This window comes from Hypanus sabinus, chromosome 12, assembly GCF_030144855.1.
Source record: "Hypanus sabinus isolate sHypSab1 chromosome 12, sHypSab1.hap1, whole genome shotgun sequence".
NCBI classification, from domain to species: domain Eukaryota; kingdom Metazoa; phylum Chordata; class Chondrichthyes; order Myliobatiformes; family Dasyatidae; genus Hypanus; species Hypanus sabinus.
This window is the reverse complement of record NC_082717.1, coordinates 45,025,180-45,088,510: the sequence shown is the minus strand read 5'-3', so window position 1 is coordinate 45,088,510 and position 63,331 is coordinate 45,025,180. Positions and strand designations below refer to the sequence as shown.

Below are 63,331 nucleotides of genomic sequence, written 5' to 3'. Positions count from 1 at the left end.
TCTCTTATCAGTAGAAAGATGTGACATAGGATCTGAAGATGTTGAATCTTTGTGGGTTGAGTTAAGAAACTGCAAGGGTAAAAGGATCCTGATGCCAGCTATATACAGGTCTCCCAACAGTAGCTAGGATGTGGACTACAGATTACAACGGGAAATAGAAAAGGGCAATGTTATGATAGTCATGGGAGATTTCAACATGCAGGTCAATTGGAAAAATCAGGTTGGTTATGGATCTTAAGAGTGCGAGTTTGTCGCATACCTACAAGATGGCTTTTAGAGCAGCTTGTCGTTGATCCTACTAGGGGATCAGCTCTCCTTGATTGGGTGTTATGTAATGAACCAGAGGTGATTAGGGAGCTTAAGGTAAAAGAACCCTTATGAGGCAGTGATCACAATATAATTGAGCTCAACTTGAAATTTGATAGGGAGAAAGTAAAGTCTGAAGTAGTAGCATTTCAGTGGGGGTAAAGGAAATTATAGTGGTACAAGAGAGAAGTTGGCCAAAGTAAACTGGAAAGAGCTGCTGGCAAGGATAACAGTGGAAAGGTACGAGTTGCTGGGAAAATGAGGATGGTACAGGATAGAATATTCCAAAAATGAAGAAATACTCAAATGGCAAAATAATACAACCATGGCTGATGTGGGCAGTTAAAACTAATATAAAGGGGGGCATACAACAAAGCAAAAATTAGTGTGAAGATAGAGGAGTCAGAAGCTTTTAAAACCCTACAGAGAGCATGAAGAGGGAAAAGATGAAATATGAGAGAAAGCTAGCTAGCAAGTAATATCAAAGTGGATAGCAAAAGCCTCTCCAAATATTTAAAAAGATAAAAGAGCTGAGAGTGGATATAAGACCACTAGAAAATGAGACCAGAGAAGTAATACGTAAGGGGGGATAAGGAGAAGGCAGATTAACTATGAGTATTTTGTATCAGTCTGCTGTACCTGTGGAAGACACTAGCAGTGTGCCTGATGTTGAAGGATGTAAAGGAAGTAAAGTGGGTGCAGTTACAATTATAAGGGAGAAGGTGCTTAAAAAGCTGAAAGACCCTAGGATACACAAGTCACTCAGACCAGATGAATGTACCCTAAGAGTTCTGAAAGAATTAGCAGGAGGGATTGTGGAGGCATTAGTAATGATTTTTCAAAACATCATTGGACTCTGGCTTGGTGCCAGAGGACAGGAAAATTTCAAATGTCACTCCATGCTTTAAGAAAGGAGGAAGGCAGCAGAAAGGAAATTACAGACAAGTTAGCCTGACCTCAATGGTTGGGAAGATGTTAGAGTCAATTGTTAAGGATGAGGTTATGGAGCGCTTGGTGACACAGGACAAGATAGGACAAAGTCAGCATGGTTTCCTTAAGAGAAAATCTTGCCTCATGAACCTGTTTGAATTCTTTGAGGAAATTACAAGTAGGATAGCTAAAGGGGATGTAGTGGATGTTGTATACTTGGATTTTCAGAAGGCCTTTGACAAGATGCAACTCATGAGGCTGCTTACCAAATTAAGAGCCCATGGTATTACAGAAGAATTACTGGCATGGTTAGAGCATTGGCTGATTGGTAGGAGGCAGCAAGTGGGAATAAAAGGATCCTTTTGTGGTTGGTTGCCAGTGACTAATGGTGTTCCACAGGGGTTGGTGTTAGGACTACTTCTTTTATGCTGTACAGTATATCAGTGATTTAGATAATTAAATAGATAGCTTTGTTGCCAAGTTTGCAGATGATATGAAGATTGACGAAGGGGCATCTAGTGTTGAGGAAACAGGTAGGCTGCAGAAGGACTTAGGCAGATTAGGAGAATGGGCAAGAGAGTGGCAAATGAAATACAATGTTGGAAAATGCATGGTCATGCATTTTGGTAGAAGAAATAAGTGTGCAGATTATTTTCTAAATGGGGAGAAAATCAAAAAAAAAAAACCTGAGATGCAAAGTAGGTAAGGAGTCCTTATTTAGTACACCCTTGATGCACCATCAATAACTCTCGGAGACGGGAGGCAAAAGATAGGCTTTTATTCGCTGTAAAAGTGACCACGACATCTTGGAGACTGAGGGAGGAACAGTGCCTCCAATCACCTTTATACAGGGGTCTGTGGGAGGAGCCACAGGAGCAGTCAGCAGAGGGGTCTGTCCAGACAGGTATACACATAGTTTACCACAACCCTAAAGATGAAGTTGCAGGTTGAGTCAGTGGTGAGGAAGGCAAATGCATCTTAAGATGTCCAGAATACAGGAGCAGGGATATGATGCTGAGGCTTTATAAGTCACTGAAGAGGCCTCACCTTGAGTATTGTGAACAGTTCTGGGTTCCTTATCTAAGGAAAGGTGTGCTGGCATTGGAAAGGGTTCAGAGGAGGTTCACAAGGATGATTAAGGGAATGAAAGGGTTATCATACAAGGAACATTTGATGGCTCTGGGTCTGTACTTGCTGGAATTTAGAATGATGGGGGGAAATCTCATTGAAACCTTTCAAATGTTAAAGGCCTAGACACAGTAATGTAGAAAGGGTGTTTCCCAAGGTGGGAGAGTCTAGGATAAAAGGGCACAGTTTCAGGATAGAAGTGTGTCCATTTAAAGCAGTGTTAGGATAAAAGAGTGTCCATTTCTTTAGCCAAAGGGTGGTGAATTTGTGGAATTTATTACTACAGGCAACTTTGGAGGCCAGGTCATTGGGTATATTTAAGGCAGAACTTCATAGGTTGTTCATTGGACAAGGCGTTAAAGATGACATGGAGAAGGCCGTTGAGTGGGGTTGAGGAAGGAAAAGAAGGATCAGCCATGATTGAATGGCAGAGCAGACTCGATGGTCCAAATGATATATGTTTTACATTTTACTTGGTCACCGGATCTGAACACCAGTGATCCGGTATAGACAGGACGGTCTGCACCTGGGCTGGACTGGAACCAATGTCCTAGGGGGAGTGTTTGCTACCGCTGTTCAGGAGGCTTTAAACTAATGTGGCAGGGGGATGGGAACAACTGCAGAGAGACAGAGGGGTGTAAAATGAGGGTAGAAGCAAAAAGTAGTCAGGTGAAAAGTAAACGTGGCAGGCAGGCAAATCCAGGGCAAAAAGTAAAAAGAGCCACTTTTCAACATAATTGTATAAGGGCTAAGAGTGTTGTAAAAACAAGCCTGAAGGCTTTGTGTGTCAATGCGAGGAGCATTCGTAACAAGGTGGATGAATTGAAAGTGCAGATAGTTATTAATTAATATGATATAGTTGGGATCACAGAGACATGGCTCCAGGGTGACCAAGGATGGGAGCTCAACATCCAGGGATATTCAATATTCAGGAGAGATAGACAGGAAAGAAAAGGAGGTGGGGTATCATTGCTGGTTAGAGAGGAGATTAACGCAATAGAAAGGAAGGACATTAGTCTGGAGGATGTGGAATCGATATGGGTAGAACTGCATAACACTAAGGGGCAGAAAACACTGGTGGGAGTAGTGTACAGGCCACCTAGTGAGGTGAGGTTGGGGATGACATTGAACAGGAAATTAGAAATGCGTGCAAAAAAGGAACAGTAGTTATAATGGGTGAGTTCAATCTACATATAGATTGGGTGAACCAAATTGGTAAGGGTGCTGAGGAAGAGGATTTCTTGGAATGTATGTGGGATAGTTTTCTGAACCAACATGTCAAGGAACCAAATAGAGAGCAGGCCATTCTAGATTGGGTATTGAGCAATGAGAAAGGGTTAGTTAGCAATTTTGTCGTGCGAGGCCCCTTGGGTAAGAGTGACCATAAAATGGTGGAATTCTTCATTAAGATGGAGAGTGACATAGTTAATTCAGAAACAAAGGTCCTGAACTTAAAGAAGGGTAACTTTGAAGGTATGAGACATGAATTAGCTAAGATAGACTGGCAAGTGATACTTCAAGGGTTGACGGTGGATATGCAATGGCAAGCATTTAAAGATCGCATGGGTGAACTACAACAATTGTTCATCCCAGTTTGGCAAAAGAATAAACCAGGGAAGGTAGTGCATCCATGGCTGACGAGGGAAATTAGGGATAGTATCAAGTCCAAAGAAGAAACATATAAATTAGTAAAAAAAAAAGCGGCAACCTGAGGACTGGGAGAAATTCAGAGACCAGCAGAGGAGGACAAAGGGCTTAATTAGGAAAGGGAAAAAAGATTATGAGAGAAAGCTGGCAGGGAACATAAAAACTGACAGTAAAAGCTTTTATAGATACGTGAAAAGAAAAAGATTGGTCAAGACAAATGTAGGTCCTTTACAGTCAGAAACAGGTGAATTGATCATAGGGAACAAAGACATGGCAGACCAATTGAATAACTACTTTGGTTCTGTCTTCACTAAGGAGGACATAAATAATCTTCTGGAAATAGTAAGGGACCGACGGTCTAGTGAGATGGAGGAACTGAGGGAAATACATGTTAGTAGGGAAGTGGTCTTAGGTAAATTGAAGGGATTGAAGGCAGATAAATCCCCAGGGCCAGATGGTCTGCATCCCAGAGTGCTTAAGGAAGTAGCCCAAGAAATAGTGGATGCATTAGTGATAATTTTTCAAAACTCCTTAGATTCTGGATTAGTTCCTGAAGATTGGAGGGTGGCTAATGTAACCCCACTTTTTAAAAAAGGAGGGAGAGAGAAACCCGGGAATTATAGACCAGTTAGTCTGATATCGGTGGTGGGGAAAATGCTAGAATTGGTTATCAAAGATGTGATAACAGCACATTTAGAAAGAGGTGAAATCATCGGACAAAGTCAGCATGGATTTGTGAAAGGAAAATTATGTCTGCCGACTCTTATAGAATTTTTTGAAGATGGAACTAGTAGAGTGGAAAGGGGAGAGCCAGTGGATGTGGAATATTTAGATTTTCAAAAGGCTTTTGTCAAGGTCCCACACAGGAGATTAGTGTGCAAACTTAAAGCACACGGTATTGGGGTTATGGTATTGATGTGGATAGAGAATTGGTTGGCAGACAGGAAGCAAAGAGTGGAAGTAAACGGGACCTTTTCAGAATGGCAGGCAGTGACTAGTGGGGTACCGCAAGGCTCAGTGCTGGGACCCCAGTTATTTACAATATATATTAATGATTTAGACGAGGGAATTAAATGCAGCATCTCCAAGTTTGCAGATGACATGAAACTGAGCGGTGGTGTTAGCTGTGAGGAGGATGCTAAGAGGATGCAGGGTGACTTGGATAGGTTAGGTGAGTGGGCAAATTCATGGCAGATGCAATTTAATGTGGATAAATATGAGGTTATCCACTTTGTTTGCAAGAACAGGAAAACAGTTTATTATCTGAATGGTGGCCGATTAGGAAAAGGGGAGGTGCAACAAGACCTAGGTGTCATTGTACACCAGTCATTGAAGGTGGGCATGCAGGTACAGCAGGCGGTGAAAAAGGCAAATTGTATGTTGGCATTCATTGCAAAAGGATCTGAGTACAGGAGCAGGGAGGTTCTACTGCAGTTGTACAAGGCCTTGGTGAGACCACAGCTGGAGTATTGTGTTCAGTTTTGGTCCCCTAATCTGAGGAAAGGCATTCTTGCCATAGAGGGAGTACAAAGAAGGTTCACCAGATTAATTCCTGGGATGGCAGGACTTTCGTATGAAGAAAGACTGGATCGACTAGGCTTATACTCACTGGAATTTAGAAGATTGAGGGGGGATCTTATTGAAACGTATAAAATTCTAAAGGGATTGGACAGGCTAGATGCAGGAAGATTGTTTCCGATGTTGGGGAAGTCCAGAACGAGGGGTCACAGTTTAAGAATAAAGGGGAAGCCTTTTAGGACCGAGATGAGGAAAAACTTCTTCACACAGAGAATGGTGAATCTGTGGAATTCTCTGCCACAGGAAACAGTTGAGGCCAGTTCATTGGCTATATTTAAGAGGAAGTTAGATATGGCCCTTGTGGCTAAAGGGATCAGGGGTATGGAGAGAAAGCAGGTACAGGGTTTTGAGTTGGATGATCAGCCATGATCGTACTGAATGGTGGTGCAGGCTCAAAGGGCCGAATGGCCTACTTGTGCACCTATTTTCCATGTTTCTGTGATCTGGCCTTCAGAAGTTTGTAGATATCTTGGTTCATCCAAGTCAACAAGTTTGATGACATATGCCAGTGATTTTAAACCAGATTATGATTCTGACTTTTAGTTGGCAAAGACTTTGAATGATTTTGTGGTGACAGTCATCCATGTCTGACTTTATAAAGTCTGTGACAATTGTGATGTATTCATTCAGATTCTCTGATGAGTCATTGAAGTAACTCAAAGTAATCCTGTAGCTGTTCCTCTGCCTCCTGCAATCACCTTCCTTGGTCCTCAATTCTGAGGCCATGCTCTTTACCCTTTGCCTGTCTTCTGGTAGGAGGAGAACAGCCAGATGTTCAGATTCCCAAAATGTGGTTTAAGGATGGGATGGTAGGATAGCAGCGGTTGAGGGTGTTAGGACCCCCGGTGATGCAGGTGGTATATTAATGATAACAGAGCAGAGATTTCTTCAAGCAAGCATGAGTGAAGTCCCCAGCAATAAGTTGTTTGACGAGGAATAGTAGGACTAAACTGAGGAAGAACTACTGGGGGATGGGTGGGAAGTGTTGGCAGATGAAGTTAGGGACAAGAAAAGAAGTCCCAGAACATACTTGTGTCCATTTCTCAGCAGAGTGGAAGGAAACATTATTATATGAACACTGAGATATTCTCTGGCAGACACTTTTTATAATGACCCCACTAAATCATACTCCCCAGCCCAAATATGTTATCAGTAGAGCAAGATTGATGACACAAAATAATTCCAAACATTCACCTCCATTGACCATAAATCATAGCTGAATAAGCTTTGAATCCCATTACTCAAACAGCATTTTATTAGTATCATGCAGTTCAATCTAATATACCTGCAATTCACAATATTTATTTCTGAGATGCACAATTAAGTGGTTACTTTCTCAACTAGAAGAAACAGGTGGAATGGCAAGATTTCTCTGTGGTGGCCTTAGAATGGCTACTTTTCCCCACAGGACACGACCAGATAATAAGATCTCCTGGTCTCTTTTTTGATAGAGGAAGAAGAAATTCTTATTATTCCTTCATTGTAGACAATGCTATGCATGTATGGCTGCCAGGGGGTTATAACCTGAAGAGAACTTATAGCAGTTGTATAGGCTGTTATGAGCAAAATAACATAATATCATAATTGATTGAAATTATAGCTTGTCTTTTATCTCAGTGCCTTTTTCCAGCCTTAATTCCATATTCTTGATTCTCTTAATATCTAAACCAACGTATTTTTAATGTTGTTTGCACCAACTCCACGACTTTTCCTGGAGGGTCTAAGTAAGTGTTAAAATTATCTGTAGCATACAGATCCAACTTTAGGCAAATATTTAGTACTCACAAATACAATGTCTCATACCCCAAAAATATGAGGTAACATTTTCCCCTTATTCAATGATTTCTGTAAAAGTCTAGCTGTGCAGATTCCAACAATTTAATTAGATTGCAGAGTCTATTATATAAAATAAAACACTTAAATTACTAAATTCAGTACTGGACAAAAATAATTTTTCAGAAATGCACCATAGTTCACTGAAAAGATCTCAATTTGGCTAACACCAAAACCCTTTATAATTGCCCCAAAGATTCCAGCATTAATTTTATGTTGATAGTACACTAGCAGTGGACCAATATTCTAGCTTTTCACATTTCAGCATACCATACGTCTCCATAAGCATCCTTTTTAATTGCTGTCAGGAAAATATGGACATAATGATGAGCACAACACTTCACAGTACCAGCGACCCATGTCTGTCTGTAAGGAGTTCATACATTCTCCCCGTGATCACGCGAGCTTCCTCTCATAATCCAAAGATGTAACACTGGTGGGTTAATTGGTCATTGTAAATTTCCACGTGATTAGGCCAGAGTTAAATCTGGGGTTGCTGAGCAGAGCAGCTCAACTCAAAGTGATGGAAGGGCCTATTTCACATTATATCTCAATAAATAAATTAAATTCCAAGATCCCTCTGTTCAAGAATCATTTCTACCATTGCAGTCATCTTAATGTCAAGCTGATTGCTCAGATCATAGAGTTTTTTGGCCGATACACACATAGCAACATCTCAGACTGAGTGCAGGAGAAGTGCACCATAAAGACAATGAGACTAATTTTCTGCTCTACTGTTGGCCACCATGTCTCTAAAGTGGTTATTACCATCTATACCACCTCTCCAGTGTACACAAGACAACAACACATTGTTACAACATCCTTATGATGTGACATTTTGTTCATAGAGGGGAGTTGGTACTGGGAAAGGCTTAAAGCATCTATTAACAGGAGTTGGGAAAGGACAAACATTTTCACAAAGAATAAATTATTTCTGGGATGGTGCTTGGATTTTTGAACTTGCCAGTAAAAACTAATGGGTCTGGAGCAGATCTTTATGGTTTGGTTTTGTTACTATTACATGTACCTAAAAATCAAATTAGACCACAAAATATGTACAAATGATGCACATTTTTCTTTACAGGAGCACTGGAATTAAATCTTATTCTGTGATTTCATTATGTATCAGTTATGCATCGACCAGCATTACTGCCAATATGCTTTAACTGCATAGCGCTATGGACATAAGTGTATAGGAAATCATACACCTTTAATAACCTTTAGCACATGGTGTTTCTCTTAGTGAAGAACTTGATCCTAAGTACATTTGGCAGGAAAGGTTGAAACATGCTAAATGTCTGCAAGAAAAGCAGGAAGGTTTGTGTTCCAGGTAGAGAGCAGGGGTAAGATGTATTCTCCACAGAAGAAAGAGCTCAACATGCTATTCCAGAAGGAAGTCCATGACAGAGCAAAGATAAAGGAGTTAGGATGGTGCCTGCAATATTCAACCAAGCTCCTAGTTGCAAAAGAACAACACTTCTAGTCACAATTACTCTCTTAAATTGACAGTAATAATTCACAAATCACAAAACACCACTTCAACATTCCCCTTCAATCTCCTGAATCACAAAATTTGCACAAGTAATTGAATCAAACATTTGAAAGAGTTTCATTATAAAACAGAGGGTGAAAAAGACCCAAAGTCTGTACTTACCATAGGAAGTAGAAAAGCAATAAAGGAATTCCATCATAGATAAGACCTGAGCAAAGGCCTGACTAATCACCAGCAGCTGGCAAGCAATCAATATGACATCACAGATTGGTGATTGGCTGTTGGTTTTTCTTTCTTAGAGATTTGGTCTCAATCACAATTTACAGCAAAGTGGAGACATTTAAATTTGTATCTAATGAAGAAGGACCAAATTTTAAAGCAAAGCTGTTAAAAGACAATTAGATAGCTTTGTATTGGTGCATTGAAAAAAATCAAAGCAGTTGGAAACATTATTGGTGTAAAACATGAAATATTGAACAAAAAAGATGGCCTCAGCAAATGAACCCATGGAACCACCGAATTATTATATTTAAAAAATCACTCAGGTTCATTCATGTTATTGAGGGAAGGAAATCTGATACCCTTACTCAGTCTGGGTTCCAGATCTACCAATGTAGTTGACTTATTATTGGCTCCTCAGCTCAAGAGTAATTAGGAATAGGCACGAAATTCCAGTGACTTTTTAAAAATCCATTTACAAACTGTAAATGAATAAATACACTTTTAGGTTAGAGGTAGCAGGGCATGCAATGTGTTGTACCTGAAGCTCATAGGTTGGTAGATGGAACAAAATCCCAAGCAGTTAGGTCCACAGGAAGTTCCTGCAGATTAACGAAATTTGACTCAAGAGTTGATAAACTGGAGTCTGAGTTTCAAACACTGCAAAACATCTGGGAAGGATAAAGTTTCTCAGGTCCAAGAAGCTGTTACATCCTTGTGTAGATTTGATTAGCTTCCAGCCAAAACTCTCTGAGCGCTCTATATCAGAGGCAATGTCCAGAAAGTGACTGGATTACAGTGCAGTACAGAGCTGCTGCTTCCAAAATGATCTCGAGCAGGGTGATAAGTGATGGCTTGATTACCATGAAAGCAACCAGATGTTGTAATAATTTTAAAATATTTGAAACAGTTTGCAACTGTTCTAACACTGAAGTAAAAATGTTGAATAAATCAAAACATTCAATAATATAGATGTTGTTAAAAACACCAGTTGGAAATATATAAAGGAATATAATTTGAGGAAAACAGTTAGAAAAAACTTAACTCTTATTCAATTTACCAAATCTAACAAAGAACAGGATCCAAGTAATGATTCTGTTGTTCTGGAAACCCAGCAAGACCATGCTTTGTGATTGTGTATGTGGAATCCATTGGTGAAAAGTAATAGTAAATGTAGCACTAATTGTCATTCTAAGTCCCAGAGTTCCACATTGGAAAGTGCATGAATAGGACTTTTTAAAAAAACAATATTTTGCTTGACAAGGTTAACTTTTATTGCCCATCTCAAGGGTTCTTGAGAAGATGGTGGGGATCTGGGAACTTACCTTTTTGAAATGCTGCAGTCTTGGTGAGGGTACTCCCATAATGCTGTTGGAGAAGGTCTTCCTGAATTTGGAGCTAGTGAAAAAGAGAATTCAGCAAGATGGAGAACGGTCTTGGCCCAAAACGTTGGTTGTTTATTCATTTCCATTAATGCTGCCCCACCTGCTGAGTTCCATCAGCTTTTTGTGTGTGTGTTGCTTTGGAGTTCCAGCACCTGCAGACTTTCTTGTCTTTAAGATGTTTTCAAGATCTGATAATGTGCAGTTTGGTGCTGCAGGTGATGGCTTCCCATGCGCTTGTTCTCTTTGTTCTCTGAGTAGTAGAATTTGTGGGTTTGGTAGGTGCTGTTTGGGGTAGCAGTGATAAGTTGCATTACATTTTGATGGAGCTTACAGGTGTTCAAATGGCTGAACATGAGCAATTCTGAAAGGAATCATCAGGGAATGGTGCAGGAACTGATCTCTTTCTCCTGAAGTTATTCAGAAATCTGTAATTTCTTTCTGAATAAATCCTTTGTTGTTCAGACAAACTGAATTCAACAACTTTGGTCTTGAATTGTCGAACTACTATATATTTTTTTACACACTGGAAGTTATCATATTACAGCAGGCAATTTTGAATGTGAATGGTATGTCATTTTGGTTGCATGAAGATTATAGAAGACCAAGGCAATTCTACACCTGATCTATTATATGTAGTTTTGGTCTCCATATTAGATGAATTGTATTTGTAATCACTGGAATTTGGAAGATTCAGAGGAATCAAATTTGAGTTTCTGAAATATTGACAGATTGCACAGAGAGGGAGGGCAAATTGTTCTCCCGAAGAAGGAGATAAAGGGCATCATTGGGTATGAGGAGAGAAGGGGATAGTGAAAATATGGTCTGCTTTGAATACAGGTTCCCCCCCCCTATCCAAAGGCAGAGCGTTCCTATGAAACCTTCCATGAGCTGAAATGTCGTAAAGTAAAGAAGCAATTACCATTAATTCATATGGGAAAAATTTTTGAGCGTTCCCAGACCCAAAAAATAACCTACCAAATCAAACCAAATAACACATAAAACCTAAAATAACATGAACATATAGTAAAGGCAGGAATGATATAAATACACAGCCTATATAAAGAAGAAATAATGTATGTACAATGTAGTTTCACTTACCAGAATCAGGAAGACAGTGAGCACTCTGGAAGGTTCACGCATTTTCCTGTTATACAGTTCTTTGTAAGCACTCAAAACATCCTGCAAACCTGCCCTAAACCTATGTGCCCTTTCAAAATTGAAGTCATACTTTTCTGCAATCATTGCAGCACTGTCAATCGTAGCGAAAATCTCACACAGTTCAAAGCAGTGGCGGCTTCATGCTGAGTGTTTGTTCTGCTGAGAGCAAAACAAAGGCTGAATGCTATTTTCGCTTTTCGCCACTCTCGCTGCTCGGGGTGTGCGCTGCCTGTATAACGGCTCGCTGCAAAACAAACGTTGAACGCTATTTTCACTTTTTGCCTTTTTTTGTAAAAGCAAAAATCCTCTTTGGATTTCTTTCGGCTAGCAAAAACAGGTACTAATGTAGGTCTTTTGTAAAAGCAAAGTCTCGTAAAGTGAACTTTCGTAAAGCGGGGGATACATGTATATTGAATGAATGGATAGACTCAAAGGGACAAAAGGGCCTCTGCTGTGCAAAACAAATAAAACGGCATATGGTGGAGTCTGGAACGATGGCAGAACTACTGGAAGAACTCAGCCAGTCAAGTGGAATCTGTGGACAGAGAATTGTATCTCTGTGTTGGATGAGCTGCTCAACTTTAGAACGCTCTGTTCACTTTACCTTTGCAATGTTCTTTGAGAAATTCTGCTGAATTGAATGTTGTTCAAAACATTTAATTGTCAGAATTGTTGTAACAACAATAATTGTGATAGCCTTTCAACTTAAAATCCATAAAGAAATTCGGTAATAAAATTATTGAATTTCCAGTTATAACTTGAAAGACAACTGAATATCAATTTATTTATTTTATTTTCATTTAATTTAGAGGTTCAGAGCAGAATAGGCCCTTCAGACCCTTCGAGCTGCTTGCTCAGTACATCTTTGATCTGTGGGATGAAGACGAGTATCCGGAGAAGACACACACGTTCCCTGGCAGGATGTACGAAAGCTCCTTACAGAGGATGCCGGCATTGATCTCCGAACTCCAACACCTCAATCTGAAATAGTGCCACACTAACCGCTGCTCTGCCATGATGTCACAAGATCACGGCACTCATGTTACCTTGGTTCTGTGTATTTCACTCAGCTATCCTAGAAATGGAAGTAATTTCCATTCTAATCTAAATTAGAAGTGGAATTAATTAATTACATACTTTATCACATCATCTTGAAGAAAAAAAGATCTTTTAATGTAATTCTTAATATTTTATGGAACCTGAAATCTGCTTTGGGAATAATGAATACAGTTTTTCACGGACGAAATAATTAAAGCTCACAGTAAACACATGTCTTCCTGAAGACTTTTGAAGCAAATGGCAGATAATTACTTATGTGGAATTTAAAATTAGTCATTTGATGCTGATTTCCTGGTGAGCAGATTCTGATCGAATCAGTTACAAGCATCTTGTATCATACTTTTTAAAATCAAATTTATAAAGCTTGATAAAATAACTTTCATTGTACAAATTCTCATAGCAGTTCCTGGAGAAACAGGAGATAGAAGAGACCAGTGATGGTCACCAAGGGGTACAAACTCACGTAAGGTTGATCTAGTATTAACGTAACTACTATTGGTATTATTATGTCTGAAAATACTGAGTTTATCTTTCAAAATAATACAGGGGCATATTTAATCTTAGATTGCGTGTATATAAAAACGTAGGTGAGCTTAAACATAAACATGTTGGGGATGTGTATGCAGTGTGCACAAATGCATGTTCAATTGCAAAATCTTAGTACAGTTCTGTTAATATAAATAGTCTGATTAAATAAAAGTATTCTACCAATTATTGTACAAGTAAAAATTATTCATTTAAACTTCGATCTGCAGGTAGTTTAAAATTCCCATGTCTTTGAGTATAAAATTATTTATACATGGCATTTCCTATCTTTGTTTTTGCCCATATTACTGGCTCATCAACATCATTCTGACCTAATTTTCTTTACAAACTATTAACACTTCTGGTGTGAAATCTTTTAAGCACACAGAGTTAGCATATATTCAGTTCATACTTCAGATTTATGTACAGTAGATCTGATAGACAACTGTAAAATTGTACACAAGTTTCAAACTATTATTTGTGTTATATGAACCATCTTTGGATAAAGGACTAATGTATTTTAGTTCATTTATACAAAGTATTATTAAGTCAGTAATATTTGATTTCAGATATAAATACAAAAATCATTTTAAAGTATGGTATTTATTTGTTCTTAAAATGCATTCAAAATGTTTCCATTGCTTATCTTTCTGCTGTTTAACCTGTGAAGAGTTTACAGGATTATTTACTTTATTTTAATGTATTCTTCAGCTTGTTTGTATAACATAAATAGAAACGGAGGGAATTTTATAATTGTAGAATTAGTCAGCTAAGGAGATAATGGATATACCTGTGTAAAGGTGATGGGTGAATAGACTTGGTACTAGCTGGAATATGGAAGGCAGAAATTTGGATCAGCTTAGGTGCGGAGGGAGCAATAAAAGTTACTTAACTGTAATATTAATTTGGTTTTCCTATCTGGCTAATATATTACCTTGTAGCTAGTCTTTAGCTTTCCTTTCTTCATTTCAGATTTCCCTGAACCTTGACTTGGTATGAAGATGAAGTTGTACAGGTGTCATTCATTGAATTTTATATCTTTAATTGAGATAGTATTTTCACACACACTCACACACACAAAAACTCTAAAATGCCGCCCTCTGCTGGTCAAAAAGCTTTTCACACTCTGGATTGCAACTTGTGGAATTAAGATTTACGCCAAAATTAAAATTCATAGGAAACGAAATACTGCTGCTGAAAACTGGCAATTGTAGCCACTAACTGATAATCTTTGATTTGCCTCCCAATTTTTTTCAAAACAAAGAAACATATAAACAACACACAATACTTTAAAGGTAGAGGAACCTGATTGTGGAGTATTTTTCTTATAACTGGGTGTCTGTAAATATTGTGTGCTCTTTTGTAACTGAACTAAAACCTTTGATAGACTCCAATAGTTCATCATCATCTGGGTACTGAAACAGAAATGAGAAAAATACATTAAGTGAGTATTATTCATTTACAACAACCACGAATAGTTGTGCAGACTTAAGCTCAAAATTGTTAAACTGTGTGACTCGATGCTGTGAATTCAATCAGATAATGAAAATACCAGTTCCTATCTTTTCACATTCACTGATGGATGTCTGTGAATTTAATTCTGATGAACTTGTTGAGGCACTGAATGAGGTCAGAGGTAGAGACATCACAATGGGAGTAAGATGGAGACTTACAGTGGCAGGCAACTGGTTGATTAGGATAATTTTGATCAGAAATATTGTGCAAAGTGGTCACACTCCCTGTTGCACCAAGAGACTGCATTGTGAGCATCTAATTAAGTTCTAACAAGCACAAGTGAATTTCCAGTATTTCCACTTTTTTGTATATCTAATGAATCACTTCATGAATTTCAGGTTATCAAATAGGATTAAGTCAGTGATTTTGAAGAAACTCCTCTTACACAAGGCATATAAGATATAGGAACTCAGACTTTTCAGCAGTACGTGATGGTCTACAAATAAGCCGAAAGTCCCATTTTCATCAATTATGATTCATTTTTCCATTGCCCAATTTCACCTCCCGAATGTTGTAAGTATACGATTTCGATAAATATTTATGATTTGATTACCATTCCACTGTCACGTCCCTGTGCAAAGAATTCCCACACTGAGCTTTCCATCAGGGATTTCTTGTCATGGGTATCGACCAGCTGACTGACGCTGCGGTGCAGGGAAGTCTGAGAACTGGTGTGACCCAGCTGACTCCGGCTTGGCACATGTATCACTGACATGTTGCAGTTACTCATGTGAGATCTATGTTCTGAAATTTTGGTGTCCGTAAGCCCCTGTAAGTCAAAATATTAATGTTCATTAATGACTATCATTAGTGAGTAGTAAATAGATGTTTGTACTGTATAACATAGGTTCTGAACCTGTAAGTGTGTATGCTGAAAAAAAGTTTTATTTCACAACCTCAAACTCTTTTTTCCCTATTTATGGCACATCATTATTACTTAATGAGGAACATACCAGATCAGATCAGTGCTTTCTTACACAATGTTATTATTTATTAATTATAGATAAATACTGACAGCTAATCGAATGGAGGCTATTAATCTGTAAATTAATCTATTAATCTATTTTTCTGGAACAAAATCAGGCATGTTCTTCAATGAAATCTAAATCAAGGACAATTCCATCCAGGTAACATAACATACTGACTCAGTATCATTTAAAAATTGCTGGTGCACTCTAAGTTTCTGAGTATTAAGTGTTCAGATGTTGAACAGAGAGTTTCAAGTCAAAGTACCTGAGCACAGAATCTGGCCAGTTGTTGAGGGAAGGCTCCACCAATGGAAATGCAGTTTCTCACTAATTTAGGATTCCTTGTAGTACAGATGGATGCGAGTATTGGGACATCATGATAGCGTAGCTATTACCGCTCAGGGTGGAGCTAGGAGTTCAATTCCGATACAGTCTTTAAGAAGTTTGTAAGTCCTTCCTGTGAGCACATGTGTTTCCTCCTGGTGCTCCAGTTTCCTCCCACATTCCAAAGACATACTGGTCATTGTAAAGGGTCCTCTGATTGGGTTAAGGGTTAAATAGGTAGGTTGCTAGGCAGCGCGGCTTGTTGGGGTAGAAAGGCCTGTTCGGTGCTGTATCTCCAAATAGATAAATGAATGAGTAAGCCAGAATTCTGAATATTTATCACAGGCTTTGTTGACCCAATCACTCCTCTTGCAAAAAATCTGCCATATCAAGAGTCAGCTTTGTAAACCTTTCATTACATTCTCTCTATGCCAAGCATGTCCATTCTTAGATAAGGAAACCGAACCAGCACATGATGTGATTGTAGTGAGGCTGTACATAATTGCAACAAAAGATCCTTGCTTCTGTATTCAGAGTTTTTTGCAATGAAGGCCAACAAATCATTTGTCATGTTACAGCTGGCTGCACTTGCATGTATGTTCACTTTCATTGAAGGGTGTGCAAGGACACCTAGACAACTTTTAACATTAAGATTTGAAAAGTATTGAATGTTTTCTTTTTTCTTACAGTTCTCTTATCCAAACCATTGCTATATATTGTAAATGGCTGCAGGGCAAGCACTGACCCTGCAGTACCCCCTGAAAAAGAAACCCTTCTCTGTTTCCTACTGTCAACCAATTTTCAATTCATGTTGCTATTTTACCTTTACCATGTGGTTTAATCTTGTTCACAAATCTCTATAGCAGGACTTTATCAAAGTCCTTCTGAAAATCAAAATACTCCACTTGAATTAGTTCTCCCTTAATTACTCAACCAATAGCATCCTCAAAGAAACTCTGGTCCCTTTCACAAATCCATGTTCATTGTCTCGTTCCAGTATTCTAGACTTCAGCATTTCCCTGTGACTAATGTTAGTTTCACTGTTCTGTTGTTCTATGTTTTCACTCTCCTTCCATGATATTTACAAAGTACTGTTACGTTTGCAGGGACATTGACGATTGATCGGATCTTGGGAACTTAATGGCTCTCAGTCTCATTTTGGGTCCTTCCTAACACTAATTCTTTTAATCCTCCTTTTCATTAAACTTTTGTTCTCCTGGCACTTATGTGAAGTTATTTGCATCCTCTTCCAAGAAGACCAAATCAATGGTGCTCAGCAATTCACAGACTTTCCATGGACTCTGTCTGTAGTTCTTGCTGCCTCAGTAAAACAGCCAGCATATTTAAAAATCTCAGCCACCCTGGACATTTTCCCTTCTCCCCACTCCTGTCAGGCAGAAGACATCAAACCAGGAAAGCACGAACCACCCAGGTTCAAACAGAGCCTCTCTCCCACTGTTATAAGAACATTGAATGCTTCCCAAATATGATAAGATCGACTCTTGACTACCAATCTACCTCTTGTAATCTTACACCATACAGTTTCTCTGCACTACAATTTCTCTGTACTGTGACACTTAATTCTTCACTCTGTTTTTACTTTCTACTATCTGAAAAAAAAGAATTGATCTGTATGGATGGTATGCAAGGCAAGTTTTTCCACCGCTGCACGGTGCATGTGAAAATAATAAAACCAATATACCTACTTACTGATGTGTTTAATTGTTCTGCACATTCTTTGTTCCCATTATAAATTCTCATATTTATGAGTATAAGGAACTTGTATTTGCCTTTGTTAACCTTTGTCTTTTTATATACTTGTGGAAGCTTAGATAATTTATCCAGTATTCCTTACACATTTATTCTCAAACTCTATTAATGCTCTCTAAATCCATCCCTTTGTTCCTTTTTACTGAATTCTCAACTGCTCATAATGCTTAAGCTTGCTACTTCTTATGACAACCTTTTACGGCTCCTCCCCAGATTTAATACCATTATAATTTCTTCTGTTCAGTATAGTTTGCGTTGTTTTTCTTTTGATTTATTTGTACAAGAAAGGAATGTATAACAGTTATAATTCCAGCATCCTCTCTTTAAGAATTTACCATTGTCATATCTTTCACTGAAGCTCCCCAATTTATCACAACCAACACAAATCTCATAGCTCCTTTTTGATTCAGGATTCTGGTTTCATCCCTGGGTTACAAATGCCTGATTAATGGATGCTCCTATAAACAGACAAGTCTGCAGTGTTATTACATTTAGAAGTTAGATGTATATGCATACATTAATTCCCATTAACAACAGAACACATTTCCCTTCTCTCTCCAATTTTAGCAATTGTTCTCTCATCAGTTTAATGCACTTTTGATTACTTTCACCACAGCATGTATTTCCTGACTCCTGAATGAAATTGACTAATGAACATTGTAAAAACAGAACTCATTTATTAATGCCCAGCAATTCACTTTCTACCTTAAATTGGAATTCTTTCATTTTGTCTTCCCTAAAAGATTGCACGTAGCAGGATTGTTAATTACCACCTTCTCATTGCACAATATCTGATCTAAAGTTCCCTGATACCTCCTTAACCTAGTAGTTGAAACAAAAATATCCCTTGTCTTCGTCTTGATTTGTCTTAAACACAACTGACTACCCCATCCTCTGCCACTGATATCTAGCTGGGTAACACAGTACTTGTTTGGATCAGTTTTAATCTCTACAGTTGTAATCAGAGAACTGCTGTCATTGCTTCCCTCCCTTCTTCTTGACTATTAGCTCCAGCATCCTCAATGGTCAAAACTTGGTTCTTGCATATCACTCATTTACATGCTGCACCTCAGCAACAATCTCTGATAATACAGTAATAGCTTCCACATTGGAAATAACTTGGATGATGTGTAGCTCAGTGGTTGATGATTGTGTTGAGTTGTTCTCTGACCTTGGCAATTCCCTTGCAAATGTTTCATCATCATGTGAGGAGACATCATCAGTACTCTGTAGATTGTGCTGTGTCCCCTGAATGCCTGGCCTTTAGTATACAAAAACCAAGCACTTGGAGGACACACCGCAAAATACAGAGCACTGATGATGTCTCCTCACATGGTGACAAGACATTTGCAAGGAAATTGCCTAGGTCGGAGAACAACTCAACCTCACCAGTTTCCACATTTTCACTAACATATTCTGAACCACATTTCCCGGTCACTGATATTCTACAGTAACAACTAAATCTGTCCCTGCCTAGGGTTTTCTGCTGCTGAAATCCTTGTTACTACTTAAAGGTGTCAGCAAGAATTATATGCTTCAGCACCTGGAGTGGAATTGTACCCACAACATTATGAGTCAAGTAAAATTGTGATCATTCAGGCAAGGCTGTTATCTAAATATTAATGTAGATCTGAGTAACATCATTTTCTTTGCTGCATTATAAACATAAGAAATCATTGACTTCAAGTAGCACTCATGCTCCGATACATGAACCTCATAAGTACCTTGTTTCATTACAATAATTACAATGAACTATCACAATTACTGTATCAGTGTGATTTAAACGGACATTGACTTCATTTTAAATGCAATTCAATAATAATTGTTGCTATTCATTGTATGGGGAATTTGTTTATTTGTAATCTGGTACCCCATTTAGTGCTCTTCTGCAGAGCACTGGTTTGTAAAGGTGCTCCTGGTCCTCTGGTCCAAACAGTCGCAGGTACGTAGCCCCTCCCCTGACACTTGCTCAATGTGTCAGGAACTGGATGTGAACCCCTGTCCTTCCCACTGCTGTGTTGGAAAACTGGCTCCAGGAATCTGCTGCAAACACTAGTCTTCTGACACTCCTGAAGTGAGGAGTCACTCACAGCATGAGCAGGCTGGGGTCAGCAGTGCAAGGATGCAGAGGGTCAGGGCTGGAGTAGTGAGTGAAAGCCATTGTTAGGGATGAGCAATAGCTACTCTAACTTCTTCGTTGTTGCAAATTCTGTAGGAATCGCTAGTTGCTGATGTCCTCCATAGCTGTAGATTACTGCAGGTTGGGCAGAGCTGTGCATCCAAAGAATTAGGGAGACAGCAGAGAGTGTTACTGGAAGACCATCAGCTCAGTTATAGATGCACTATAGTCTGCCTGCCCAAAATTTGTTCATCTTCCAGTACCATGAAATGTCCATTAGAGAATGCTGCCCCCTCGGTCTATAATCAACATTGGCCCCTGTCTCATCAGTCCAATTTCACCTCTTTACTGGTTATCTCCTCTCTCTGCTCTTAATAATGATGCAGGGTTTCAACCCAAACTGTTGACAATCCCCCTCAAATGTTGTTTATACACAGTGGCATGCAAAAGTTTGGGCACCCCTGGTCAAAATGTCTGTTACTGTGAATAGCTAAGCGAGTAAAAGATGACCTTTTTCCAAAAGGCATAACGTTAAAGACGACACAATTCTTTAATATTTTAAGCAAGATTACTTTTTTTTATTTCCATCTTTTACAAAATAACAAAAAAGGAAAAGGGCCCAAAGCAAAAGTTTGGGCACCTTGCATGGTCAGTACTTAGTAACACTGCCTTTGGCAAGTATCACAGCTTGTAAACACTTTCTGTAGCCAGCTAAGAGTCTTTCAATTCTTGTTTGGGGGAATTTTCACCCATTCTTCCTTGCAAAAGGCTTCTAGTTCTGTAAAATTCTAGCTTCTAGTTCTGTGAAATCCACAGATTTTCGATGATGTTTAGGTCAGGGGACTGTGAGGGCCATGGCAAAACATTCAGCTTGCACCTCTTGAGGTAGTCCATTGTGGATTTTGAGCTGAGTTTAGGATCATTATCCTTTTGTAGAAGTCATCCTCTTTTCATCTTCAGCTTTTTTACAGACAGTATGAAGTTGCTGGTATTTAATTGAATTCATTCTTCCCTCTAGCAGTGAAATTTTCCCCGTGCCACTGGCTGCAACACAAGCACAAAGCATGATTGATCCTCCCACATGCTTAACAGTTGGAGAGGAGTTCTTTTCATAAAATTCTGCACCCTTTTTTCTCCAAACATACCTTTGCTCATTGCGGCCAAAAAGTTCTATTTTAACTTCATCAGACCACAGGACTTGTTTCCAAAATGCATCAGGCTTGTTTAGATGTTCCTTTGCAAACTTCTGACACTGAATTTTGTAGTGAGGATGCAGGAGAGGTATTCTTCTGATGACTCTTCCATGAAGGTCATATTTGTGCAGATGTCACTGCACAGTAGAACAGTGCACCGACACTCCAGAGTCTGTTAAATCTTCATGAAGGTCTTTTGCAGTCAAACAGGGGGTTTGATTTGCCTTTCTAGCAATCCTATGAGCAGTTCTTTTGGAAAGTTTTCTTGGTCTTCCAGACCTCAACTTAACCTCCACCGTTCCTGTTAACTGCCATTTCTTAATTACATTACGAACTGAGGAAACGGCTACCTGAAAATACTTTGCTGTCTTCTTATAGCCTTCTCCTGCTTTGTGGGCATCATTTATTTTAATTTTCAGAGTGCTAGGCAGCTGCTTAGGGGAGCCCATGGCTGCTGACTGTTGGGACAAGGTTTGAGGAGTCAAGGTATTTGTAAAGCTTTGAAATTTGCATCACTGGCCTTTCCTAACGATGATTGTGAACAAGCCATAGCCCTAACAAGCGAATTAAGGTCTGAGACCTTGGTAAAAGTTATCTGAGAGCTCAAATCTCTTGGGTTGCCTAAACTTTCGCATGGTGCTCCTTTCCTTTTTTTCAGTCTAAAATTGTACAAAACAGAAATCATACACTAATCTTGCTTAAAATTTTGAAAAGAAGATTTCATATTTATGACTTTTGGAGATCAGTTCATCTTCTACTCACTTAATATTCACAGAAACAGAAAATTTGACCAGGGGTGTCTGAACTATCTCTCTCTCTCTCTCTCTCTCTCTCTCTCTCTCTCTCTCTCTCTCTCTCTCTCTCTATCATGACCCATTTTTAGTACAAATTTCATTACTACTCTTCTTCTGGGGAACATAACCAGAGCACTAAGCAAAGTACCTGGGTGATTTATTTTGGCATTATCTGGTTTTAAACATTCTTTTCTGAAAATCTGGCAAATACTTTTACGTAATGACAATTACTTTTAACAATAGCCTGAAAATAAATTATACATGCATTATATTAAGAAAGTAATGCAAGTAGTAACACTGCAGGTTGAAAAAGCCACACACTGAGACATACCTCGAAACACATTGTGTAACTCTTCAATGTGACAGAACTTGAAGCATCGGAGGTTGCTGCAATGGCATCAAACTGAAAAGAAAAGATTTAACAGCTACATTTAACATAGTTTATATAATCATGTTGTAGTTAGTAAATGTGAACTCTGACAAATTATCCTTCCATTGGACGAAAACCTTGAATTCTTAACGTATATACTGTATTTATCTTCTCTTAGACAATCTCTTGTGATCAAAGATAACTTTTTTCCAATCCAGTTCTTTGGGGTTGAAGGCAGCCAGAGGCTGAGTTGGGATCCATGTACTCAGACACTGGTGGAGCAGGAGGAGGTATCTGATGGGCCAGGTAGATAAGTTTTTTTGGGAAATCCAATCACAAACAAGAGAAAGTCTGCAGAGGCTTGAAATCCAAAGCAACACACACAACATGCTAGAGGAACTCATCAGATCAGGCAGCATCTATGGAAAAGAGTATAGTTAACGTTTTAGGCCGAGACCCTCTTGAAGGATCTCAGCCTGAAACGTTGACTGTACTCTTTTCCATAGATGCTGCCTGGCTTGCTGAGATCCTCCATCATTTTGTGTGTGTAGCTAAGTTCTTTGGAAGGTACTTTAGGCATCTTCATTGGGCCTCACACACAAAATGCTGAATAAGCTCAGCAAGTCAATCAGCATCAATGAAAGGGAATAAGTTATTCATGTATTGGGCCAAGTTATTTATTAGGCCTAGGCATCTATGAACAATGCATGGATGCAAGGTTCTCAATGCCTTCCTAAATGTTCTTTCTCCATTTAGAAGGAGATGTATTCTTATGATTTGCTGACTATCTTACATCTTACCAAGGAGGATTTAAGATGATCCTTGAATCTTTTATCAGAATCAGAATGTTTTATTTCACTGATGTATGTTGTGAAATTTGTCATTGACACAATTCAAGGTTGTTTAATGCCATTTCCAGTATGTAAGTGTAAAGGAGTATGAATCTGGTGGTCCTGCTGTAGATGCTACGTAGCTTCCTGCTTAATGGGAGTGAGACAAACAGTCCATGAGCAGAATGGGTGGGATCCTTAATAATGTTACTGGCCCTTTTCTAGCACCATGATGGTGGTTAGGCTGGTGCCAGTCATGCGTTGGGCAATTTTTGACTACCTGTTGTAGAGCCTTCCTATCTACCGCCGTGCAGTTTCCGTACCAACCAGTGACACAGCATGTTAGGATGCCCTCTACTGTGCCTCTGTAGAATGATGTGAGCATAGACGTGCATAGTCCAGCTCTCTTCAGCCTCCTCAGAAAGTAAAGGCATTGGTGAGCTTTCCTGATTGTATAGGATGTGTTCTGGGACCATGAGAGGTTGTGTGAGGTGTGCCCTCCCAGGCGTTTGAAACTGCTCACAGTTTCCACTGCTGTGCGGCCGATGTAAAGAGTGTTGAGTGGTGAGAGTACTTTTGAAGTCAATAACTATCTCCTTTGTCTTGGTAACATTGAGAAAGAAGGTATTTGCATAAAATTACTATAAAATAAATAAATACTGCAAAAGAGGAATAGTGAGGTATTGTTAATAGGCCCTTCAGAAATCTGATGATGGAGGGAAATGATACTGTTCCTAAAACATTAAGTGTAGGTCTTCAGGCTCCTGTACCTCCTCCCTGAGAAGAGTGGATGTGCTGACTTAATGATAGATGCTTCCTTCTTGAGGCACTGCTTTTTGAAGATGTCCTTAATGGATGGCATGTCTTCTTTGTGATTACATCAAGGTGTTGGGCCCAAGATAAATCTTCTGAGATGTTGACGCCCAGGAACTTGAAGTTGCTTACCTTTTCCATCCCTGAGCCTTCAGTGTTCTCCCAACTTCCCCTTTGTGAAGGACACAGCCAATTCCTGGGTTTTGCTGTCACTGTGTGCAAAGTAGTTATTGTGACACCATTCAGCCAGCCAATCTACCTCGCTCCTGTTACCTCTTCACTCATTTTGAGATTTTGCCAACAACAGGTTGTGTCATCAGTGAATTTATAGGTGGTTGAGCTGTGCCTTGCCACACAGTCATGAGTGTATAGAGAGTAGCGCAGTGGACTAAGCCTGTGTTGACAATCAGAGGCAAGGAAATTTTATTTCCGATCCACATTGACTAGGATCTCCTAATAAGAAGAAAAGGATCCAGCTGCAGAAGGAGATACAAGTTTTGAAGCTTGTTGTTTGGTAATGAAGCTAGATGTGAACTTTGTGCTAGTTTTAAGGATTTGATTTTAAATACTTTTCTCACACAGCCAAAGCACTGAAGATGAGGGTAAATATCCACTTGCATGGAGACAAGTGAATCTGCAAAACCACATAATCTTAAAGGGATTTCTTGGAATCTCGTTCTCTAACTGTACACACAAATGCTGGTAATACTTCCAATTTGGTCAATTTTAAATATTGTTTAAATGCATTATTGCTAGAGATGGAATGGAAAAAAAGCATTTTTTCTCTCTCTCTTCCATTGACAATGCCTTTTGTGCATACTTTGAGAAGGGGAATAGCTCTACATCTGTGTATCCTGTGACCCTTGTTCCAGAGGCCGATATCAGAATGTCCTTCAAGAGCATGAACCTTCGCAAGGTGTTAAGATCTGGCAGTGTACCTGGTAGGATACTGAAACTCAGTGCCGACCAACTGACTTGAGTGTTTAAGGACAACTTTAGCCTCTTACTGCTGCAGTCAGAGATTTTGACCTGCTTCAAAATCATACCAGAGCCCCGGGAAAAAAAAGCCTCAATGACTATCGATCCATTCTAACATGATGAAATGTGTTGAGAGGTTGGTCATGGCAACAATTAATTCTTGCCTGAGCAATGACCTAGGCCTACTGTGACTGTTCTATCTCCACAACAGATCACAATTTCACTGGCTCTCCACTCAGCTTTGGAGCACATAAATGATAGTAAACATACTCTAAGGCCGCTCTTTATCGATTACAACACCATCATCCACTCACTACTAATCAACATGCTTCGAAACCTGGGTTTCTGTACCACCCTCCGCAACTGGATTCTAATCTCCCTTAAGGGGAGCTCACAGTCAGTACAGATTGGTAATAACATTTCCTCCTTACTTACAATTAACACTGATGCACCTCAAGAATGTATGCTTAGCCCACTGATTTCTTCCTCCTACACTTACGACTGTGTGGCCAAATGCCATCTGTAAGTTCATCGATGACACCATTGTTGTTGGTAGGATATCAGACAGTTTTGAGAAGGCTTACAGGAGTGAAATAGGTCAGGTAGTAGACTGGTATTGCAACAACAGCCTCCCAGGACCAAGAACTTGATTGTGGACTTCAGGAAGGGGAAGTAGAGAGATCATACACCAATCCTCATTGAGAGGTCACTGGTGGAAAAGGTGAGTAGCTTCAAGTTCCTGCGTCTCAGAGGATGTATCATTTGTCCAATGCACCGATGTAATCGAAAAGAAAGTAGGCTGGTGGATCATAGTTACTGTTGCAAAACTCTGGTCAACACAGAGGTGCCGAACTAATGCACAATCAACAAAGTTGCAAATATTAAAAACTTAGTAAAAATTCTACTCCAATACAAAAGTTGATATATCATTGTAAGATCGTTAATGCTAAAAATAAAACTTTTTAATATTCTGTGCTCATTTCCTATATTACTTTCTCAAAATTCCTGAGAGGTTTACCCTTTCTAAAGATGCTTGTTTCATAAAAATAATAATTTGTGATATTTCACTGGAATTCAATAAAAATGTTTAGAAAAAAATTTATATATGTAACGTAGACAGCACACCTTACAGAATAGACAGAATAAGGTAGACAGAATTTATTAAGGATGCTTGTAAAGATGTCGAAGGAAGGATTACAGATAAATTCAAGGTAATTAATTTTGATATTAGTGGGAAAAAGTCAATATGTTACCTAAGATTTTAGACTAAACTGCAACTGAAACTTTAAAAGAAATGCAACAGAACTCATGTCTCTGAAGTTATAACAGTAAAGAGGAAGCTCTGAGTAAATTTATTTCCATTAATATAAAGAAGGTTTTCTTTAAAAAGACTGTTTTCTTGTTTGTCACAGTTAGTGAGGTTTGCTTTTTTTGAACAGCACATACTTTTGATAGCCGTTGGTTGTTACTAAAAGTTAAATTGCAGAACCAGCACACCCTGGTGGTCAAAAGAGTAAAAACATGGTCTTAGAAAATGAAAATAATATCACAGGCTCTAATGTTTGATGAGTGAGTAACCTGATCCTGGCTGTGGTAGCATTAGGACTATATTTGATGTAACTGCCCCAAGTCTCTTCAGAGATACTCTGTTCTTACCTCTAGTGTCACTCATTAACCTAACAAAACGTTTACTTTATCAGCAACTTATCCACACAGCACTCACAACCTTATTCTAACAGAGATAATCCCTTTGTCCGAACCACCCTTTCTCCATCTTCCCTGCAATTTAAAACCAATTTGTTTTCTCTCTCTCTCCTAATTCAATCAAAAAATCTTCAACCTGAGAAGTTAACCATTTTCATATCAATAGATGCTACCTCACCAATAGAGTGTTTCCAACTTTTCCATTTTTATTTAAAAAAATTAAATTCCCTCTTGTTTGTTCAGTATTTGCACCCAAAATGAAGTTTTACCATTTGATAATGACTCACTTAAATCGCTCGGGCATAATCTACAATTTTTTAGACAGTCCTCTAGCATTGATGACATCTTGTTTTCAATACAATTCATTAATAATTGATGATTCCTATGTAAGATTGACAGAAGCTGCCACAGAGAACCTAACCATAAGTGAGAGACTTGATTGGGATTTATTTTGTTGCTTCAGTTTTTTTTGTTTATAGAGAGATGAAATGATTGGCGCTTTCCTGAATTCTTGCCTCGTCTTGGGCCAAAGATTTCCCTGGGACAGTGAGGATTTTACATTTCTCCCAGAGGTCTTGAAAAAATGTAGTACGAGGAAGTGAAGGGTTTTGTTTATGAAACATAAGCAGCAATTGACTAAAGTTACTATAAATAGAACTTCCTTTCCCTGCACCTACTAACAACAGGAAGGACAAAAGCAGTAATGTTATGGGGTAACTCCAAGTCATACACACTCATGACTTCGACAAAAATTCTCACTCCATCATCATCCTGGAAGTCCTGGAATTGCTTACCTAACATCTTGCAAGATTGATGACTGCAGTGTCTAAAGGGAAAGCTCACTTGCAACTTTCCAAATTAACTAGGCATGGATAACTATTATGATTTTGTTAGCATATTCCTGAATCTTATGCCTTATAATTTCTAAGTGATAATAAAGGAAGACGAGTAACTATCTTACCATGAAGGATTCATTAGGTAGATTAGTCCTCTTCTTTAATGGAATTAAAGGTGGCCTTTCTCGTTTGTATGGTTGTTTATTTACTGCCTTTTGTAGTAGGATGGACAAGAAAATAGCTACACACATCAACCCAAGAATTGCCATTAGTATAATGAACCACAGTTCATGGTAGAATGGAATGTTCGATTGTGGCACTCCTGTCTTATCATCAACAGTGGGCAGTATAGGACCTTGAAAACAAGAAGATATCATATTAACTCAAAATCAAACTATTATCAGTTAACTCTCTTTAGACAATTGAAGAATAATATGCATGCATATATTATTCTTCTGCGTTTTTGCACATTCTAAGCTGATAAGCACTGATAATGAGAAATTTAGTATCTGTACTATTCAAGAACAAGACTATATACAAGGCTTCGTATCTGGATCATAGAACTTGGAACATAGAAACCTGCAGCACATTACAGGCCCTTCAGCCCACAACTTTGTGCCGACCATGTAACCTACTCTAGAAACTACTCCTGGCACTTTGAGCCACTCCACCACACAACTCTCGATTTAATCCTAACCTCATTACAGGACAATTTACAAAGACACATTAACTTACCAACTGGTATGTATTTGGACTGTGGGAGGAAATTGGAGCAGCCAGAGGCAAGCCATGCGGTCAGGGGGAAAACGTATAAACTCCTTACAGACAGTGGTGGGAATTGAACCTGGGTCACTGGGACTGTAAAGCATTCTACTTTATGTGTAAGTCCTTGAGTAAAATCCATGGATACTAATATGTACTTAATCTTAAACCGAAACAAAGTTGTTACCGAAATGGTTATCACTGAAATGGCAACTGTAAATTGGCTGCTACACAATTTGACATTCAGATCAGATTTTAAAATGGTGCAGTATATTTGCCTCAAAGCAGGCCAAGAACCAAGTTTAAAATAGGGTTGCATTTTAGAAAATTATTCCAAGTGAAAATGTAATATTAGATATATTTGGAATGTAGGTCATGGTAGTAATTGACAGTAGTTTATTTTATATATGTATATTTTAGTATGCTTCATGAAATATAAGTATTACTTCAGATGGTTTTAAAGATCCATAAAACCATTTGAAAAACATATGTGTGACTGTGTGTGTGTCTGTGAGTGAGTGAGTGCAAGCATCCCTGTATTAAACAAATACAAACACATACTCACCTACATCTGTAGCTGGATTTAGGTTGATGATTGGTGTATTAGTACTTCCCATTTCTGCCATGGACAAAATATGGAAGAGACTAACTTCAACAAATACTAATAAGATATTACAATTCCACTTAATCTCAAGGTTTCATGTACAAGTTTACAAAATCAACAATAAAATAAAGCATTTCTGTGTTGCAAAAATAGAAGTTATAAGTACATGCAAAAACACCCAGTGTTTGTGCCAGAAATCAAATTTTAAACGTGATAACACTTAACATTCTATGATAGTCAAAAATACTTAAGCTCAAGCATTCAGTTGTGGTAAAACAATAAGACAAATAGATTGATATAAACACTGTATTAGAATTTGCATGAAACACCTGAAGTTAGACCAATAAGCATGCATGATAGTTACAATGTGAAAATTAGTAGGCTCATACTAAATTCTGCAGCTGAAAAAATGAAAAACAAGAACAGTAACTAAATGCTTGTGTTGGATGGGGCTGAGAGTTTTATGTGTTGTTCTGGTTATGCTCATGGGAAGAGTTGAATATTCCATTGTCAACAAGAGGTGTCATACCTATTGACTTCTTAGAGCTTTCTCATCAGGCAGGACCTGGAATGAAACACCAACATGATTGCTTGCCTACTAATAAACATTATGAATGGTGGAAAGCCTTTGAAGAGCAGGAGTTAGACTATTGTTGTAGAATAAGTAATCTCCATTCAGTCTAGTATCTGTCATCATGATACAGATTCCTGAGATGGAGGGAGTAGGGTGGGATAGGGTATGGTTTATGAAGAGAGATTAAGCAGAATAGGCCTAAATACATCAATGTTTAGATGATTTAAAATAATTTGAAGTTCGGAAGTTCAAAAGTAAATTTATTATCATAGTACATATAAGTCACTACATACATCCTTGAGATTTATTTTCTGTGCACATACGCAATAAATCCATAATTGAATAATAACCATAGTAGAATCAATGAAAGACTATACCAACATGGCTGTTCAACTAGTGTACAAAAGATAACAAACTGTGCAAATACAATAAAAAACAAGAACATGAAATGAAGAGTACTTGAAAGTGATTCTATAGGTTGTGGGAACAGTTCAATGATGGGGCAAGTGAAGTTGAGTGAACTTATCCCAATGATTCAAGAGTCCTATGGTAGAGGGGTAACAACTGTTCCTGAATCTGATGATGCAAGTCCTAAGGCCTTCTTCCTCGTGGATGCTGTGAGAAGAGAGCATAATCCTAGGTGGTGGGGATCCCTGATGATGGATGCTGCCTTCCTATGACAATGCTTTACGTAGATGTACTCAATGGTGTGGACTTTACCCATAACGTATTGGGCTGTTCGTATGATTTTCCATTCAGGGGCACTGGTGTTTCCATATCAGGCCATGATGCAGCCAGTCAACATACTCTCCACCACAATCTATAGAAGTTTGTCAAAGTTTTAGATTTCATGCTGAATCTGCAAACTCCTAAGGAAGTAGAGGCACTGTCATGCCTTTTTCATAATTGCACTTGTGTACTGGGCCCAGTTCAGACCCAATGAAATGATAACACTGAGGAATCTGAAGTTGCTGACCCTCTCCACCTCTGATCCTCTGATGAGGACTGGCTCATAGATCTCTGGTTTCCTCCTGAAGTCAATTAGATCCTTGCTCTTGCTGACATTGTGTCAGAAGTTGTTGCTGTGGCACTACTTTCAATCTCCCTCCTGAATGCTGATTCACCACCACATTGATTTGTCCTATGATAGCAGGGCCAACAGCAATCTTGAATACAGCACTGGAGCTATGCTTAGCCACACAGTCATAAGTGTAAAGCGAGTAGAACGCGGAGCTAAGCACACAGCCTTGTGGAGCACCTTTGCTGATGGAGATTGTGGAGGAGATGTTTTTTCCAATCCAAATGGACTTGGGCTGCTGGCGATGAAATCAAGGATCCTATTTTAGGGGGATGTCACGTGATGACGTAGGATTGAGACGTGGAAATCCAGCTCTCCCGTAAAAAACCAGTAAAATAACGTTTAAGTGAAGAAAAGTTAGTAAATACTTTTTAAAATCTACTTAAAAACTATTCAGGAATGTCTTAAGATATGCCTCCTAAACAGAAGCAGAAGAAAACTACTACTTTGAAGACAACACAAGTTGGAAAAGAATCAAGGCCGGTGGCTATGAAAGAGCCTCGGGCTCAAGTGCATTTTACCTCTGGCGATACAGAACAGGAAACTGCAGCAACATCAACCGTTTTCAAAAAAAAAGAGCAACGGGAATTGTGCATGCGTGAAGGAAAGGGCATGCGCAAACACGAGCTACCCAAACTACAAATCCCAGCCACGATCGGCACAGAAAGTGAAAGTGAAGATGAGGTGGAATCAGATTCTCTGGTTAAGTCAGATGAAGATGAAGAGACAAACAAAAAAGAGCAACAGGAAGAGGTTGGAGGTGATGGAGACATAAGAAAAACCGGTGCAAATAATGCATGAATTAAAAGCATTTAAAGTAATAAAAAAAGATATTAAAAATATGAAGATTATGTTTGATAAAATGATGAAAAGACAGGACAAAATGGACAAGAAAATTAAAAACTTGGAAGAAACAATGGGAGACACCATTGATAGAGTGAATAAAATGGAAGATAATATTTCTGCCTGGACATCAGAAAGAAAACAGTTATTGGAAAAAGTGGATGTGCTTGAAAATTTTAGCAGACGAAACAATATTAAGATTGTTGGACTTAAAGAAGACATAGAGGGAGAGGATCCAATACATTTTTTTCAAAAATGGATCCCGGAAATTTTGGAAATGGAAGAAGGAACCCAGTTAATTGCAATTGAAAGAGCTCACAGAACCTTAAGACCAAGACCTCGTTGATCAAAACCCATGATCATTGATGATAGAAGGGAAAACAGTTCTTTTCTATCCTGATATAAGTTATGACCTTTTGAAGAGAAAGAAGGAATTTAACCCAGCGAGAAAGGTTTTATGGGGAAAAGGCTAGAAATTTATATTGCACCACCCAGCTACCCTGATAATTTTTTTGGATGACGGAAAAAGATTTTTTACTGATTATTGGGATGCAGAAGAATTCACACAAGAACTCCCAAATATTCGTTAATTACAGTGAAAGATTTAAAAGTGAAACGAATTAAAGATGAAAATAAGGACAATGAATGGAACTGATGGATGTTTAAAGACAGAAGAATATTTAAATATATTCTTAATTAAATGATACAGGGGAGAAAGGTTAAAATTTGAGAAATATTAATCGAGAGTAGTCTTTTACTTTCTTCTCTTATATATACTTTTTTATGTTACGGGGAAGCTGGGGGAACTTCGGAACGATTGCTACAGGATTCACGTGTGTAATCATGGTGATTGCCATGACCTGTACAATGGAGCGGGGTAATTTTTTTTTCATTCACAACATTAGTAGGGGGGTATTTTGTTATTTTTTTTGTTTATAATCTATTTTTCTTTTATCTTTCTTTCTTTGCCTGGAAAATTGGAGGGGGGAGACACATAGCAACATGAAGAATTTTAAAAAGATTCCTCAAGGTACTACGAAAGTTGAAAGATTAGGTATTATTATAGATTGGAGTAACCCTGTTAAAAATAATGACTAATCTACTGAATTTTTTAAGTTTTAATGTTAATGGGCTTAATGGACCAGTGAAAAGAAAAATAATTTTAACATATATTAAGAAAATGAAAATAGATATAGCTTTTTTACAAGAAACACACTTAACAGAGATAGAACATCAGAAATTAAATAGAGATTGGGTTGGAAATGTTATTTATTTATTAAGTTAAGCTTCATTTAACTCAAAGGTGAGGGGAGTTGCAATTTTGGTTAATAAAACTTTACCAATTAAAATACAAAATGTATTAATTGATTCTGTGGGGAGATGTGTAATTATACATTGTCAAATTTTTTCAGAACTATGGACTCTTATGAATATTTATGCACCAAATGAAAATGATGTAAAATTTATACAAGAGGCCTTTTTGTATTTGGCTGATGCATATGACAAAATATTAATAGGTGGAGATTTTAATTTTTGTTTAGACCCAGTTTTAGATAGATCAACAAAGGTTGTCACAAAATCAAAAGTAGCAAAATTAACTTTATCATTGATGAAAGATTTAAATTTGATTGGTATATGGAGAAGAATTAATCCAAAAGAAAGGGATTATTCATTTTATTTAAATAGACATAAAACTTATTCAAGGATAGATTTTTTTCTATTATCAACGAATATTCAAGACAGAGTGAAAAATGTGGAATATAAGGCAAGAATACTGTCAGATCATTCCCCCTTGATAATGACAATGATAACGATGGATAAAGAGGAATTGATTTACAGATGGAGATTTAATTCAATATTATTAAAACATCAAGATTTTTGTGATTTCATGAAAAAGCAGATACAGTTTTTTTTAGATACAAATTGATATTCAGTTGATGATAAATTTATAGTATGGGAAGCAATGAAGGCATATTTGAGAGGTTAGATAATGAATTATACTTCTAAAATTAAGAAGGAATATATGGTAGAAACAGATCAATTGGAGAAAGAGATTACAAAATTAGAAAAAGAATCTCAAAGACATATGACAGAAGAAAAAAGAAGACAACTTGTTAACAAGAAGTTACAATATAATACACTTCAGACATACCGAACAGAAAAAGCAATTATGAGAACTAAACAGAGATATTACGAACTAGGTGAAAGATCACACAAGATTCTTGCTTGGCAGTTAAAAACAGACCAGATTTCCAAAACGATAAATGCAATTAGAACAAGTGTAAAGAAAATTACTTATAAACCTTTAGAAATTAATGAAATTTTAAAGAATTTTATTCTGAACTCTATCAATCAGAATCACAAAACGATATTGTTGAGATAGAAAGGTTTTTATCACAAATAACTCTTCCAAGATTGAATTCGGAAGAACAGAAGGGATTAGATATGCCTTTTACATTAAAAGAAGTCGAAGAAGCTCTAGGATCACTTCAGAGTAATAAATCCCCAGGAGAAGATGGTTTTCTGCCTGAATTTTACTAAAAGTTTAAAGATTTACTAATTCCTCCTTCTATGGAGTTAATACACCAAGCGGAAAGAACGCATAAACTTCCAGAATCTTTTTCGACAACTATTTTAATAGTATTGCCAAAAATCTTTTAAAGCCAACATCATATAGACCTATTTCTTTGTTGAATACGGACTATAAAATAATAGCAAAGATTTTATCTAATAGATTATCTAAATACTTACCAAAATTAATACACATGGACCAAACAGGATTTATCAAAAATAGACAATCAGCAGATAATTTAACTCGGTTACTTAGTATAATTCATCTGGCACAAAAGAGATAGGAAATGAGTGTGGCAGTTACTTTAGATGCAGAAAAAGCATTTGATAGATTGGAATGGGATTTTTTATTTAAGGTATTGGAAAAGTATGGGTTAGGAAAATCTTTTATAAAATGGATTAAAACCTTAAATACTAATCCCAAAGTTAAAGTAATGACAAATGGTCAAATTTCAACATCATTTCAGTTAACAAGGTCAACTAGACAAGGTTGTCCATTATCATCTGCTTTATTTGTGTTGGCGATAGAACTATTAGCTGAATTAATTAGAACAGACCCAGATATTATGGGTTTCAGAGTTAACCAGGAGGAATATAAGATTAATTTATTTGCTGACGATGTTTTGCTTTATTTAACAAACCCATTGTATTCGCTGCGTAAATTATCTTCTAGATTGGAAGAATATGGGAAAATATCAGACTACAAAATAAATTGCGATAAAAGTGAAATTCTACCCCTTATTAAAGGAGATTATAGTCAATGTCAATTAATAACTCAATTTAGATGGCTGATAAATGGTATAAAAGATTTAGGTATAAGAGTTGATATAAAGAATTTATATAAATTAAATTATTTACCATTATTAAAAAAAATTCAAGAAGATCTTGATAAATGGATGATGTTCCCAATAACATTAGTAGGCAGAGTAAATGCTGTAAAAATGAATGTATTCCCTAGATTACAATATTTATTCCAAACACTACCAATACAATTACCGCAGAAGTTTTTTCAAGAGTTAAATAAATGTGTGAAGAAGTTCCTTTGGAAAGGGAAGATGTCAAGAATATTGTTGGAAAAATTGACATGGAAATTTGACCTAGGAGGGTTACAACTTCCAAACTTTAAAAATTATTATAAAGCAAATCAACTTAGATTTATTGCATTTTTTTTTGATGAAGATAAACTGGCATGGATTAGAATAGAACTAGATAAAATAGGAGAAAATATACCAGAAGATTTTATATATAAGTGGGAATCTAAAAGGATATGGGAAAAGAAAGAATCTCCTATATCAAAGCATTTGATTGATTTATGGAATAAGATAAATGTTGATGATGAGATGAAGAAATCTTTATTAGCAAAGAGACCTTTAATTCAAAATAAACTTATTCCTTTTACAATGGATAACCAACTTTTATACAACTGGTTTCAAAAAGGGATTAGATATATAGGAGATTGTTTTGAAGGAGGTATTTTGATGTCATTTGATCAATTAAAGAATAAATATAAAATATCAAACAACACTCATTTTTGTTATTTCCAATTAAGGGCTTATTTAAGAGATAAATTGGGTCAAACAATGTTATTGCCGAAACCTAATGAAATAGAAATTTTAATTCAAAAAGGAAAAATTTTAAAAATTATTTCTTATATGTATAATTTGATTCAAAAGCAAGCAATTAAACAAGGAATTCATAAGTCAAGACAAAAATGGGAAACTGATTTGAATATTAAAATTGAAGAAACAAATTGGTCAAGATTATGTCTTGACAGTATGACAAATACAACAACTGTCCGGCGAAGACTAGTGCAATATAATTTTTTACATCAATTATATATTACACCACAAAAAAAATACATTAAACCCAAATTTATCTGATCAATGCTTCCAATGTAATCAAGAAATTGGTACTTTTTTACACTCGGCCTTATTTTAAAATTCAACCTTTTTGGACAAATTTAAGAATTTTACTGGAAAAAGTTATTGAAATACAACTTCCACGTAATCCAACATTATTTTTACTAGGTGATATTGAAGGGATAAAATCGAAATCCAAATTGAATAAGTATCAGAGAGAATTCATAAAAATTGCATTGGCAGTACCCAAAAAGGCTATTGCAGTTACTCGGAAATTGGATTCATACTTAAGTATAGATCGTTGGAAGAATGAAATTTTTAGCTGCATTCCACGAAAAAATTACATAATTTAAGAGATAAATATGAAATATTTCTGAAAATTTGGCGCCCTTATTTATAAAAGATAGGGTTAAATATATAGGTGCTCCAAAGATAAAATTATTGGTTATCTGGGGAAAGAAATAAATATACATATTAAAACTATTATGAACTCCATGGAGCATGTAGGGATCTTCTGAAATCCAGGCATTCTTTCTTTCTTTTTTCTTCTCTTTTTTTTTTCTATAGGGATATATTAGTGGGGAGGGGTTAAGGGGAGGGGGGAAGGGTTGATAATTTTTTTCTTTCTGTAACCTATTTGAAAATTCATAAAAAAAATCTTAAAATAAAAAAAAGGATCCTATTTCACAAGGAATTATTGAGGTTTTGAAGCTTATTGATTAGTTTTAAGGGGATAATGGTATTGAATGCCAAGCTGTAATTGATAGAGGTCCTCACGCTGGGACTATACGGTGTTGAGGCACGTCCCCTGGGTGGTGGATGGGGGATCCCTCGTGTGAGGGGTGCACCGGATAATATGGAAGAAGGTGCCGTGAATCAACATAGCCTAGGAGAAGGAACTCTGATTCCAAACCCGGGTAGATAGGACTCATTAGTCTTGGATGGCAGCCTATCTAGGAGAGGGTAAACTCTGATTTCAAACCCGGGCAGGTGGAGCTCGTTAGCATGGAAATGCCATTTTAACATGGAAATTCCATCGCCTAGGGGAAGGTGACCCTGACAGAAAACCCCTGGTCCTCCAGGTTGGGTGTTGTGCAATGAGCTAACAACCCGTTCACGTAAAACAAGCAATTGTTACAGAAACCGTCAACAGATTGTCAACCACTAACCCAGATCTTGGGAAAAGCAGGGCCCCGTTCAGGAGGCTGATGACGCGCTGCAACCAAACCCATCAGGAAGTTGCAAGGCTGACAACCCTTCTTCTCCCGAGGAAAACCATAATGGAGGTTCCAAAGCTGCTCTCACAGAAGAAATCTACCCTAATTGGAACATGGAATCTGAGATCACTTTGGGAGATAGGTAGGTGCGCACAGGCAGTGAAGGAAATGAACCGATACCACCTCACACTCCTGGGCATATGCGAAGCAAGGTGGAATACTTTTGGTGAGACCAAACTGCAGACGGGAGAAACTTCGCTCTATTCCGGCAGAGAAAAAGAGGAGGACCTGCATGAGGCTGGTGTGGCCCTGATGTTGTCCAAAGAAGCAGCCAGAAGTATGATAGAATGGGAACCAGTGTCTGACCGTATCATCACAGCCAGGTTCGAGTCCAGATTCTAGAAGGTTTCCATTATCCTGTGCTACGCCCTAACTAACAACGCAGAGGAAGAAGAAAAAGATCTCTCCTACACACAGCTTCAAGCAGTAGTCGGAAAGGTACCTAAGCAAGATATGTTGATCGTCATGGGAGATCTGAATGCCAAAGTAGGCAGCGATAGCACTGGCAGGGAGAGAGAGATGGGCCAGAATGGTTTGGGGAATATGAATGAAAATGGAGAACTCCTTATCGACTCCTGTGCCTTCAACGAACTGACCATTGGAGGTACCCTCTTTCCCCACCGACGCTACCACAAGATAACCTGGGTCTCACCTGACCATCAAACAGAGAACCAGATTGATCACGTCATCGTCCGCCAGCGCTGGAGAAGTTCATTGCAAGATGTGAGAGCCAAAAGAGGAGCAGATATTGGATTTGACCACCATTTGGTTGTGCATAGCTGAAGATGAAGCTGTCAGCCAAGAAGAAGCAACAGAACATGTGAATAAAGTTTGATGTTAGAAAACTACAGATGGAAGAGAACAAGAAAGATTTCCACATCGCCTTGCAAAACCGCTTTGGGGCTCTTCAAATAGAGGAACAAGATAAGAGAACAGCAGAACATGCCTGGATTACCTTCAAGCAGGCCACTGTAGGAGCCTGCGAAGAAGTACTGGGAAGACCACCAGTCAACAGTAAACCTTAGATCAGGGATGAGACATGGCAGAAGGTGGAGGAGAGGAAAAAGCTCAAACAGGAGTTGAATCAGGCCAGAACCCAGCAACAGAAATAAATCACTGCCAACAGGTACAGCGTGATGGCCAAGGAGGTGAAGAAACAGAAAGAGCAAGAGGTCATACTTCAATGAAATAGCAGAGCAAGCAGAAACAGTGGCCAGTAAAGGGGACCTCAAGGCATTCTACACAACAACTAAACTTTTGAGAGGGAAGAAAAGCAATTTCAACAAACCTGTTAGAGACAAGACAGGCCATCTGCTCACTTCAGTTGAAGATCAGCTGGCAAGATGGAAGGAACACTTCCAGGAAGTATTGAATAGACCATCACCACAGAACCCACCTGACCTGGAGCCTGGAGACCCACTCAACATCAATATAGGTGAAATCACCATGCAAGAAATTCAAAAAGCCCTGAAAAGCCTGAAGAACGGCAAGGCTGCTGGAGAAGACAACATTCCTGCAGAAGTAATGAAAGAGGGTGGAGAGGTTATGGTGGACCATTTGCATACACTGCTGAATTTGATATGGAGAACAGGAGAGATCCCATCAGATTGGAAGAAGGGCCTCCTTGTGAAGCTGCCAAAATCTGGAGATCTTTCACTGTGTGGCAAGTGGAGGGGGATCATTTTGTTTTCCAATCCTAGCAAAGTTCTCACCAGGGTCATCTTGGAGCTGATGAAAGATGCCATTGACCAGAGACTTAGAGATGAGCAGGCAGGGTTCAGGAAAGAGAGATCATGCATTGACCAGATAGCTGCACTTAGAGTCATTGTGGGGCAGACAATAGAATGGCAAACTCCACTATTTGTGTGTTTTATTGATTTTGAGAAGGCATTTGACAGCCTGGACAGAAAGTCAATGTGGAGCATCTTACGACACTATGGTGCACTGGAAGAGATGGTGAATATCATCAAGCAGCTTTATGATGGCTTCTCATGCAGGGTCATCCACGATGGGAGACTGTCCGAAGAGTTCCTGGTCACTACTGGAGTCAGACAGGGATGCCTGCTGTCGCCTCTACTGTTACTTGTGGTACTCGACTGGGCTACAAGAACAGCCTATGCTGGCTCAGAGAGAGGCATCCAGTGGACATTATCAGGGAAATTGGAAGACCTGGCATTTGCAGATGATCTCACTCTTCTCTCACACCGGCTCCAAGATATGCAGAAGAAAGTAGATTCCTTGGGAGAGATCTCACAGCGAGTAGGCCTTAAGATCAGTCAGGAGAAGACCAAAGTTCTACGCATTAATAACAAACAAGCGGAGCCATTATGGATTGAAGGACAAATAGTTGCAGATGTAGACAAATTCACCTAGCTCAGAAGCAAAATCAGTAAATCAGGAGGTACAGATGAGGACATCAGAGCAAGGATCGGAAAAGCCCAACATGCCTTCACAACCCTGCGACCTGTTTGGAGATCTACGGCCATCTCTGTCAAAACTAAGCTCCGTATATTCAGCTCCTATGTGAAAGCCATCCTACTATATGGATCCAAAACATGGAGAATCACTAACACCAGCTGCAACAAGATCCAGAAGCTTTCTCAACAAATGCCTCCGGCAGATCCTCCGCCTACGACAGAGTGTCAAACCTAGACCTATGGAAGAGAGCAAACCAAGAGCCCATTGTATTCCAGATAAGGAGGAAGAAGTCGAGATGGGTCAGCCACACCTTGAGGAAGAGCCAGTTGAACTTCACTCGACAATCACTCAAATGGAATCCACAAGGGAAGAGAAGAAGAGGTCACCCGAAGCAAACCTGGATGCGTAGGCTTTTGGATGAACTGAAAGCTGCCAGCCAAACTTGGGAGACTGCAAAAACATCTGCTAGAGATCGCAGGAAGTGGAGGACTTTTGTTGAAGCCCTATGCTCCATAAGGAGTGAAAAGGATTAAAGAAAAAGTTGACAGAGGTGCATAGATGTATGCACCTTTGCTGTCCAGATGTCCCAGGGTTGAGTGAAGAGACAATGAGTTGGCATCTGCTTTGCACCTGTTGCTCTGGTAGTCTAACTGGGATGGACCCTAGTTGCTTCAACTCCAATTTCTCAAATCACTGCATCATTGTGGATGTAAGTGCTGCAGGATGATAGTCATTGAGGCAGATTATTACATTCTCACTAAGCACCAGTGTAAATGAAATCTGCTTGAAGCAGGGTGGATACCTCACACTGTTGAAGTGAGAAGTTTTAAATCTCAGTGAACTCCAGCCTGTTGCTCAGCACAGGTCTTTAATACATGGCCAGATGCTCTGTCTTGGTTGGATGCTGTTCGTGGGTTCCCGAGAAGTGGTAAGTGGATCATGGCCACAATTCATTTGGGGTAGCTGTGTAACAGTGACAGTGTGAAAGCTATTGATTATTCAGCAACACCTTTGCTTGAGTCAGAAGGGTATGGATTCATTCCATTGCAATGCATAACTGACTAACATAGGCTACTGAATGAGTACTGCAAATGAAGAGGAAGATGACTTCATTCCCATCTCATTCAAAGTAACAGAGTTCTTCCTGGTGCTTGGGCCAATATTAATTTCTCCATCAATGTGATTAAAGCAGCTATCTGTTCATTTCTTATATTGCTGTATATTGAAGCTTGTTGTGCACAAATTGGTACCCTTTGAAGTTCTTTCATGGGATATGGAGACCCTTTCACTTTGAGGAAGTTAGTGATGAGCTGTTTCCTTGAAACACTGTAGACTATGTGACAAGGGCACTCCTATCATGTTGCCAGTTGGGAAGTTTGTGCTTTTGTGTGTACTTCTGTAGCCAGGCACTAACCTGCCGAAGTCTGGAGATGATTTCATGTAGGTTGGGCATTGAGTCATCGGAAAAAAAATGACCACCAGTTTTCCTGTGACAGAGGGAAGATAACTGAAGAAGCAGGTGAAGATGGTTGAAACCTATTCTCTGATTAGCAGCTAGTGTTTTCGTGTCTTGATGAAGGTGATGCTATTGTTTGGAGCTGAACACAGCTTATGGACCACAGACTGGGTATTTGTTAGTTGGAGAACAGCTTTCATTAAATGAAACTCTTCTCAATGACACTATCACCAAGGACTTCTGTAGTTCAAGAAAATGGCCAACCACTAGCTCCCTTCCATCAGTTCACTGAAGACTGGCTGGATGCCAATTAAGCAGTAAATCATTGGGTGACATTTAAATGGATTAACACATTAGAAGTGATGAGAGGGAAAGACTCTTTACATATCATACAGAGAGAAAGGAGACAGAATTCCTTTCAACAAACATGCAAGACTACTTAAAAGTCACAGAGAGAATTGAAAACCTGGGTAAAAGCACAGCAGCAGTAATTAAAGAATAAAAAGCTCTTTCAATGCAAAAACATAAGATGACATGTGAAAGTAGAAAAACATCTGTCATCATTCTCTTCCCATTCCCATAGCATTCCCAAGGACTGCTGCAGGGCATACTAGCCACCCTTTTGATTCACTCACTACCTACCTTAGTGCCATTGCCGATGAGGCCGCCAGGCCAAATTAGGGCTACAGTAACTGGAGAACTTCTGTATAAACACAGAAACCTTTTAATAATATATCAAGTGAAATGTCTTACAGCTTTATGTTACCAGATAGACTTTCTTGTGTGATAACTGTAGAGTTACATTAATCAATTGGATTGTGACAGGGGTAATCAGAACAGCTTTTTGAACTTTACCAATGTTCTTGGAAATATAGAATCTATTGTTGAAGCCACTGTATATTTGAAAATTATTCTCTTGAACCTTGTACTGTCTGAGCTGTCCATTCAGCAGGAATGTTTGACTCTTGTCCAGAAAATTTGTTGGTTAGTTACTGGTTACACTGAATAGTATTCTGATATGGGATACTGGAGAGAAAAGGACCTCACATGCTGAAAGCTGAAAATAGATGAATTCATATTGCATGAGAAGCTAAACATGAGATAATCATAATAGACAAATTCAATTGTTTCCCTAAAATCCCCCTCTCCAATTGAATAAGTGAAGGATATAAAGTCTTACATAAATGCAGCTATTGTGGATGTATGGAATAGAGTGGTATGCCTTCCATACACTGGACAATTTTTATTGAAAGCGTTGCTTCCTGAGAATTATTCTTTGTTTATGATAGACCACTTGAAGCTGAATACAAGTATAATTTCAGACTAATTGTATCATGTAGGAATTTGGAGAAGCAAGAAATTAACTTTGATTGAATATAATGTGTTTAGTTGCATAATGGTGTTGACACTTTTCAATAGTTCAACTAAGCTACAAATGTTTTATTGATGATTTTCATTTGTATTCAGTGTCTGAGGCTTCTTGCTTAAGTGACCAACAATAATCAGTCAGTATTGATGGACTGGAGTTGCCTCGATACCATTACTCCATGACCACAATGTCCAGATGAAAACTTTCACCTTGCTCATCACTGACAGTATCAAAATTTGCAAGGAAGAAGTCTAAATGGGAATTCAGAAAATGAATCTTTAGTGACATATTGCACTTCATGGTTTTGTATGCTTAAAGTATGTTGCCAACCAGCTACATGTAGTTTGGTTGTAGCTGCCAAGAAAATGTTCAACATCCTTGAACATTTTCCATGCAATTTTCTCTGGTCCCACTGGAAGTTCTTCAAATTGTCTGTCATTGCTGACCTGTTTGATTTGTGGACCAACAAAAATGCCTTCCTTAAACTTGGCATCAGTTACTCTGGGAAATACCAGTCTCAAATATCAAAATCTTTCACCTTCCTTGTTCCCCGCTTTCACAAAATGTTTCATAAGTCCCAGTTTCACACAAAGAGGAGTCAAAAATATCTTTCTTGGGTCTACAAATGGCTTATTTGCTACACTTCTCTGCCTTGGTACCAACTCCTTATGGAATGGCCTATCTTCTTTAACGTAATGAGATTCTTCACTTAACATCGCTGTTGCGAATGAAACAACAGTACTTGGTGTAACTGAGCTGCATTCAGAGTAGCAGCCTTTCTAAACCCTGTCCTAGCATGCAGCCTCCGCCCTGCCTAAGTATGCCTGGACAAGATAGGAAACTTCTCAACTTACATTATGGACAACATTTTAACCGACTTGAATAATGAACAAATTTCAAAAGTAGGAAGTTTCAAAAAATTAGTGCACGATAGGGAAACTTAATGGTAATTTTCATGATCAGCAGCCCAAAATCCATTAAATACATCTAAAAGAATTCAGGAAGCAAAACCTTTGTTGCCCAGAAATAAGTGTTAAAGCCATTTGCGATACAATTAATACACATTTATTACAAATATAGACCCTTCCTTTATAGAAATAAAGAAACATAGAAATCCTACAGCACAATACAGGCCCTTCGGCGCACAATGCTGTGCCGAACATATACTTACTTTAGAAAATACCTAGAGTTACCCATAGCCCTCCATTTTTCCAAGCTATCCAGATGTCTCTTAAAAGACTCTATTTTATCTGCCCCCACCACAGTCACCAACAGCCCATTCCACACACTCATAACTCTCTGCCTATAAACACTTACCCTTGACATCTCCTCTGTGCCTACTTCCAAGCACCTTAAAACTGTGCCCTCCCATGTTAGCCATTTCAGTCCTGAGAAAAAGTCTCTGACTATCCACATGATCAATGCCTCTCATTATTTTATACACTTCTATTAGGTGTTTCCAATCCAATGCACTTGAAATTGGCCAAACCATTGCAAAAATAGAGGGCTATAGGTAACCCTAGGTAATTTCTAAAGTAAGTACATGTTCAGCACATTGTTGTGGGCCAAAGGGCCTGTATTGTTCTGTAGGTTTTCTATGTTCCTATGTAAAAGACCATGGAGTTCTTAATGTAATTAAAATGAACCAGTGAAAATTGGCAAATTCTACATCAGAGTTTATATTCATGCTCAATCGTGTTAGCATAGGAAAAAAAAATTAGATATTTAAAAATATATGCCACCTTCCACCTTAATCTGCAGGTACATATATAATGCAGCCAATGATAAAAATAAACAAAATATTTTTTTAAACATTTGCATTATGCCTCTTGTAAGTTTAATGTTAATGTTTATGTCTCAACAGCTCTTAACACCATGGATATTCCCCATGGATCAAAGTGATCATCTCTGTTTAGGGGGTAATGTTCATCATGTCAGAATGTCTGGAGTGATCTTTCGCAGCAACTCTGAAAGACATCTGAGAAACAGAATCTCAGAAATTTTCTGTCACTGCTGTGAAATTACTGTGCTCAGAAAAATCCATCCTACAATGTTTTTCAATTAATAATTTTTTTGTATTTCTTGTACAAGGCAAAGTCATTATTTTTGTCCATCTTGAATTGTCCTTAATTTAGCAGGCAACTGCCTGTTGTTGGTAAGGAGTTGCAGGATTTATAGAATAAAAGCATGGCAATATATTTTTCAGTCAGGATGATACTTGAGGTGGAAGGGAAACTGTCGGCCCTTGGTCCTTCATTGAGAACATGGCTGATCTGATCCCTCTTCATTCCCAGATACCCACAGTACTTACAACTCTTTGCTTTTCAATTATTTACCTCTATTACTATCTTTCTCCTTCTGTATTATCCTCCCTTGAGGAAGAAAGTCCTCTCACAAATTTTTAAGAGAAAGAAAAATCATGTAATTTATTTGTTAAGTAGGCAGTCCCTCATTTTTAAACAAAGATTCCAAATTCTAGGTAGTCATGTAAAGGAAATATCCACTCCATAACCCCCTTGCTGAAACCCCTCAGGATCTTACATATTTTAATTATTCTCTCTCACTTAACTAGCCTCCAGTGGAAATAAATCTGGCCTCACCAATCTTTTTCATGAAACATCCTACCCAATTCAGGCATTAGGTAAATAAACCTACTTTGAAATGTTTTCAGTGCATTATACAGATGCAGTATTACTTCTTTTAATTTTTCTGCCAGAGTGAACTATTTCACAGTTTTCCACATTATGCTTCTGTTGCCCAATATTTACCTGCTCAGCAACATATCTGTACTCCTTTGTAATCATCTTATGTCCTTTTCAGGACTTACTCTTGTATCTATCTTTGCATCAGCAGCAATTCAGTAAACGTACCTTCCTGGTCTTCGTCCAATTCAATTATATAAATTGTAAAAAGCTCAGGTCCCAGCAATGATCCCTGTGGCACATCACTTGTTACACCTTGTCAAACAGAAAAAGACACATTTATGCCTGCTCTCTGTTTCCTCTGAGGCAATCTTTTATTCGTGCCAACATCCAGCTTCCTATGCAATAAAATTTTATTTTCCACAATAAACATCAATACATCAACTTATCAAGTGCCTTTTGGAAATCTAAATATAGAGTAGTATATCCAGCAATTCACCTTTGTCATAAGGACTTACAATTAACGTTTCTCTCAATCCAAAGACCTTTGGAAAATTAAAATCAACACTTCTGCTTTCTCACTCAACATTCCTTTTAAGTCCCAAGAATGAAGTCCATCAGCTTGAAGTTGTAATACATTGCTCATTACTTGGCAATTGCAATTTCCTTGAGTTCCTTCCCACCTCCCCCTTCTAATTACTAGTTTTGAGGCTGATGAAAAGATGAAATGGTGTTGAAGGGAATGAGCGTTCGGTGTAAAGTGTGCCGTGCCACTCCAATAGACTACCGTGACCTAGACGATTTTGAAATTCTTCAATGTTGATGAAATCCAGGCAAATGGGATTTTTATGCAGAGTCTTATTGGTAGTGCAATTTAGATATAAATTGTCATATTTGTAAAGGACAAACCCTAAATATCTATGAACCCCAGTATCTATGGTTTCCCGATCTGCCAATTAATCTATTTTATGTGCAGCTATTTTATCTGAAAACTGTGCACATGTCTGGTTAAGTGTTTTCAAGAGACTGAAATTTAGAAAAGAAAGCAAAATCTAATGTGACATCAGTATCCTTTTGTTAGATTAAATCAGTCATTCATGTAGACAGCTCTCAGAGAGTATAACACTCTGCAGATGGTTTGATAGAGAGAAGGCTCTGAATGTTAGTTGGAGCATTGGATTTTGATATTTTTCAACCTATTGGGATAAAAACATCTTGGTCAACAAAAATTAAACCAGTAACATCCCACTTAATAGAAAGCATAGATAATTAACAATTAAACCCAATCTACATTAGAAGTCAGCAAATCATTACATTGAATAATCATTTACAATTTACAGTATTTTAAGATACAATCCTAATATTTGTGCATCATCAATATATAAAAAGTGTAACATCTTTTAATATATATCATTATAAGGTTGTCTAATTTGAGCAAATTAACACATCAAAAGGGGATCATGTGTAACTGAACATTATTCTTCCACTTGACAAGTTGCATCATACCCACCCTTATCCTTTGTGGTAATAGTAATCCACTTGGTGGCTGTGCTACACACTGAATTGCAGCTTATTACCTAAAGGTTATAAATTTTGTAAGGCTTTAGGTCTGCTAAGTTGAAAGTCAGGCTTTTTCAGCACCAGGAGCTTCAACGGATTTAGCTTTATAAGACTACTTCTGGCTGCATTGGCTGACGATGAGCTGTGAGCATCTGCGGTTCATGGCTAGAAAAAGAAACATGTTCAATGGAGGTTAATTAGTTAAAGCTATCTGGAAAGTTTGATAATCCAAATTATGCAATTTTATCAACTTCATGTTAAAAAGTCAAAACTTACTTTCTTAATGCAAATAAATTAATAGTAAGAATAATTGATATTTCTTTGTTCTCTTCATTAATGGGTACACTGAAGCATGTAAAGATATTGATATCATTGTTAAAATATTAAACAGAGAAATGACTCTCTAAAAGGTCTGTCTTTTCCATGCAAATATCACAAAATATATTGAGTCGTCTTAAGCATTTGAAGCTTGCAATCAGACTCCTCATATAACACATTCCCTTCTGTACTTGGACACAAATAATTTTACATTATCTTGAGGAAGTCTAGATATCAAAGAGGGTAAATCAGAAATGAAAGTTTTCCCAAACTGGCTGCACCTTGACAATCCCTCACAAAGAAATAAAACTGTGGAATATCTATTGTTATTTATGAAGTAATAAATATTTTACCCAAATTGTGGATTTACACACAGTCAATATCTGCATGGGCAGGGAACTGATTGTAGATCCATGAGCCATTCCTCATCGGAGGATTTGAGTTGGAGAGGATTAGCAACTTTAAACTCCTGGGTGTTACTATTTCAGTGGAACTGTTCAATACTCAGCACTTAAGTGCAATTGCAAAGCATGCACGGCAGCACCTTTACTTCCTTAGGAGTCTGTGCAGATTTGACATGACATCTAAAACCTTGAAAAATTTCCATAGATATGTAGTGTAAATTGTATTGCAGCATGGCCTGGTATGGAAACACCAATGCCACTGAACAGAAAATTCTACAAAAGATAGTGGATTCAGCCCAGGACATCATGGGTAAAGCTCTCCCAACCATTGAGCACACTTACATGAAATGCTATTGTAGGAAGGCGGCATCCGTCATTAGAGATCCTCTCCATCCAGGCCATGCTTTCTTCTTGCTGCTGTCATAAGGGAGAAGGTACAAGAGGCTTGGGACAGGCATCACCAGATTCAAGAACAGTTACTACCCCTCAACCATCAGGCTCTTGAATAAAAGGGGATAACTACACTCACTTGCCTCATCACTGAGATGTTCCCACAACCCATGATCTTACTTTAAGGACCTTTTAACTCATTACCTCATGTTCTTGTTATTTATTGTCATTATTTATATTTGTTTTCGCACAGTTTGTTGCCTTCCTCACTCTGGTTGAACTTTCATTGATCCAGTTATAGTTACTATTCTATAGATTTGGTGAGTATGCCCACAGGAAAAGGAATCTCAGGGTTGTATATGGTGACATATATGTACTTTGATAATAATACTTACTTCAACCTTTGAACTTATTCAGGATTGGTACATGAGAAAATCTCCCTTATTGTCAGGTTGTATTTCATACTACTTTTGGGTTCTAAATATCTTAAAGCCGCTCTTACCTTTGAATGTTACTATTAGGTAACAGCAGAGAGCCCCACTGTAAATTAGCACTCATTGATTTTAAGATGTGTGGCAGTGGAGGAGGCTAACTGGCAGCAGTTGATGGATTAGGAATGTGTATTGCCTTAGGTCCTTTTCTGCAAAGCAACTGCATGCCCATATGAATGGAATAATTAGTAAAGGGATTCAATAGCTCAATCATTTTCTGCGTTAATGTTTCCTCAAAGAACTGTAAGTAAAAATATACAATGGGGTGTTTTGAGTTAGAAAATGCACTGTATGAGAAGGATTCGGGTGTCCTGGTAGACTCATGACTGTCAACTTCTAGACAATGCATAGAAGTGATTAGGAAGGCTAATAGACTGTTGGGCTATATAATGTGCTCAGTGGAGTTCAAGTCAAGAGACACTCTCCATAAGCTGTATAACGTGCTTGTGAGGGCACACCTTGCATACTGTGTAGAAATTTGGTCTCCATATTGTGTGAGGGATTTGAGGGCTTTGGAGAGAGTTCAGAGAAGGGTGACAAGGCTCATTCCAGGTCTCCAGGGTATGTGCTATGAAGAAAGATTGAAAGAATTAGATCTTTTTAGCCTAAATAGACATATAATGAGAGGAGACATGATAGAAGTGTTCAAAATTATTATGGGTACAGGCAAAGTGGATGCCAGCTGCTACTTCAAAACTAATCCATCATCAAGGACACGGGGCCATAGGTAGAGTCTGGTTAAGGGGAGATTTCAGACTAATATCAGGAAGCATTTCTTTACAGAGTAAGTTGTGGACACATGGAACAAGCTAGCTATTGTGCAGTTAAGAGTAGTACCTCAGAGACTTTCAAATCCAAACTTGATAGATATTTAAACACTCTATGTGATCAGGAATTTGGCAAGCTTTGTTGGGCTGAATGAGCTGTTATCATCAAAAACTTTCTAATAAAGTTAAGAAAATGATTAGTTTATATATTTTGACACCAGGAATCATTTTATTCTTTACAAAGTACATTAAAGTAATTGACTAAAAGTAGTAAGTAACTTATTTCACTAATGTATCAAATGATTTTGATCAACACATCTGGTAATATAGAGCCATTAAATTATACAGCATGGAAACAAGATTTCCAGGTCAATTCATACATGCCAACCAAGATGCCTACCTGAGCTCATCCCTTTTTCCTTCCATTAGCTTACATCATTCTAAATCTTTCCTATTCTCATAGCTGTTCAAATGTTGTTTAAATGTAGTAATTGTAGACTTGTTTACTACTTCCTCCATTCAACTTATCCATCGCTCTTGGTGTGAAGAAGCCTCCCTCAAGTCCATTTTAGGTTTTTCCTTCTTTCCTTGAGTCTATGCCTTCTGGTTCTAGACTCCTCTATTCTGGGAAAAATAAAACACTGTGACCATTCACTATGTACATGACTCTCACGATTTTGCATAACTGTAGGGTCACCTGCCAACCTCCTATGGTACAAGGAAAAAAGACACAGTCTATCTAATCGCTCAAACTTTCCATTCCTTATAAAATCCCTGCGAATCTTTTTTGCACCCTTTACAGGCTTAATGACATTTTTCCTATATAGATGTAGAAAACTAAGGAATATCATGGTTTGTCACCTTTTTCTTTCAGAACAATCCAAGGAGGCATCCTTATGGGTGTGGGAACCACTGGGTTGAAACTGAGATTAGTAGTGGTCAGATATACTGTGAGTAAAACATAAGCACACTTATGGCATATGTGATATGTAAGCACAGTATCAGTGAGCATGTTATCATATATACATTGAAAAACTTCACAATTGGGGGTCCCTCTTTGACAAACATTCTTAATTCTATTCTATGGCAGTCTGTTCAGTCCACTGTTGCTGCTCTTACGGCCTAATAAGAGGATAAAAAATTGAATGTCAAGACCCTTGTTGCAAATAGTATCCCTGCTGATGTTATTAAGCATAGTGGAGATAAATGTCTGACACATATTCACAATTTCATTTCTTCTCCTTGGAAAGATTTCAGCGTGACAAGAGACCCCAGAGAGAACATTTCATGACTATATTCAAGAATGGAGATGAACTGCCTGTGTAGAGGAATCTTTCTATTACCCGTGACAGGAAAGTCCTTACAAGGGTGCTCCTCATCTGCCAGTGACAGAAAAGCTCCAGTGGCTGAAAAGTGATTTCCTTGGTGGTAGAATAGACTTCATTGATCAAAAAGAAGAATGGGCATCTTTTTTTTCCAGAAAACAGGCATGCCCTGACGACGATTGATGCAGCCCTCACCTGCATCTCATCTCTTTCCTGTATGACTGCCCTTACCATACCAACAGGGATATAGTTTCCTTGTCTTCACCTACCACCTCATGAGTATTCAACCTGGCATTCTCTACAATTTATGCTACTGGCAACGTGATCCCACCACTATCTTCTGCTCCTCTCCCTTCTCTGCTTTCTGCAGGGGTCACTGTCTCCATGACTAACTCGTTTGTCTCCACTGATCTCCCTCTAGCCACTTAACACTGCCACAGCACTATGAGTTTCACCCTCATTACACCTCCTCTCTCACCACCATTCAGTGCCTAAATAGTCCTTCATTTGTAAAGCCATCAGTGTCACTTATGTCTTGTGTCTAGTGCTTCTTGGTGGGGCCTCTTCTGCAAAAATGAGACCCAATGCAGATTAGGAGATCATTTCATTGGGCGCCTTTGCTCTGTCTGCCAATTACATTTCCCATTCCAACACTGACATGACTGTCCATAACCACCTCTACTGCCACACTGAAGGCAAATAGGAGAAACAGCATCTCATATTCTGCCCAGGCAGTCTCTATCTTGACAGCATGAACATCAATTTCTTCAGCTTTCAGTAACCACTGCCCACAGCCTCCCTTTGTTCTCCTTTTTCCCATCAATCCCAATATCCCTTCTCTTTTCTCTCCCCTTCCTTCATTACCTGCACATTTCTCCCTCTGGTTTGCTTCATCACACCCCCCCCCCCGCTCCTTATGGTCGGGTGACCTCTCCTATTAGAACCCATCTTCTCCTGCCCTTTGTTACTTACACCTATCACCTCCCAGCTTCTTACATCACTCCCCCTGTCCTGCTCTCCCACCAGCCTATCTCCCTTATTTGGACTAACCTATCATTTTGCACCTCCCCCACCCTTTTATACTGGTGATCTTACTTCTTTACACTCTTGAAAAGGGATCTTGACCAGAGGTGTTGACTGTTCATTTCCTTACATAGATGCTGTTTGATTCATTGAGTTTCTCCAGCAGTCCCTCCAAATTTCCAGCATTGCAGTTTCTCTTGTGCACCATGTTCTTACTTTCTCTCACACATTTAGAAGACAATCAAGTAACTGCAGTGACAATTTAAGAAAATTAGATGGTATTTTTCCCCTTTTGGCACAATTTCAAGACATTCTGCTCCTAGCTTTAACCATTAACAACTATGTTGAACAGTGTATGTACCTCCATTTCTATGGTCCTTTGACTTAGCCTGCATTTAGGAGCAGTTTAAGCCTCCTTCACAATGAAAGCCAACTTGAGTTCTGTGCAACGTTATGGCTATATGACAATGGTCCATCAAATTCCTCAATAAAATTATACAGTGCCTATAAAAAGTATTCACCCCCCTTGGAGGTGTTCACGTTTTATTGTTTTACAACATTGAACCACAGTGGATATAAATTGTCTTTCTTGACACTAATCAACAGAGAAGACTCTTCTGTGTTAAAGTGAAAACACATCTCTTATATACACATGATGACTCAAGACTTCTGCTGATTAAATAAAGTGTGTCCATAAAGGAAATAAATATTTCTATTATAATGAAATAAAGTTCTAGTAATTATAATTGATTGGACAAAATTATATTAAAAAATCCCAGGTCACTGAAGCTGACAACAGAAACACAGTAGATAGCCTATATAAACCCTAATAGAAGTAGACCTTTCATCTAAGAGGAATACTTTGATATCAGTGATCAATGCCATCTCAATTATCCCAGACACTGGCATTATATTCTTTTTAGCAAAAGCCAGACTGCTTTCTACTTTCCTGCTACATAAAGAAATTTGAACTGTCACAGTCATAATGTTCATGCATTCTTTCTCCGTGTAGAGAAAGAGCATACTTCAGCTTTACAATTACCAGTTTCTGAACAGGATTTCCAGCCTAATTGTGAGTCCACCCTTGAGTCAGATAATCCAGCCATCTTCCTATGTAGATGTTTTGCTTTAAGCTATTTTAGTAAAGTCCAGCACCTTAACAATTTAGTGTCCTGGTACCTTAATTCAAAGACGTGGTGCAGCTTCTGTCAGTGCACTTTCAACATTCCCCTCTCTTTAGTACCTCTGCATTATAAAACTACTTGACTCACCTAGTTAAATGAGATAAAAATGTGTTTGTAAGGATGTAGGAAAAAAGCTAAGATAAAAATATTGGAAAAGGTGAGGAGCCTGCAAATTTAATTGCAGCACTTCAGAATTTTTCTGGGCCATTTTTCATTGGCAAGTGGCCAGAAAGTCCCCTAATACAAGCTCTTGAGCACATTGCAAGTGATGCTGGGGGCCCAGCAAGGAGGCAGTAGGAGCTGTCATGACAATGGCAGTGAGGAGGCAGGGTGAATCTGCCAGGAGCAGAGATAATCTGAAGTGATCACAGGAAAGAAATAATGGTGCTTAAATTGCTAAATGTTATTCAGCAATTTTCCAATGTTGGGACTTCTGCCATTGAAAATGGGTATTTGCGTAATGATATATGTATGATATATATTTAATGCCTGGCTTGTTCAAAAAAGGAATGAATTTTGGATTCTCTAGGCTGATGTGGAAATAGAGTAGGCCGGTCGAATTTTAGTGAACCCCATAATATGCCCCAGTGGAGCCTGGAAGGCTGCATTTGTTTTTATAAAATTGTAAAGACAGCAAACATTCAAAGCAGTAGATCCATGTCACATGACCTTACACTATTTTACCTTTACTTCATTTATTCTATTTAGAGATGCAGTGCAGACCAAGCCCTTCTGGCTCAATGAGCCAGACCACCCAGTAACCCATCTATTTAACCCCAGTTTATTCATATGACAATTTACAATGAACAATTAACCTACCAACTAGTACATCTTTGGAACAGGAAAGGAAACCAGAGTACCCAGAGGAAACCGAAGTGTTCACAGGGAGGACGCACATCCTTCTTCCAGATGGCATTGGAATTTAACTCCGAATACTGATGCCCTGAGCTGCAATATGGGCACTACAATAGTTCAGTATATGGAAAGACTGACCTGTCCAGCGAATTCCTTTTCAGCACATACTGCAATGGGTTCTCAAGATGGACTGCACCTTCCACTCATGACTACTGCATAGCTGACTGGGCCGATGGTCGTTATTTTGATGAGTTAGGCCGCAGAAAGTGATGCATGGTGAAGACGTGTATGGTGGCAGAATTTACCCTCTTCCCTGTAAGGGTATTAAAGATTACAAGGGAAAAGCAGGTAGGTGAAGATGAGTCCACGGCCAGCTCAGCCATGATCTTATTGAAGGGCAGAGTGGGCTCGACTGGCCAGATGGCACACTCCTGCTCCTATTTCTTATGTTCTTATGTTTTTTTCTGAATACCAGAAATATCTTACGGGTTTTTCTCAACTTGTCATTTATAAACCACAAACATTTTTTAGTAGGTATGCTTTCTTAAATGCTCCAAGTAACAGAAGTATCTGGTGTAAACTTGTTCTCCCAGTTTAGCTTAGGATGCGGTAGATGTGGACAGAACCAGCGGCTGCATGAGTATTAAGAATTTGCCAAGAAACAGCAAAGTGGTGACTTGAGTGTTATTGGAACAAATCAATCATACTGCCCTTTATGGAGCAAAATCATTTAGCACTTTTATTTCTTGGAAAAGGAAAAAAATATATAGAAGATTTTTGATGATAATGCACTTGAGTCAGCTCACTATGAATTTTTTGGATTTTAAAACTATGTTAAAGCAGATTATTATGCAGTTGTTCATGGAGTAAGCAATCACTATTTATCAGCATGTGTTCATGGCCAGGAACAGAGTCGATGGAAATAGGTAGAGAAGTCTGACATCCTGCCTATTTTTATCCTGATCCAGTCAGATGTGATAGTGGCATAAAAGGTGTGTTGAATTTTAATTATCATGCCACATCTATATGGGAAGTAGCAGCTGGCTGGCAGGTGGGAGGGAAATATTAGAAGCTGCCAATTACTAATGACTGAAAGTGTAGTGTTGGCACTAAGGTAAACCAACAGGAGGGAATTTCGGGGAGGCCTCAAAATAGGAAGAGGAAAGCTGAACCAAAATGATAGTGTAATAGTTTTCTTGTGGGACCTGGGAAGCACTCTTCTTTCTGATACCATAAAGGATGGACAGATGTAGTAAAGTCATCATGTTTTCTCTTCCAAACTTTGGCTTGCCAATAAAGCAGGAGCTTTCTTATAATATTCACACTCATATTGATTTGCTTATCTGCAGTAGTTGTTCTTCCCACTAGTTCAGAAGAGCAAGTTAATATTTTTAGGTCTTCTGTCAACAGGCTGCGAATTTCTATTCACCGTATATGGTTAAAATCAGTGATGGAAGTGTTTGGGGTATACTTCATCAATGCAACCTATTAGAAATTAATAAAGGTAAGAACAATATTAGTTGGTTTTCTGGTTTTCGTGATATGGATATGATAGAGAAAATAGTGCAGGCCTTTACCACATGTCATGTCATTATGCAGTCAGTATAGGTAAATAATTTCATTGAATCAGGTTTGCTGTGATGTTTACCACTGCAGAGGTTGGAGATACTGCAGGGAAATCGGGATGGTAAACCTGCAGGAGGAGCTTCTCCTGTTCTTGAATAATTCCGTGTGTTATGTTTCTTCTGTTTAAACGTACTGTGGGTTAACAATGAAGAATCATATTCTGGAAGAATTAGAGAAATTTTATTTACAGTAATAAACAAACACGTCTTAACCCAGCCACATGCTGGAACATTTTAGCAATCCCACGCAAGCTCAGTACTCTGTCCAATCATGTACTGGCACATCATTGCACATGATATCACCACATCTTCCTTCCTTTAAAAAGAAAAGCAATTAACAACGTTAATCAGAGCAAATACATAATTCAACAAGTCTCTATCAGTCTCCCTGTGGGTTTACGAACACGAGTAGACCTCCTAAGTCGTACACACAGATCTTGTGTTTCCTTGTTATTATTTACATATTTTGGCTCATCTGCATCCGTTAACTGAATCTCTGAAGTAGGCTCTTTCTTGAGGTCTTTGCGATTTCTTCTTACCACTGCTCCCTCTTCTGTTTGGGCCATGTATGATCTGGGTTGTATTTCTTCAAGTACTGTAGCTTTCTGCGTCCATGTGTTCACTTTGTCTTGCATTCTTACTTCATCTCCCTGATGCAGTTCAGGTAAAGGACGAGAACGTCTATCGAAGTATATTTTCTGCTTTGCTTTGTGTTCATCTTTCCATCTTTCACTTGTTCACCTTCCTCTGTTCTCAGAAGGCTCTCATCCATTGGCAGATTAGATCTCAAACGTCGTCCATCAAGAGCTGAGCAGGCAAAAATCCACATTCAAGTGGAGTACTTCAGTAGGCTAACAAGGCTTTATAAAAATCACTTCCACTATCTTTTGCTTTGTGCATCAGTTTCTTGACAATTCCTACAGATTTCTCAACTAATCCATTAGACTGAGGGATAAATGGACTAGACATTGTATGAACAAAGCCCCATTCACGAGCAAAATATTTCATGCATTCACTACTGAATTGTGGATCATTGCCTGTGAAAATTTCATCAGGTACACCATGTCTTGAAAAGACTGATTTCATGCATGTAATTACCTTTTCTGCCATCGTTCTGCCCAGACAACACGCTCCAGGATACAATGAGTAGTAATCTGTTATTAATAGATAGTCTTTGTTGTTAGTTATAAAAGTATCAACACCTACCTTTTGATAAGGTCTATGAGGATTCGGATGTGGATGCACTGGCTCCTTAGGGTTGCTAGGTTGGTATTCAAGGCATATATGACAAGAAGACACCAATTCTGCAATTTCTTGATTCATCCTGGGCCAAAACATCACTTCCTGTACCCTTCTCTTAGATTTTCCAATGCCTAGGTGGCCTTCATGAATTTAATCAAGCATTTTTTTACGGAGACTTTTAGGTATAACAATTCGACTACCTTTGTACAATATCCCATCCACAACAGACAGTTCTGATCTGTGGTTCCAATAATCTTGTACTATTGAGGTACAGTCATGCCTATTATCTGGCCATCCATCCAACACCATTTGTATTACCTGATAGAGAATTTTGTCCTTCTCTATCTCAAGACGCAAAAGTTCCAACTTTTTGGGAGCAACAGGTACAGTTTCTATGACCATATCAATGAATACCTGAACAGCGATAACGTTCCTGTGACTGTCTTTTGTTGTTGGATGCACAGCTCTGGAAAGTGTGTCAGCCATGTACATGAATTTTCCAGGTGAGTATGACACATTTAATGCATATCTTTGCAATTTGATCATCATTCGCTGAAATCGCAAAGGACAGTTGCTTAAAAGTTTGTTAAACAATGCAATCAACGGTTTATGATCAGTTTCAACATCAATAGATTGCCCTGACACAAACTCATGAAATCTCTCACAAGCAAACATAATGCTGAGCAATTCTTTTTCAGTTTGGGCATACCTTGTTTCTGGATCAGATAATGAATGAGATGCATATGGCACTGGTAGCCATTCCTGATCATGTTTTTGGAGTAATACTGCCCCTAAGCCCGCTTGAGATGCAACACTTGAAATTTTGATGGGTTTTTCAGCATCATAAAATTTCAACTCAAGTTCTTTTGTGAGTACTTTCTTGAGATTTTGCCATGCCTTCTCCTGTTCAGGGTTCCAGCTCCATTAATTTCTCTTTTCTGCTAGCTGCCTCAATGGAGCAAGCTGTTCCGAGAGTTTGGGTATAAATTTTCCCATACAGTTAACCATTCCCATAAACCTCTGAACATCCTTTTTACATTGCGGTCTTGGCATGTTCTCAATAGCAGAATCCTTCAATGGATCAGGATGCTCACCCTCTTTGCTGATGATATCACCCACAAGTGTAAGTTCAGTCACTCCATAGAACATTACAGCACAGAAACAGTCTTTTTGGCCCTTCTTGGCTGTGCCAAACCATTTTTCTGCCTAGTTCCGCTGACCTGCACCTGGACCATATCCCTCCATACACCTCTCATCCATGTACCTGTCCAAGTTTCTCTTAAATGTTAAAAGTGAGCCTGCATTTACCACTTCATCTAGCAGCTCATTCCACACTCCCACCACTCTTTGTGTGAAGAAGCCCTCCCCCCATGTTCCCTTTAAACTTTTCCCACTTCATCCTTAACCCATGTCCTCTGGTTTTTTTCTCCCCTGGCCTCAGTGGAAAAAGCCTGCTTGCATTCACTCTATCTATACCCATCATAAATTTATACACCTCTATCAAATCACCCCTCATTCTTGTACGTTCCAGGGAATAAAGTCTTAACCTATTCAACCTTTCTCTGTAACTCAGTTTCTCAAGTCCCGGCAACATCCTTGTAAACCTTCTCTGCACTCTCTTACCTTATTAATATCCTTCCCATAATTAGGTGACCAAAACTGCTCACAATACCCCAAATTTGGCCTCATCAATGTCTTATACAACCTCAGCATAACATTCCAACTCCTATACTCAATACTTTGATTTATAAAGGCCAATGTACCAAAAGATCTCTTTACTACCCTATCTACCTGTGACGCCACTTTTAGGTAATTCTGTATCTGTATTCCCAGATCCCTCTGTTCTACTGCATTCTTCAGTGCCCTACCATTTACCTTGTATGTTCTATCTTGGTTTGTCCTTCCAAAGTGCAATACCTCACACTTGTCTGTATTAAACTCCATCTGCCATTTTTCAGCCCATTTTTCCAGCTGGTCCAAATCCCTTTGCAAGCTTTGAAAACCTTCCTCACTGTCCACTACACCTCCAATCTTTGTATCATCAGCAAATTTACTGATCCAATTTATCACATTATCATCCAGATCATTGATATAGATGACAAATAACAATGGACCCAGCACTGATCCCTGTGGCACACCACTAGTCACAGTCCTCCACTACCACTCTCTGACTTCTCCCTTTGAGCCAATGTCTAATCCAATTTACTACCTCACCATGTGTACCTAGCAACTGAATCTTCCTAACTAACCTCCCATGTGAGACTTTGTCAAAGGCCTTACTGAATTCCATGTAGACAACATCCACTTTCTTGGTAACCTCTTCAAAAAACTCTAATAGATTTGTTAAACATGACCTACCACACACAAGGCCATGTTGACTCTCCCTAATAAGTCCCTGACTATCCAAATACTTGTAGGTCCTATCTCTTACTACTTCTTCCAATAATTTACCTACTACCGACATCAAACTTACCAGCCTATAATTTCCTGGATTACCTTTTGAGCCTTTTTTTTAAACAACAGAACAACATGAGCTATCCTCCAATCCTCCAGCACTTCACCCATAGATACCGACATTTTAAATATATCTGCTAGAGCCCCAGCAATTTCAACACTAGTCTCCTTCAAGGTCCGGGGGAATACCCTGTCAGGTCCTGGGGATTTACCTACTCTGATTTGCCTCAGGATAGCAAGCAGCTCCTCCTCTTCAATCTGTATAGGTTCCATGACCTCACTACTTGTTTGCCTTATTTCCATTGACTCCATGCCAGTTTCCTTATTAAATACAGATGCAAAAAACCCATTTAAGATCTCCCCCATTTCTTTTGGCTCCATACATAGCCAACCACTCTGATCTTAAAGAGGACCAATTTTATCCCTTAGTGTCCTTATGATCTTAATATACCTGTAGAAGCTCTTTGGATTATCCTTCACAACTTCATGTCTTCTTTTAGCCCTTCTGATTTCTTTCTTAAGTATTTTTTTGCACTTTTAAAAAAATCCTCAAGCACCTTACTTGCTCCCTGTTTCCTATACATGTCATACATCACTCTCTTCTTCTTTATCAGAGTTCCAATATCCCTAGAGAACCAATGTTTCTCATTCTTATTCACTTTGCCTTTAATCTTGACAGGAATTTCAAACTCTGCACTCTCAAAATTTCTCCTTTGAAGGCCTCCCACTTACCAATCACATCCTTGCCAGAGAACAACCTGTCCCAATCCACGCTTTTTAGATCCTTTCTCATTTCTTCAAATTTGCCCTTTTTCCAGTTTAGAACCTCAACCCGAGGACCAGATCTATCTTTATCCATGACCAAGTTGAAACTAATGGAGTTATGATCACTGGAACCAAAGTGTTCCCCTACACACACTTCTGTCACCTATCCTAACTCATTTCCTAATAGGAGATCTAATATTGCATCCTTTCTAGTCAGTACCTCTATATATTGATTTTGAAAACTTTCCTGAAAACATTTTACAAACTCTAACCCGTCCAGACCTTTAACAGTATGGGAGTCCCAATCAATATGTGGAAAATTAAAATCCCTTACTATCACAACTTTATGTTTCCAGCAGTTGTCTGCTATCTCTCTGCAGATTTGCTCTTCTAATTCTTGCTGATTATTAGGTGGTCTATAATACAACCCCATTAATGTGGTCATACCTTTCCTGTTTCTCAGCTCCACCCATATGGCCTTGGTAGACAAGCCCTCTAATCCGTCCTGCCTGATCACTGCTGTAACATTTCCCTGACTAGCAATGCCACCCCCCACCCTTCATTCCTCTGCCTCTATCATGCCTGAAACATCGTAACCCTGGAACATTAAGCTGCCAGGCCTGCCCCTCCTGTAGCCAAGTCTCACTAATGGCTATAATGTCATAATTCCACGTGTCAATCCGTGCCCTCAGCTTGTCAGCCTTCCCCACGATACTCCTCGCATTGGAATAGACACACCTCAGAAGACTATTACCACCTTCTATTTGAGACTTTGCATGAACCTTTAACATCATTTATTTTCACCCCCGCTCCACTATCTGCTCTAGCACTCTGGTTCCCATTGGCCTGAAAATCTAGGTTAAACCCCCTGCAATAGCACTAACAAACCTCCCTTCAAGGATATTGGTCCCCCTGTAGTTCAGGTGTAACCCGTCTCTCTTGTACAGGTCCCACCTGCCCCAGAAGAATTCCCAATGATCCTGAAATCTGAAACCTTGCCCCTTACACCAGTTCCTCAGCCACGTGTTCATCCTCCAGAGCATCCTATTCTTACCCTCATTGGCACGTGGCTCAGGTAGCAATCCTGAGATTACCACCCTCGAGGTCCTGCTTTTTAACTTTCTACCAAACTCTCTATACTCACTCTTCAGGACCTCCTCACTCTTTCTCCCTACATCATTGGTACCGATGTGTACCATGACATCTGGCTGCTCACCCTCCCACTTCAGAACGTTGTACACGTGATCAGAGACATACCTGATCCTGGCACCTGGGAGGCAACGAACCATCTGGGAGCCTCTGTCATGACCACAGAACTGCCTGTCTGTACCTCTATCGAGTCTCCTATAACCACCACTCTCCTCTTCTTCCACCCTCCCTTCTGCACTGTAGAACCAAACTCAATGCCAGAGATGGGGCTGCCGCAGCTTATTCCAGGTAAGTCACCCCCCCCAACAGAATCCAAATTGGTATACCTGTTGTTGAGGGGAATGGCCACAGGGGAACCCTACTCTGCCTGCCCTTTCCCTTTCCCTCACCTGACGATAACCCAGTTACCTGTGCACTGCTACTTTGGCGTAATGACCTCCCTGAAACTACTAACTATAAACTCCTCATTCTCAAAAATGATCTGGAGGTCATCCAGCTCCTGCTGCAGTTCCCTAATGCGGTCTGTTAGGAGCTGCAGCTGGATGCACTTCTTGCAAGTGTCATTGTCAGGGAGACTTCCCACATCCTGCAAGAGGAGCATTCCAACATCCTGTGTGGCATTCTCTCCACTCTAAACAAACAAAACAAAACTTACCAGAACCTACCTTCGCCTCTGCCTGTTCACGCTGAAGCTTGTTGAGCCAAAGCCGCCCCACTCTGCTCTGTCACACTCTGCTGCCCGCTGTATATGACGGTCTTTTTTTAAACCTTTGACATTCTATGTCACGCTCCTGTGCAGTCTGGCCTCTTTTCCCCGAGCGGTTAAAAAAAAAGACTTCTCTCCGTCACTCTCAGCCTCTTACTTTGGTTTAGCTGACACCTTTCTTCATTCAGTTTCAAATTAGCCTTTCATGTTGCCTCGAAGACTTGCCTGAGCCTGGTGTCATGCTCTTGTTTAGTCGATCCCCAAATAATAATATTATCCATGGATGTATCTATGTCCTCAATGTACTCATATAACACGTGAATGGTTTTATGGTACACTTCCCCGCGATCTCGAACACACTGTTGCTGATCAGTCCAAGTGGCGCAATCTATGCTCCAAGGCAGCAAACAACTTCCAAGCCAACTGGCGCATGCAGCACCTCAAGGCGAGTCAAGAAAGACACAGGAAGGCATCCACTCCTGCCCCAACAGACGGTGCTTCTTGCCCCACCTGTGATCATATCTGCGCTTCGGACTTCGGCCTCAGAAGTCATATGCGTGCCCACAGACGTTGACTGCGCAACACATTCATCTTCCTCGGACTTTGAGAGACTACTACTACACTTCAGGAGCTGATGCAGTTCCAAAAGGAAGCCTAAGAAAACAGTATCTGGTAAAAGGAGTGTTAAAGGTACACAATTTTGAACTTGGTTCATCTAATTTGAGTTGCCAGAATCGGAGGATGCATCTAATTTACTAAAATACTTTGCATTAGCAAACTATGATGTAAATTCTTCATGAGTGGGCAATTTGAAATGCTCTCTTTTAATGGCCTGATTCAAGTCTCTTGGATCCAAACAAATCCTCAGTTTTCCATTTTTCTTATTAACATTGACAAGCAAATTGACCCATTCAGTTGGTTCATCATTTTTTTTTGACTCCTAGCCTTTCTATTCTGTCTGGCTCTGTTTTCAGTTGATGATGTAATGCAAAAGGTACTTTTCTGCATGGATGTATTACGGGTTGCTCTGTATTGTCAATTTTAAACGAGTGCTGTCCTGGAAGACAACCAAGCCCTTTAAACAAGTCTTCATACTCTTTCATCAAGTCACTGTATTCTGACTCTGTGTCGCTGACCAGGACTAAAATTCTTTTCACCAAATTAAGTCTTACACAGACAGATAAACCCTGAATTGGCTGTACATTTTTGGCATGATCACAAATGAAAGCGTATGCACAACATTTTTGTGTGATACCTTTGCCATGCATGTTTCTTTAACTGGAATGTCTGCACCTGTATACCCACTCACTTCTATATTTGTCTGATGTAACTTCAGTCTTGGCTTTAAAGCATTAAACTCAGATTCTGCAAGAACATTTACTTGTGCTCCAGTATTGAGTTTAAACAGAATATTGTTTTGATTCACTTGCAATGGAGTAGTCCAGTCACTCTTTGTTTATTTTCACAAAGCTCATCCATATAAAATTCCTCACTTTCATCTTCAAGCACAACATTTACATGTTTCATTTTATTTTCCTTCTTTCTACTTTTACAACAGCGTGAAAAATGATTAATCTTATCACAGCAATTGCAAATTTTGCCATTGCGGGACACTGATTTGGACGATGTTCCCGCACGCAATGATCACATGACTTTTTTCTTTCAAATGCTGTCTTGCTCTCTGTTGGTTTTGTCGACGTATTATTACATTTCTTGATGCAATTGCGCTTTTTTACAGTGTTTACATTACAGCTTTCAACAAAAAGCTCTTCAGCCTGCAACGTCACGGTCTCAGAAGCTTTGCAAAGCGCCAAAGCTTTTTCAAAATTTAAATCTTGCTCTCTCAACAGCCTTTCCCTCAGAGCATTATCTCAAATGCCACAAACAAGTCTATCTTTAATGAGAGAGTCTGTGAGCAACCCAAACTCACATGTTCTACTACGGTTTCTTAACTCAGTAACATATTGATCGATTGCTTTTGCAGCTCTCTGCGCACATGTGAAAAATTCATATTGCTCATACATTAAATTACATTTAGGTACATAAAATACTTCAAATCTGTCCATTATTGAATTGAATTGAAATTATCTCCATCTTCAAAGACATAATTATTATATACCTCTACTGCGTCATTCCCGATTACATG

General features: G+C 38.7%; 1 protein-coding gene across 1 annotated transcript; it reads right to left on the bottom strand.

The window, feature by feature from the left end:
- Positions 1–13,933: 13,933 nt before the first annotated feature.
- On the bottom strand, positions 13,934–41,621 carry si:ch211-57i17.5 (usherin). Its single transcript, XM_059985333.1, has 6 exons — positions 41,559–41,621; positions 28,802–28,855; positions 27,600–27,829; positions 22,275–22,346; positions 15,329–15,544; positions 13,934–14,675 (listed from the first exon to the last, which is right to left on the bottom strand). The coding sequence occupies exons 2-6, from the start codon at positions 28,851–28,853 to the stop codon at positions 14,586–14,588; spliced, it is 660 nt and encodes a 219-aa protein (XP_059841316.1). The 5' UTR covers positions 28,854–28,855; positions 41,559–41,621; the 3' UTR covers positions 13,934–14,585.
- Positions 41,622–63,331: the final 21,710 nt, after the last annotated feature.

What these genes read in the sequence shown, in the direction of transcription:
- si:ch211-57i17.5 (XM_059985333.1), bottom strand. Translation starts at nt 28,853, where the DNA reads ATGGGAAGTACTAATACACCAATCATCAACCTAAATCCAGCTACAGAT. An exon ending in AAATCCAGCTACAGATGTAG is followed by an intron (nt 27,830 to 28,801) that starts GTGAGTATGTGT and finishes CTTGTTTTCAAG; the next exon opens with GTCCTATACTGCCCACTGTT. An exon ending in GTTACACAATGTGTTTCGAG is followed by an intron (nt 15,545 to 22,274) that starts GTATGTCTCAGT and finishes TTTGACTTACAG; the next exon opens with GGGCTTACGGACACCAAAAT.